The sequence below is a fragment of the Pan paniscus genome, chromosome 1, assembly GCF_029289425.2.
Source record: "Pan paniscus chromosome 1, NHGRI_mPanPan1-v2.0_pri, whole genome shotgun sequence".
Classification (NCBI taxonomy): Eukaryota; Metazoa; Chordata; class Mammalia; order Primates; family Hominidae; genus Pan; species Pan paniscus.
In genome coordinates this window covers 67043363-67115195 of record NC_073249.2, presented here as the reverse complement: position 1 = coordinate 67115195, position 71833 = coordinate 67043363, and the positions used below count along the sequence as shown (strand labels likewise).

Sequence of the window (71833 nt, the reverse complement as noted above, 5' to 3'; positions counted from 1 at the left end):
CTCAGTTTAAAACTCAGGAGATCCAGCCTCTGTGGTCATATGATTAACTGGCTGTGTGACCATGTCCAAACACTAACCTCTCTGTGCCTCTGTTTTCTCACTTGCAAACAGGGAGTAATAATGTGTCTTGGCCAATAAGTGGAGAAAAGTGTTTTGAGGCCGGGCGCGGTGGCTCAAGCCTGTAACCTTAGCACTTTGGGAGGCCGAGGCGAGCGGACTGCCTGAGCTCCAGAGTTCAACACCAGCCTGGGCAACACGGTGAAACCCCCTCTCTACTAAAATACAAAAAAAAAAAATGGCCGGGCGTGGTGTCGTGCGCCTGTAATCCCAGCTACTCGGGAGGCTGAGGCAGGAGAATCGCTTGAACCCGGGAGGCGGAGATTGCAGTGAGCCGAGATCGCGCCACCGCACTCCAGCCTGGGCGACGGAGCGGAGGCTCCATCTCCAAAAAAAAAAAAAAAAAAAAGGAAAGTGTTTGAAAAGTGCTTAAGTGCTCTGAAAAGTCTGAGATGCTGTGCAAATAGTGCGGCATTATCCTTATTTTTGTTATTAAAATGAGCGAGACTTGCCCTGACCAGCGACGAATTGACTCACTCAGTTTTGGGGGAGGGGGCGGAGGAGTGGGAGGAGCGGGAGGAGAGGGGCCACGCTTGTCTTCTCGGAGGGATGGGAATTTCCACCCAGCTGGAAGTAATAAGCGCCCGAGGCTCGGGCCTCACTGTCTCCACCCCCGCTTTCCCTTTCCTCTGACCAAGTGACAACTGCTCGGAAACAGACAGGACAGAGAATCTTAAAATAGAGCAGCAAATATCCGCGGCTCGCCGCCCCGGGCTCTGTGGCGCCATCAGCAGCTTGCGCAGGACACAGACGTCGGCTCACGCGCCGCAGGCCCTCGGCCCCGGAAGAGCCGCGGCCGCAGAGCAGCGAACGCGTGCCTGCCAGGGAAAAGCAGTCACCAGGAACGCGGCGTTTTGGTCGGCTGCCCATCGCCAGCCCTGTCCGCGCGAGATGCCCTGCTCCGAAGCTCTTGTGAGCTCCGCGGCCTGCGGCTCCGGAAGGCGAAGCTCTTCCAGGAAGCAGCGGCGGCCCCACTGGCCCTCTCAGGCTGCGGAGAAAGGGCGGGAGGCCGCGGGGCTCTCCAGGACTCAGTGGTTTCGGAGAAACTCGACTTCCCAGGCTCGGAGGGCCAGTTTGGGATTGTTATAGAACAAAACGTGGGCGGCATAAAGTGCTCCGAAGTGGAGATCACCTTGAAGACTGGGCCCTTGGCTCTGTGACCCAGCAGACCCGAAATTCCAATCTGGCAAACTTTCAGCCTGACCCTTGGGAAAGGATCGCTCCCAGAGTGTGGGGGTGGAGGTGATGGGACAAAGATCTTAAAATCCTGAAAAACAACCGTTATTCTCAACTGAATTTCTGCTAAGTGCATTCATTCATAAACAGTACGTGCCTGGCGCTCTTTACGTGTATTAACTGGTTTAATTCCCACAACCGTAAGTAGGGGCTGTGAATCTCACAATTGTAGAGCCACCATTCAAAGCCAGGCAGTCTGGCCCCAGCCTCTGTGGGCTTAACCACTACTCGCCGCCAAGCAGCTCCTAGGAGCCTGGCAGGGAAAGGCATGGTGAGGACAGCAGACGAGGTCCCTCAAGTCGCTTGCATTCTGGAAGCGAAGAAAGATCATGAACAAGTTTCAAATTGGTAAAATAATTGTCAGTGGAGATTCATCCCATAAAGGAATTGAGTAAAAGGAAGAACTACTTTCAGTAAGATGGTTTGGGTTGGAATTTCTGTTCATAAGGGCAGAAATGGACTCTCTCTGACTTAAAGAGAAAAAACTTTGTTAAGAGTTTGGGGTAACCCACAGAATTATCAGGATGTCTCAGAATACAGACAAGAACAAAGGGAGGCTCGGCAGCCAAAAGTCCCTCCTCTAAACCACTTTGATGAGGACCAAACAGGTGCTACTGCTGAAAGCTAGACACCACATCCTACTCCACAACCAACGCTGGAACTCCCCAGACACCCCGCTGGCTCTGCCGCCCCTAAACCGGATGCGGCAGCCACCGCTGACCCCACAGCGGATTCTCCACCACCCCATTTCTTTGCATTGCATCACCACCTCCAGAGTGTGCCTAATCGGCACCCCGCTGCTTCTGATGCAAAATTCCAAGCTGTACTGGGCAAACGCGCAGCCTCTGGCACCATTCCCAGTGCTGCTGAGCATACAGACCTGAGCACAGCGGAGGGAGAGGGCTTGGTGGGGAGGGGGACTTACAATTCATCCTCTCTGTTGAAATCCCATCAAACACACACGACCCAGTTTGGCTGGTGCAGCCTTTTCTCTCCCTTCCTGATAGCATTTCAGCCTCTCTTCCAATAAAAAATAGTAGCTACTAATTTTGAGTGCCTGTTTATATGCAAATCTACCACAGAAATAAGCCTTCATTTCTGAGGCTAGCCCTTGCAAGGTAGTTAATTACTCTCCCCATTTTCAAATGCATAATCTAAAGGCTTAGAGAGGTTAGGAATCTTGTCCAGGTTCTCCGGTGTAAGAAGGGGTGGAGCCCAAATTTGAACTCAGGTTTGTAATGCTCTGGGGAGCACACACTGCCTCCTAAGGGGAAAGGCAAAAAGTTATCAGCACAGAAGTGATCCCTGCTCCAAAATCCCAGCCATGACATGTGGGGAGAGGGGACACTCCATCTGAATTTATGACCACGGTCTCTACAGCCCCTGACCCTGCCCACCACCTACAGACCCTCCTGATACCCTGACCACTGCAGCCGTCCCAACCTCCCAGGTAGATGAGCTCTGTGAGGCCACTTGGTTCCTCCCGTGTCAGGGCAGACTCCTCCACCCCGCTGACCTATAGCCCTCATAGCTTCCATAAAGGTCCTCTGAGGTTCTACACCTATGGGTTTACACTGCTACAGGTAGGGCTCACTTTACACAAACACATATGTGAGCTGAATGTTTGTGAATTGATTCTATACTGATTGGATTACATCATCATTTCAAAAACCATTGTTAATCTCCACCTGCTCTTCAGCTCTCATTGACAATCAGGCACTTTAGCTTAAAGTTTTATTGCCCCCACTTCCTTACTTTTCTTGGCAAGCAGCAATCTATAAATCAATATTTAAATATACCAAGGAAGTTCACCATTAATGGATTCCCAGGTGAATCATCTTATAAAGTGAAAAAATTACTGCTTGATAAAAAAGATCATCCCCTAAGACATTTGTATTGTGAATATGATTTTTTTTCTTGGCTTTTATTAATCAGGTTGCATGCATATACTTAGTGGTGTAGTAATAAATCAGTCCTTTAAAAGGGGTAATCTGGTCAAAAAGAATGAGGAAAAAGAGGAGAGATAGAGGCAGTAAAAACAAATATGGATTTCTGGGCCTTTCTATTACTGGTTAAATGCGGGCTACCCCAGCCAACCTTTCAGGACTAGATTTCTCCCATTGCAATATGGAGCAGAGTATTTAGTATACATCATGAGGCTGCCATGAGATTTTAATGAGGCACTGTTTAAGCCCCTTTGAGATAAGCATAAAGTATTATTGAACTGCAATCTGTGTGCACCTATGAAGAGAGAAACATATCGCCTCTGGTTGTGGTGGAGAGGTTGCTGCCCCCTCTTGCTATGTGCCCTCCCCTGGGTCAGGTTTCTATTTTTCCCCAAAGTGCCAGTGCCTGAGTCATTTCTAGCAAGTAGTGGGGAGTGGCATTACATCATTCACACTTTTCCCCAAGACCTGAGAAAACACGACAGGCAAACTGGCAATAAGGTTTAGGATTGTCTCCGGCTGCTGCTGGAAATCTACACAGAAGTGTTTCTCCTGGCAGCAGACAGCTGCTGTGTTAGGTGTGAATCAAACATGCAAACCTCTGGAGATTTTTCTTTCCCTTCTCTGAGACACAACTTAGCAGAATTGCTGAAAATAATGGTGACACACTGTCTCAGCGCTGGGGCTTTCAGGGAGATGGAGGAGGGGAGCGAGGGCTGCTTCTCACCAGCGCTCAGGAGAGAGTCCAGTCCCTTTCAGCATCTTCCTGTGTGCCTCACTGCTCTGAATTCATCTCTCTTTTTCACCCTGCCTTTCTGGAACTGTCAGACTCCTGCCCTGGATTCCTGTTTAGGACTGTGGTTGCATCTCCAGAGGCAGTGGGGCCCTGCCTAGAGACCCCTGGGCAGGGATTGGGAAGAAAGTGAGCTTGATTCCCCCATCTTTCCCGTGATGGCTAGAGTTAAGAACCCAGTTCACGTGTGCATGCCTATGTATATCACATGTGTGATTCCCAAACTAAAAGATTGAAATTCTCTCCAGAGATGTCAACAGTTTCAGCTGCATTTATTTAGCTTTCCCATTGTAGAGTTGGTGATTCCCAGATGATGTATGACTACAGAGATGCAGGTAGAAGCATTCTTCAGCCTCCTCCAATGAGAGATACAACCTAGACCCAGAATGTAGAGGCTGAGGGCAGCCAGGGAGCCTAAGAAGCCTATTCAGAACTCCTGCATTTGAAGCCTAGGAATTTATTTAATGTCATTGTTATTTTATACACTTGGCATTTGTTTATATGCAAATAGTGCATACCAGTTATGAATCTCAGTCCACAAACTATTTTTTCTATTTCCTATAGCTTACCTTGATTTCTCAGAGTTTTCCTTGTGCAGACTGTTAGGCAACAAAACAAACAAATAAGAAATCAGACCTTCCCAAGGTACCTCTCCATGAGTGATACCAAGATTATGAGGCTTTATACAATGCCAAGGTACCAAATAGTGGGTGTGAGTGATCCTCTGGTGTTTGGTCTTGTGTCCACTCAGGTTTCTGCTGAGATAGCCAATCCCTGTCTACATGTTGCTTGAGTCTGATGACTCTCTGCTGCTCGGTTATTTCTCTTGGTCTGTATGAACCTCTTGCAGTGCTGTCTATGGACCCCTTGCCCTCTCAGCCAATCCTCTCTAGCTTCTCGCTGAGTCCCCAGGGATGCCCTGGAAAACAGACCCAGGCCACTTCTGCTTTAATAATCCAGAAGCTATTTATTCCTTCATGTCCCAGCCCCAGGAGAATCTCTTTCCAATGGAGAGATCAAACCACTCCAGAGAAGAGACCAGATGCTGACATTTGGGCTTCCCTATGGAAAAAAACAGTGAGTTGCTGTAAAAGTCCTGTTCATACACACAGAGCTCTCAGTCACACTCTTATTGCCTTGGTTTTAAATATGAGTGAACAATCAAGGATCACCAGACCTTAGAGCAAAGCCCTCAACTTGAAAGAAAGAGACTAAAGTAAACAATAAAAGGGAACCCAAGAGAAACAGAAACAATTCAGGAAACAGAATAGAAAGGAAACAAATTAAAACAAAACAAAACCCATCATTCATAGCTTCAGGGAAATAAGAGAAAATATTGCAACTATAAAACAAGAACAGAATTTTGTTTTCAAAGAAACAGAGAAAAATTATAACCTCTTGGGAATTAAAAATGTGATACCAAAAAAATCAACAGAAGTGTTCAAAAACAATGTTGAAGAAATCTTTCAGAAAGTCAGAAAAAAAGGGACATTGGAAATAATAAATTAGAAAATTAAAGGATAAAGCTGGGCGCGGTGGCTCACGCCTGTAATCCCAGCACTTTGGGAGGCCGAGGCGGGTGGATCACTTGAGGTCGGGAGTTCGAGACCAGCCTGACCAACATGGAGAAACCCCATTTCTACTAAAAAATATAAAATTAGCCAGGCACAGTGGCGCATGCCTCCAATCCCAGCTACTCGGGAGGCTGAGGCAGGAGTATCACTTGAACCTGGGAGGTGGAGGTTGCAGTGAGCCGAGATCATGCCATTGCACTCCAGCCTGGGTAATGAGTGAAACTCCGTCTCAAAAAAAAAAAAAAAGAAAAGAAAGAAAGAAAATTAAAGGATAAAGCCAAGACGTTTGATTTATAACTAATAGGAATGCCAGAAAAAACAGTGGGGAGGAAATTATCAAAGAAATCCTATAAGCAAACCATCCCCAAAGTGCCAGTCTCCACACTGACCGGGCTACCAAGCGCTCAGCTCATATTGAATACAAAAACCCAGACATCATTATAAATTCAGAACCCTAGGATACAAAGGTGGTCCTAAGAACCTAGAGACCGGGGGATTGAGGGGTATTGGGGAACAGACCACAAACAATACACAGGAATTGAAATAACATCAGTCTTCTCAATAATAACATTGAACACTTCCAAGGTTCTAAGTGAAAATAATAATAATTGTATTTTAAATAATATAATAAATTTTTTTGAGACGGAGTCTTGATCTGTCACCCAAGCTGGAGTGCAGTGGCACGATCTCAGCTCACTGCAACCCTTGCCTCTCAGGTTCAAGTGGTTCTCCTGCCTCAGCCTCCTGAGTAGCTGGGATTACAGGTGAATGCCACCACGCCTGGTGAAAATTATTTTCAACCTGGAATTCTATGTCACCCACCTCAAGAGTGAGCAGAGAATGAAGATTTTCAGTCAGAAAAGTCTCAAAAACATTATCTCCAATGTACCAACAGAAAGCTACACTAGAAAATATGTAAGTCCATAAAACAAGAAAGGATGGAGTGGAAGACAGAACTTGAGAGATAAGAGGAAAGTAGAAGGAGTTCTCAGGAAGTAGGCAAAGGAAGGAAGGGTAGGACAACAGTGGGCCATGAGAGCAGCCAACCCTGAATAAGACGTCAAAGAGCTCCAGGAAAGATGTCTCAGAGGCAAAAAAAAAAAAAAAAAATCTGATAGACTTGACAATGTGGAAATGTTATTGAGCCATGTTTCACAGAGCTGTGGGAGCACATGGGAGGGCTTAGTCAGGTGCTGATAGAAAACTAAACAAATAAAAATTAGAGGCAATTACTAACTCCAGGAAAAAAGAAAAACAATATGCAAGAATGTACAGGTAAATAAGATATATTACTTGGCTTAATAGCAAACAATATTTATACAATCACAATAACAAAAGCTTTGTTAACCAGAAATTGGGGGACTAGGGAGCTAGCAGAAAAGAGGAAAATGTACATGATTTTAATATCTTCATTACCATAATAGGAAGTCTATAACTAATGTCTGAAATTAATGACTCAAGAGACAGCCACATACTCTGTGAGTTAGAAATATAGGGGAAGTACCAGATGAATACCTTAACATTGAAAGTGGTTTTCACTGGAGAAAGGGAGGTGGAGCAGAGGGGAGATGAATAAGAGATAGTTAATTTTATTATTTTCTTCTACATATACAACTTAAAACCAGTTGCCCAGCAATACTTTTATTTAAAATAAGACTATATTAAATAAATTTTAAAAACAAACACTACTGGTCATGTATGTAAAACAGACACATAAACAAATCGGTGAAGGAAAAAGTTCCAGGTGCTACCTGTGCACAGGTAAGGTATGGGCATGAAAGAGAGAGTAGCCAGTTCCATCTTGGAAGAGCCAAGTACCTCCTGACTCCTACTTTCCCTTCTTATCCAGAAACACCGCTGCCTGTGTGCATCTACAGATTTGGCTCTCTTGAGAAAACCTGAGGATTAAGGTAGAAACTCACCAAACACAGATGGAGAGGTGGTGAAGTCTACTGGCCAGGAACTAAGAGCAGAGTGCCAGACCACCTGGGTTTGAATCCTGGCTATGACACTGACTAACTGTGATTTTGGACAAGTTACATACCCTCCTCGCCCTCCTCACATGTTCCTACCTCATAGGATTATTTCAAGGATTATGTGTTAATGTGTCAAGGGCCCAGAACAATTCTTGGTACATGTAAACATCATGTTCTCTCAGCAGACATGAGATGAACCTGCTGAGTGCAGGCACTGGATAAGCACTGAAGGGCACAAACAACCCTAAGCATGCCCCTGTCCTCCAGGAGATTAAGGAGGGGTGGGGAGTGGTGCAAAAGATACAACTGTAAATAGCATATTATCAGCAATATCGTCTAGGTGGCCAGATGTAGAATGAGGGGGACCAGTTTCCTAGAGAGGTGGCTGTTAAAATTTGCTCCATGAGAGGGTCTGGGAGACACCTTTTGGATTTTGGCCCCAGTACCCCTCTGTAGAAAGTTTCCCTTCCCTTCTTGTGTCCACGTGGTTGCAGCAGAAATGCTGTGCTCTGATAATGTGATCTTGCCTCCTTGACCAGATTGAGCACATTCAAATTAACCTGGGCCAATCCGTCTCTTACCTGGGAATTTTGGACCCCAGGCTGAAGGATAGATTGGTTTCCCTCTCAGTGTCTTTTTTTTTTTTTTTTTTTTTGAGACAGAGTCTGGCTCTTGTCCCCCAGGCTGGAGTGCAATGGTGCGATCTCGGCTCACTGCAACCTCCACCTCCTGAGTTCAAGCGATTCTCCTGCCTCAGCCTCCCAAGTAGCTGGGACTACAGGCGTCCGCCACCATGCCCAGCTAATTTTTTTGTATTTTTAATAGAGACGGGGTTTCATCATGTTGACCAGGCTGGTCTCGAACTCCTGACCTCGTGATCCGCCCGCCTCGGCCTCCCAAAGTGCTGGGATTACAGGCGTGAGCCACCACGCCTGGCCATATCTTTGTGTTAAGACTGATGATGTAAATGTGGGAACTATTGACCATTTTTTGCCATGTGAACTGGTAAACAGAGAACAGTCAGCAAGAAAAGAGAAAGGTAGTGCACAGAGAGAAACTGAAAAAAGGAGGAAAGTCAGGGCTTCTGCATTCCTTAGGGTTCTGCTCACTGTTTCTGCTCACAGATTCCATGGGGTGTTCCAGTATTCTCACCAAAACTCCCTTTCATTCATGCTGGTTTGAGTTGAATTTCTGTTGCAAACCAAAATTTCTCTAATAATAGAAGGGGACTCCCCCACTTCTCCCTCCTGTATAGGCAGCAGAAAAAGAAATCTGACTATATTCCCTGGTCTGGCAAGATGTTCGATAAGTCTAAACCTGGAAAAAAACCCCAAAGAGTCCCTAGGGTTGCATCAAAATATAACCTGGCTCTGGGCCCAGGACAGAGCAGCTCTGGCTTCCTAGCGAAGGGTTAGGACTGTGGGAAGGAATGAAAGGAAGGACCGGAAAGGCTGAGGTCCTGGACTGGAGGGGGAGGTGAGAGCATCTGCAGCTGAGGCGCATTCAAGCTTGAAGTGCAGGGGCTGTGGTGGGAGGTCAGGAGAGTGGTATGGGGAGAGGACCAATAGCCATGGCAACAGGAGGGTCTTCCTTTGCCATTGAGGCAAAGGTGAACTCGGGGGGAGGTAGCCAAGCAAGGTATAGGGAGAGGCCAAGTAAGTGGTGGTCTTTGCCATCCATTGATTGTGTCCTTTCCTGCCCATTGTATGCTGGGCAGCAACATTTTAGGCATGGGAATGAAAGACTCGATTTTTCAGGGACTCGGCTATAGAGGTGAGTCATGGAACTATGGGGTATTCCCATTGTGCTCCCTTAGGTACAGGTGGCTGAGGAGTCCTCGGTCAGCAGGTGAAAGCATCATTCAAAGCTACAATTGAGGCAAATACCAGTGATTACAGCTGATTGAGGAACCTAAGAAGACTTCATGGAGGAAGTGGACCTTGAAGGATGGATAGGATTTAAACATTTAAAGGCCAAGCTTTACAGGATACTGTAGCTAGATATTATTCCTTTTTGTAGCTCTACCTCTCACAGCTCTAACACAGCAGATGCTCAAAAATGTTTGCTTAACTGAATTGGATTCCAGGTATAGGAAACAGTATAAGTAAAGTCAAGGGATGAGAAAGGGAGTGGGGTGTTATGTGTTGAGGCCTCAAGGAGAAATCCTGTTTGTTGGTTATAGCAGGCACAAAAGGAATCAGTCAACAGAAGATATGCTGAAAAAGAAAGCTGAGGCCAGAGCTGAAACTTGGAGATGGCTGATGAGTCCTCCAGCTCCCTGAGGACAGGGAGAGGCCAGGACATTTATCCTGGCCTGCCTAGTGATGGGCTCAGGGCCTATTGCAGGATAGGTGCACAAAAACTATTTAAATGAATGAAAGAATATAAAAAGTTACCCATTAGCAAAAAGTTCACCACTGTGTTCCTTCAAATCCAATGTCCTGTAGTCCATTTAATTTAGGATTCGGTGCACATAAATTAGTTTGCACAAAATTTTTAGAATGAAAACCATGGATGTAGTAAATGCTTTGGAACATGAATCTGGGTCTGAATCCCACTTAACCTTTCAGGGCAACGCTTCTTTTTGATTCCTGTGTTTTCATGAGAAGGGGTTGCCCTAAATTTATAATTGTGACCTCTCCCCCCAACTTTCCCCCTAAATCTAGTAAGCCCTACCCATAGAAGTAGCAACTCATTGCTTGGTGAGTTTAGAAAAAGGAACCAGACATACCCACTTCTCTTCAGGAGTGGCCTGTCCCCAGGAGACCCGCAATTCCTACTCTATGGTAAGTTTAGTGGAGCCTGAGAGGAAGTCTGCAATTTGAGAATTAAGTTCAATTCAGGAGAATCTGTTAGCACACCCATTTGGCAGCATGTGGCTCTTAGCCAAGCCCTCAAAACCAGCTTTTTCTGTAATAAAGCTGACGTTTTCATCATCAGGTATCTGACTCCTGTGTCAAAGGGTTCTGAACTCAGGAAGTGAGTGAAAAGCAGAGGTGTTTGTTATTGGCTCCCTCAAACCCCAGCTATTACTGGCTTGAGAATTTCCTTACCAGGAAAGTGGATATGATGATAATATCCGTCATGTAGAGTTTAGTGAAGATCGAAAAAGATAATACGTTTGATGTTCGGTAAATGTTTGTTCTCTTTACTTCCCTGTTTGAAACCCTCTCTTTTAAGCATTTTCCCCATGAAGGCAGGGGGATATTGTACCCCTCTGCATATATCCCCTCTATATGTCTAGCATGTATTTGGATGTTCTGTAAATGTTAAAAAGGTGGAAATGATTATTGCAGGAAGGCCCAGCAAGTGAGTCATTTATGCCCATATTTTTTAAAATAGCTTTAGTGAGGGATAATCAACATACAGTTAACATGGTTGAAGTGGACAACTTGACAAGTTTTGACATAGGCAAACACCTAGTGAAATCATCACAATCAAAAGAGTGGGCATATCCACTATCCCGAAAGTCTCTCATGCCTCTGTGTAATCCCTGCTCCCCTTCTCCCCACCCTCCTAGCCCCAGGCAACCACTGATCTGCTTTCTGTCACTATGGATTAGTTTGCATTTTTTAGAGTTGTATATAAATGGAATCATACAGTATATTCTCTCTCTTTTTTTTTTTTGTCTGTCTGCCCATATTTTTGAAGAGCAATAAGCACTCATCATTGAATGCTGAAATACTGATCTTGGAGCCCAGAGTCCAGGACTGTTGTTCAGGTTAGACAGCAGCATGTTGTTTGACCTTAGACAAGTCATATAACCTTTGTGTGCCTCAATTCCCCTTATCTGCACTATGGTAGGGAATAATTGTGTCTGCTCTACCCCCCAGATTTATTTAAGGTGGAAATACTGCATAAGGTATAATACTAAAAAATGGATAATAAACAAGCCATAAAATATTTCTGTGTAAGTAGCTAGATGATATTTGGCAATATTAATGTATGTGTGTGTCTGTCTGTGTCTGTGTGTGTTTTCTACCTAAAATTTCCTATTTCCCTTTATTCAAGCAAATAGCTGACTCTGCACCTTATTTTGTCAGGCAAGTATTGTACAGTATAGAAAAACAAAAGTAGCCTGCAGATCTTCCTGGCTTTGGATTTCCCAGACCTAAAGCCTTTAGAAGGGTTCAGGTTTACAGAAAAGGAAAAGGAGAAGGAATCTGTGGGTTTATACAGATGGTATCTTAGGGAAGTGGAGGGAAGGGTAAAGTGAACCCTTCTCAGCAGGCTCTGAAACAGTCCTGCTTCCATCAGCATCCCTCTTGCCCACCTTCCTGCTGATTCCTCTAGTACCTGAGCCTTTCAGGGACTCTTGAGGCGAAGAACTTGCCCCTTGTCAGTTAACCCCCACCCCACCCTTCCCTGCTCACCCTCTGGGATCAGGTTTGGCTTCCATCCTCTCTGGTGAGTCATTTGTCATTCCTCCCTCTGCTGTCTGTCTTCATGTGGGTTACAGATGTTATTCTAGTTTCACAAGATAAAGTTTATTTTGCTGTTTCTTATTCTAATTGTTTGCCCATTGTTTTTAAGAAAGAAGGGTACAGAAAGGACTCAACTCTGCCTTCTTGAAATAGGAAACTAGTGATTTATTTGCCTAATATGTTTTAAAGTTAGGCTTTATTTTTTAGAGCAGTTTTAGGTTCACAGCAAAATTGAGGAGAAGGTACAGAGATTCCCATAGATTCCTAGCCTCTATACATGCACAGCCTCCCTCACTATCAGTATCCCCCCCAGAGGGGTACATTTGTTACAACAGAGGAAGCTGCATTGGCACATCCTTATCACCCAGAGTCCATAGTTTACGTTAGAGTTCACTCTTGGTGCCCTGTGTTCTACAAGTTTGGACAATGTATAATGACATGCATCCACATCACAGTATCACACAGAGTCATCTCTCTGCCCTAAAAATCCTCTGTGCTCTGTCTATTCCACCCTCCAAAGCCTCTGGCAATCAGTGATCTTTTTACCATCTACAGTTTTATTTTCCAGAATGTCATTGCCTAACATTTCATATTGAGATGTAATTTACAGAAAGCAAAATGTTGGGATCTTAACAGTTTTAATTCAGGAAGTTCTGACAAATGCATTCATTCATGTAACCTACCTCAATATTGATACATGGAACATTCCCATCATCCCAGATAGTTCCCTTGTACCCTCTTCCAATTTCCCACTGCCACCCTGTCCCCAACCAGGCATCTACTTTCCTGATGTTTTTAAAACATAGATTAGTTTGCCTGTTCTAGACTTTGATACAGAATGTAGTCTTTCTGCATCTGGCTTCTTGCACGCTGCATGTTTTTGAGATTCATCTGAGTTGGTGCATTTATCAGTAGTGCGTCTTTTTCCATTGCTGAGTAGAATTCCACAATTTCTTATTCATTGTCTTGCTTGTTTGGGTTGTTTCAAGTTTTTGCCTATTGTGAATAAAGCTGTGATGAACATTTGCAGATATGTCTTTTTGTGGACATATGTTTTTAGACCTGTGAGCGGAGTAGCTGGGCCATACGGAAGGTATATATTTAGATTTATAAGAAACTATCAAGTTGCCTTCTAAAGTGCTTTGTACCATTTTACATTTACACCAGCACTATATAAGAATTGCAGTCATGCTACAGCCTTACCAACCCCCTTTTGTTAGCTGGATTTTCATTTTACATATTCTAGTGGATACATAGTAGAACTTCACTGTGGGTTTTGGCATTATTTTTCCTAATGGTCCCTAGTCCCTGGAAGACCCTGTTGCAGCTCTGAGCAGGGGCCCCTTAGCACTCTTTTTGGTTGTCATTTATATTTCACATGTGCGGCTGTTTATGGGCAGGAGAGAACCATTATGGTAATACACTAATAGTAATGTGTGTTTCATATTTACAGAGGGCAGTAACTGCAGCTCACTGGGAGATTACTCCCTAGCAAAGAGAAATATTAATATGTCATTTGTGAACTTAGAAAAGAGGCCTCCAGGGCCGTAAGTGAAGAATTACGTAACCATTGACATCTATGGAAATCTAGCTGTCTCCTCATGGCTTTAGTACTGTAGATAAAAATAATTTGGAGGCAGAGAAGGGATATGAAAAACATTGTATAACTAAAATAGGAAAATGTACTTGGAGATCCATGGAACAGAGAAGGGCACAGGCTGTTTCCAATTCTGGCACCACTGTTTACAAAGCAAACTTTTGGCAAATTATCTGATTTGCATTCTCCTAACAAGTGATGGTGTTCACCAGGTTTTGATTTGGTTTATTGGCATTCATGTATATTATTTTGTGAAGTGTCTGTTTAAGTCTTTTGATTAATTTGAAAATTGTATTTTGTTTGTTTTCTATTGAGTTGTAGGAATTCTTTACATATTCTTGACACACGTCTATTGTCAGATACATATATTGCAAATATCTTCTCCCAATCTGGCTTCCCTATTTATTTTAACAGTATTACATGATAAGTGGAAATTTTCATTTTTGAGGTAGTATAATTTATCAGTTTTTGTTTGTTTGTTTGTTTTTGCTTTTGATGGAGTTCGCTCTGTCACCCAGGTTGGAGTACAGTGGCGTGATCTTGGCTCACTGCAACCTCCGCCTCCTGGGTTTAAGCAATTCTCCTGCCTCAGCCTCCCAAGTAGCTGGGATTACAAGAGCTCACCACCACACCCGGCTAGTTTTTGTATTTTTAATAGAGATGGGGTTTCACCATGTTGGCCAGGCTAGTCTTGAACTCCTGACCTCAGGTGATCTACCTGCCTCAGCCTCCCAAAGTGCTGGGATTACAGGTGTGAGCCACTGCACCCGACCAATTTATCAGTTTTTTTCCTTTTATGCTTAGAGCTTTTTATGTCCTAAGAAATTTTTGCCGCTCCTCAAGTCATTACAATATTCTTCTGTTTTCTTCTAGAAGCCTTATGGAAATTGTGGCTGCTTGAACTGGCCTCTGAGAAACCCTTGAAAGGCCTCTGGGGGCAATGGTGAGGTCCAGCCAACAGCACCCTGGCCTCCCTCCTCCTCTCCTACCTTCTCTGCCTCTCCTTTCTTCTATTTCCACCTTCATCAAAGCAGCTCCCTTTTCATTTTAGGTATTGGAGTTTTAACTAAAATTTTCTTTAACAAAAGGATTTCCACCTTTTTAAAAATCTCTCCACTGAACTGTAAATTCCTTGAAGATAGGAATCATGTATATATTATTCTCCTTTATATCTTTAGCTATATACAGTGCCTGTGTACATTGTGAACACTCAATAGAAACTTTTAATTGAAATAAATCAACCCAAACGTGGACTGGAAAGATGGGCTTTGTTCAATTTAGCCAAATCTTACATAAGATGTATTCCTGAGTGTCCAATCTGGGTCAGGCTCCAGTGAATGGAGAAAGGCTCCTATTGGGAGTGAGATCAGAGGCCTTCTCCTGCAGCTGGCTCCATAGGAAGCAGTAATAAAAGCATCGCCTTGCTCTTATGTAACCTTTTACTATTTATAAAACACTTTCATATACCTTATCTCAAAAAAGAGCTCCCAAATATCTTCCCTACTCACAAAGACACAAAGACAAGCAAATATCCCAGAGTTTCAAACATAAGGAGGGTAGGGGAGAGAAGACAGGCCGCATTTTCAACCAGGACAAAATTCAGCTCCTCTTGCATGGTGAGCAGGGCACCCAAAGGGCCTTGTGATTAAACTCTTCCTTCTCTCCCAAATTCTGACTGATGCTTAAAATCTCACCAACTGTTATCCCCAACTTGGTGTAACTGAGGCTTTTGTCTCAGCTAAATGCAAATGTGGCTGTTGTGATGGGCACACATTAGTCACCCTCCATTTACCACATAGTGTGGCAGGATTGGCTCTGTGGAAAGGTCAGTAATGAATGGCAGGGATATTTCTAACTGAGCTGGGGACCTCCACAGCCACCTTCCCCTCTGAAGTCTCATAACTGTGCCCTGGTCAAAATCCGCAGACACCACCCCCGCCTCTGAGTTAGGCAGGGGTGACCTAAGATACAGGATGCCCTCACTTCCTGTCTGTGGCAGCGGGCAACACCCACCACCATCAGTCACCTCCACCCCCACTCCTGGTTTCTGCACCCACATTTTCACTGTTTATCTCTGGGTAACCCCATCTGACCTAAGAAACTGTGGCAAGTCTGTTTCTTACCTAGAAAATGAATATTTGGAGACATTCAATGGTTAGATACTGTGAAGATTTTTTTTTTAAGTATATAAAAAGCTTAATTAGCACCCTGGCCAGCACATAATGGGTGTTCAGTATATCTCTGTTTTGAAAATAAATGGCAGAGTTCACTCCAGGCTTCCTGTCTGTCTCACAGACCGAATCATGCTGCTGGACTGGGCTAAGTCACATTTTTGATAAAAAGAGGTAACTTTCTCCAGCCAAGCCTAACAAGCTTTAAAAGACCTATGGTTTATAAAATCACCAGTGCCCCTCATCAGCCCTCTCCCCCAGTTTCCCTCACCATCAGGGCTCTCCAGAATTGCTGTTCAGTGATCTCTTTTCCCTCCTGGGACTGCTCTGATTGTCCCATTTCCTTGGTTCCATGTGGCACACGGTTGAGAAAAGAGGCACCTGTGCATGTGACTTGTCACATCTTTTCCCAGCGTTCTGCTCCCACGGATATGGGGCTCAGGAGGCATGGATGGGAATCAGGAAACTGCTTCCAACCCCATGACAAATGTCACCTATCTGTCCTACCAATTTGTCAGCATTGAAACTCAAAGTGACACTTTCCTGCCAAATCTAGATAAAGCCATTTCCACTCCAGTCGGAGTGAGTGCACCAGCCAATCTCCCAGAGGGAAACTAGGGTTCTGGAGAGGATATGGGGTTCAGATTCAGCAAATGTTTTTGGAATGTCCACTCTGTGCCCAGCATTGTGTTGGTTGTGAGTATGTGTGCTTAGTTTACATTCCAAGCATTCCAAGTTGCATTACACAGATGAGAAAAGCAGGGCTCAGTAAGGCTAATTAACTTGCCCACCTACAGCCAGTGAATGAGAATCTCAAGATTTTACAAGATTTTATAGCTCCAAGTTCCAATCCAAGATACTTTCCATTAAGCCCATGGATGTCATTTCAGGTGCAACCTCAGACCACCTTCTCCAGTATCCTCCTAGAATATTACAGATCACACAGTCTCTCTCCCCTCTGAACACCAAGAGCATGGCCATGTGTCCTTTCCACCTGTGAGTGAGCCTCACAAAGGACTGGAAGCTACCTAGGCTCAAGAGTTGTGCCTTCTTTCATTCACTGATGGAATGCAGGGCACACGGGAAAACAAGAGTGTACTGGGGGCACTGAATAGTCTCAAAGCCTTCTCATATATCCTGTTCCCACAACTCTGTAACATAGGACAGGGAAGATTTATTTGCTCTGGGGTGGAGCAGGAGGGTAGAGGAAGGGAGGGAAGAAATGGAAGGAAGTTAGTGGGCAATTTAGGATTCGGCCCTAAAGGATCAAAGCACTAAGAATCCTGAATTATGGGAAGCATGATAAGGTCCCTGCTTGGCTAGGAGAATAGAGAGATTAACTTTATTTTTGAACACCTACTGGATGACAGCTAGTGCATTAGTAGGTCATGATGTACATTATCTAATTTAATGCAATCTCACAATCCCTGCAATCATATTTGTTAATAGACTTCAGTGCACAAAATTGAATTAATCTTTATAATCCTTGATTCGTTTCATGCTGTACTTATTAGTGCATGCTTAGGTCTTAAATATTTATTTGTTCTCTCTTTCAATCATTTATTTTATTGATTTGGTGAATACCCTTGAACCTATAACCAACCCAGGAATTACACTGATGGTAACTTACATCTATTCATCTGCTTGTTCCCCTCCCTTCCCTTACCCAAGCCAACCCCATCCTCAATCATTTCTTTGCTCTCTTTTAGATTTATTCCATGTATATGGAAACCGTAAAATACATTGCTTATTTTGATTATCTTTAAATTGTAATAAAATAACTTGCCTTTTTCCAATATTATTTTGCTAAGATTCATCTATATGGTTACTATAGTGTCCCTAGAGTTCATTCATTTCACAGCTTTATGATATTCCACTGTGCACATGTACCACAGTTTATCCTTCTCATTCTTCTCATGAGAGCCCTTTGTATGGTCTCCAGTCTTTTGCTATTGCTAACAGTGCTGCTAAGAGCATTCTTATACATGTTTTCTGGTGTTCACATAAAAAATGTTTCTGAGATTTACATATTTAGGAGTGGAGTTGCTGGGTCCATTTTATAGATGAGGAAACTGAGGCTGAAAGAAGTTAATGAGACTGTTCAAAATCACACAGCTAGTAAATAACCAGAATCAGGATTTGAAACCAGGACAGCTCTAAAGAATAGAAGTTGAGGAAAAAATTGGAGATGGGGGATGTAGGGGGAAATTAGAGCGATGAGGAAACTATACAAGCTTGAGAAAAGAATTTCTATTTACTAGGGAGGAAATGAGAGAAGAGAGACAGACCTTCTCATATTGTTTTATATTGTTTTATACTCAGAAAAAAAAAAGAAAAGCGAAACTAAAAGCAGTTGGCCCGAAGCCTAGGAACCAGACCCAAAACCAGGCCTGGGCCTGCCTGACCTAAGCTTGGTAGTTAAAGATTGACCCCTGACCTAACCGGTTATGTTATCTATAGATTCCAGATATTGTATAGAAAAGACATTGTGAAACTTCCGGGTCTGTTCTGTTTCAGTCTGACCACCGGTGCATGCAGCCCCTGTCACGTACCCTCTGTTGCTCAATCGATCATGACCCTCTCACGTGGACCCCCTTAGAGTTGTGAGCCCTTAAAAGGGACAGGAATTGTTCACTCGGGGAGCTCGGCTCTTGAGACAGGAGTCTTGCCTGATGCTCCCGGCCAAATAAACCACTTCCTTCTTTAACTCGGTGTCTGAGAAGTTTTGTCTGCGGTTCATCCTGCTACACCTTCCCTTACCCAAGCCAACCCCATCCCCAATCATTTCTTTGCTCTCTTTTAGATTTATTCCATGTATATGGAAATCTTAAAATATATTGTTTATTTTGATTATATTTAAATTGTAATAAAATAACTTGCCTTTTTCCAATATTATTTTGCTAAGATTCATCTATATGGTTACTATAGTGTCCCTAGAGTTCATTTATTTCACAGCTTTATGATATTCCACTGTGCACATGTACCACAGTTTATCCTTCTCATTCTTCTCATGAGAGCCCTTTGTATGGTCTCCAGTCTTTTGCTATTGCTAACAGTGCTGCTAAGAGCATTCTTGTACATGTTTTCTGGTGTTCACATAAAAAATGTTTCTGAGATTAACATATTTAGGAGTGGAGTTGCTGGGTCCATTTTACAGATGAGGAAACTGAGGCTGAGAGAAGTTAATGAGACTGTTCAAAATCATACAGCTAGTAAATAACCAGAATCAGGATTTGAATCCAGGACTGCTCTAAAGAACAGAAGTTGAGGAAAAAATTGGAGATGGGGGATGTAGGGGGAAATCAGAGTAATGAGGAAACTATACAAGCTTGAGACAAGAGTTTCTATTTACTGAAGGTTCTGGGCACTTGTATACCTGTTTTCATGTGCCTCGGCCTATGCTGGGTAAGCCCCAGAGGTTAGGAAAACTCTGGCCCTGGTTCGGAACCAGAACCCTTTAATCTCCAGGACTGAGGGCTTTCTTATGGAAGGGGCAAATCTTTCCAGGCTTCAGGACAAGCCTGTTCCCAAGACACTTACTCCCTCCCATCAAATAAGGTATTCCCAGGCTCTGCCCCAGTCGGGCCCCACCCTCCCCCATGGTACACTGACACAAAGCCTGAGGCTCCCTTGTTGGAGACTTCTGGCCCTCTGGCCTGGGCTGCCCCCAACCCCAACCCATACATCCACTAACCAGGGTGAGGCCACCCACAGAGCCATTTAATTATCCCTGAGTGCAAGGCCATGCCGCAGGCGCATGAAACAGGAAGGAAAAACAAGACCTGCAGCTGCACTATGATGTCAGCGATGGGGCAGATGGGCATTCAAATAAAAATTAAAATTACCAGGCAAATATGCCCTTGGCACACCAGCTGTTCGCTGCCCTCAGGCTTACAGGGTTCACCGATCTGTGTCTATTTACGTCGTGGTAGGGCCTATAAAACCCCTCTTCGGAGTCCCTTCAGGCTCAGGGACAGGAGTCTCACTCTTTCCCAAGGCCACAGATCTTCCTTCAGCCTGGCCTTCTTCTGGTGGAATTTACTAAAGATTTTAAGGGAGATAAGGGGAGAGTGTGGATCATAGCTGGAAAAATGACCTAATATTGAAGCCCTACATATAGAGGGTCAGGATATCATCTTTGCACAGAAGGACAGCCCCGTGTTACCTTGATGCATCATCGCACAGCATGTAGGTATTAATCATGTATCCTATAAGTGTCCCAGCCAGGAGGTATCAGATTTGAGTCTTGCCCTCTGAGAGTTTATAGTCTGGGTAAAAAGGGAGAGAATGAACATTAGAGAGGCAGTGTGGCAACTGTTGGCTCTGATCGGGCCCACAGCGTAGACCGCATGTGTCCTTGTGGAGGACAAAGGAGAGTAGGCTGAAGCCCCAGAATTCCTCCAAAGTGGCCTGGCCTTACTAATCTCTGCCCGGCCTCCTGCTAGCTGGTCCAGCTCTGCAACAGATGCTGCTTCTGGTGCAAGGAAGTGGGAGCAGGTCTAGGTGTTACTGAGACAAAAAGGTCAGCAGACAAGGACAGCTGAGGGGTCCCTATGCATGGAACCTCAGCATGCTGAGAGTTCCCTGTGTATGGGACCTTAGGTGGGGTGGGCACCCGGGCCACCTTGGAAAACTAATGGCCCAGGCTAGCAAAAACACACCATGCTCGCTCACTACTGTACCTCCAGCCCTGTATTCTAGGGATCAGGCTCCTACACTCCTGCTCAGAAAAGGGCTTAGCCTGGACTGGTGAGCAGGTGGCCAGCAGCTGCTCCCTTGACAGAGCAAGTTTGTCTCCATGGCTGCAGAGCAGGCCCAGATGCTGCCCCTCTGCATGAGGATGTGTCCTCTTGGCTGAAACAAGTCTCTCCACAGAGTCACCTGCAAAGGGCCGTTAGCCAGCGGGATGAGCAAGGGTCCCATAGCTCCCCTTCTCTTCTGCAAGTCACTTTATCACAGCAACTGCAGCCCCTGAGTCCGGAATGCAAGCCTATTTTCCCTCTGGTCTTGGATCAGTCCTCACTGGGCCTGCCCCATTTCAACCATGCCATGGCCAAAATGAGGGCCAAGACTGCTTATGAGCACTTTCTCTATATTCATCCCCCAGAAACCAACTCTCCTTCTCCCCATGTTGCAGGGAGGCGGGAGAGGAAGATTGCCCTGACCTAGCATGCCACTGTCTCCTAGGCTGCTGTGATTTGCATGTGATTATGATACACACGGTCCCACAACCCCTTCCCAGCTCCTCACCCCCTCCTCACTATTTCCTGGGAGATGCTGCTGATCTAGGCTCTGAGGAGTTGCAGGTTTCAATCAATCTTGCTTATTGGTAAAAACTGACCTAATAAAGCACTTACTGGAAAATCCTGACAATTTCATTTTTAGAACATACAATTAAAACCATTTCCCTTAATATCCAGCAAACCGGCTGGGCACGTTGGCTCACTCCTGTAATCCCAGCACTTTGGAAGGCCGAGGCGGGTCGATCACAAGGTCAGGAGTTTGAGACGTGGTAGCGCATGCCTGTAATCCCAGCTACTCAGGAGGCTGAGGCAGGAGAATTGCTTGAACCTGGGAGGCGGAGGTTGCAGTGAGCCAAGATCGTGCCACTGCACTCCAGCCTGGGCGACAGAGCGAGACTCTGTCTCAAAAATAAATAAATAAATAAATACAAAAAACCCCCAGCAAACCTACATGCAGCTATTCTGTCATCAAGATGAGTTCCATTTTAATCTATTCCAGAGCCACTTACAAACTCTACGCCTTGGATGAGAACATCCACATCAGTTATGTTTCCAGTATTTCCCAAAAGTTAAGTCAAAAGTACAATTCTGGTCATCTCAGGATAAATGAGATAAGAGCATGTCGAAAGTACGTGATCAGTTGATTTGGCTCAGGGATTTTGTGGGTTTTTTTTTTAACTCTGCCACCTCAAATATCCAGTTAATCTGCTTGCATTTTGGAGGTTGCAGTGAAAAGCCTATGTGACCAGTGCATCATCCCTGTTATATTTAGCTCATAGGGCACCTAAGGAGGGCTGCTAATACCCTAGTTGGGGCAGAGCACAATTCTGAATGAAAGGCATTTTGTTTTGTTTCTAGCTGACAGAGGGCCTCCTTTTCTGCAAGTACACTTACATTCAACCCAACTCCATTGACTCTCTGCTGCTAACTGCTCCACAACATGCTCTGTCCCCCAGACAAGATTTAGAGACTAGCCAGGTGCGGTGGCTCATGCCTGTAATCCCAGCACTTTGGGAGGCAGAGGCAGGCGGATCATGAGGTCAAGAGATTGAGACAATCCTGGCCAAAATGGTGAAACCCTGTCTCTACTAAAAATACAAAAATCAGCTGGGTGTGGTGGTGCGCTCCTGTAGTCCCAGCTACTCAGGGGGGCAGAGGCAGGAGAATTGCTTCAACCTGGGAGGCAGAGGTTGCAGTGAGCCGAGATCATGCTACTGCACTCCAGCCTGGCGACAGAGTGAGACTCCATCTCATAAAAAAAAAATAAATGAAATAAAGATTTAGAGACCTAGTGCTGAGATGTCTATAAGCCAGGATATCTCCAATACTCACAGCTTCTAATTTTTGAGCACCTACTCAATACCAGGTCCTGCTCCAGATGCTTTGCACATCATCTCTCATCCTTGCAGCAACCTGCCTGGAAATGTGGGTTTTGTAATCCCCCTTTTTCTAGTAAGAAAACTGAGGCTATGAGTGGCCAAGTACCATCCCCGGCATCTCACACACACTGAGTAAGCAACAGCATCAGGATTTGAACTCAGGCCTGTCTGCATCCAAATCTCACCTCTATTCCCTCATCACATGGCTCTGGGGAGAGCCCCCTGCCACTCATGGTGCCTATGAGCTGGTATTAGTGTGAGAGGAGATGGGGGCTACTTCTCTGTCCTTGAGAAGGGCATGCCTGCAGCCTGCGCCCCACTGGTGGGTTCTCCTTTCGGCAGATTCAGGGGATGGAGCAACACTTGTCTTCGGAGTTGTGGGCAAGACCAGGACTCCGCCTCCCCAGGAAGGATGACATGCTCCGAGGATGTGGGACAAACTCGCATGGCTGCGCCTGTACCCGCTGCCTGGAAACGAACAGCTTGGGTGGATAATTGGCTAGTCCAATTTCCAGCGGGCTTTGCAGCATGTCTTTTAGCCACCATTTCCCACCAGGCCTCCAGCTTCTCCAGGAGCTCAGATTTCTGAGCGAGCAAAAGACAGAGAGAACTGACCCTCCCATTTCTCCTCCTACCTTCATCTGTAGCAGACCAGCATTGGTGTGGACTCATCCATGACATCCTATGAGCGATTTAGCTCCAGCACCCCTGACAACACCCCGCCACCCCCATTTCCTTGCCCCCTGGCACCTATGCACCTGCCCCACTCCCATCTCTTCCCCATATTTCCGTCTAGTCCACAGCACAGTAGAGGTTCAGAGCACCAGCTCTGGATTTCTAAATCCAGGGCTTTAAATCCCAATTCTGCCACGTACACACTGTACGGCCTTGGGTAGATCACTGAAGTACCTCTCTGTGCTTCGGTTTCCTCACCTGTACATGGGGATTAATAACAGTGTTTATCTGTGATGGGCTGAACTGAGTCCCCCAAATTCCTATGATGAAGCCTAACCCTAGTACCTCAAAATATGTCTGTATCTGGGGATAGGGCTTGTACGAGGCGATTAAGTTAAATGAGGCCATTAGGATGGGGCTTTAATATGACTGATGTTCTTATAAGAAGAGGAAGAGACACCAAGGGTTAGAGTACAGAAGAAAGATTGTGAGGACACAGCAAGAAGGCAGCCATCTGCAAGCCAAAAGGAGAGACCTCAGAAGAAACCAACCCTGCCAGCGCCTTAATCTTGCACTTCTAGCTTCCAGAACTGTGAGACAATAAAACTCTTGTTTAAGCCACTCTGTGTGTGATACTTTGTTTTCGTAGCCCGAGCAAACTCATACGTTGCCTCATATAATTGTTGCAGGGGCTGGGCTTGGTGGCTCCTCCCTGTAATTCCAGCTACTCAGGTGTCTGAGGTGGAAGGAATGCTTGAGCCCAGTTCAAGGCCAGCCTGGGCAACATAGTGAGACACTGTCTCTACAAAACAATTTTTTAAATTAGCTGGGTATAGTGGTGCACACCTGCAATCCCAGCTACTTAGGAGGCAGAGGTGGAAGGATTGTTGTGTCCAGGAGTTTGAGGCTGCAGCGAGCTATGATAGCACCACTGTACTCCAGCCTAGGTGATAGATGAGACCCATCTCTAAAATAATAATAACAGTAATAATAAACTGTTGCAGGGACCCAACTAGATGAACCATCTAAATTGCTGGTAAAGTACCTGGCCCCTAAGTGTTTCCTATTAGCATAGCAGCTTCTCATCATGCAGCCATTTACTTTCTATACCACTCATTTGGTAAGTGCCAAGGCTTATAAAGCATTAAGTCTTTCTAAGAATCAAGTAAGTTCCATGAGAGTCCAGGTTTTAGATTTCTTGCCTCCACCCCCAATCTACCCAAGTGACTAATCTATAAGAGGTGCTCAGCCGGGCGTGGTGGTTCATGCCTGTAATCCCAGCTCTTCGGGAGGCTAAGGCAGGTGGATCACAAGGTCAGGAGATTGAGACCATCCTGGCTAACACGGTGAAACCCCGTCTCTACTAAAAATACAAAAAATAGCCGGGCATGGTGGCGGGCACCTGTAGTCCCAGCTACTTGGGAGGCTGAGGCAGGAGAATGGCGTGAACCTGGGAGGCGGAGCTTGCAGTGAGCCGAGATCATGCCACTGCACTCCAGCCTGGGCGACAGAGCAAGACTCCATCTCAAAAAAAAAAAAAAAAAAAGAAAAGAAAAGAAAAGAAAGAGGTGCTCAAAAAACACTTGTAGATGTAATGTTCTTCCAATAAATATTTAGGAACTAGGGCAGTAAACAAAAGAGACCCAGGGAGTCTGGGTCTGGAATTACAATCTCTCTCTACCTTCAGGGATTTTAGAGTTTAGTAGGGAAGGGATGTGATGTCGATTCTGTAATATCATTTGCTTTGAGTGTTTTTCTTTTGCATTTATCTGAGAAGCAAGTGAGCTATGAATAAGGTGCTGGCTTGACTCCCTAGTGATTCCAATATGAGAGAATGATGCCACTTAGCACACACTGTGTGCCTACTAGGTGCCACGTTCTTCCTAGCTTAATGTTCATAATGACCCCAAGCAGTTGACTCTGTTATTATTTTAGTTTTACAGATGGGAAAACTGAGGCACAGGGAAGTAAATTCCCTAGGATCACACAACTTGTAAGAGTTAAAGCTGAGATTGAAACCTAATCTGGCATCACAGCCCAAACTACCAGGAACAGCGTGCTCACGTAACCCTAGTCAAAGGCTCTCAGGCTTGTGGCTTTTCTGTTTCCATGGCTGAGCATCCAGCCAGTGACCCAGAGTGTGGACTGGGATGTCCCTCTGTGCTGTGGTATGAGGCATGAACATGGGAGGCAGCACACATAGCATGTCCCCACCCTTTCCCTCCAGCTTTACTACCCTTTCTGGATAGGGGACCAGGACAGACTCTAAAATGGACTGAATATTTGTGCCCAGACCCCAACACTTATATACTGAAACCATGAGCCCAATGGGATGGTATTAAAAAGTGGAGCCTGTGGGAGGTGATTAGACCATGAGGGTGGAGCCCTTGTGAATGGGATTAGTGACTTTTATAAGAAACCAGAGAGCTGGGTAGCGTTCCTTCCACCATGTGGGGATATAACAAGAAGTTGACGGTCCACAACCTGGAAGAGAGCCCTCCCCAGAGCCCGACCGTGCTGGCACTCTGATCTCGGACTTCCAGGCTCCAGAACTGTGAAGAACAATATCTGTTGTTTATAAACCACCAGTCTGTGGCACTTTGTTACAGCAGTCCAAACAGATTAAGACAGGCCCCAACTAAGAAGCACATCCTCCAGAGGAAGTTATCTCAGTGATCTCTTCTGTCTCTCTCTCTCTCCATGGCTTTGTTTGTAGATCCTAGGACCAGAAGGGACTTGGCTTTTGTTTCTGTACATGTGCTGCGTGTTAGTGAGATGCCAGGCTTAGTGCTAAGTGTCTTACACGTGTAAGAGCCTCTGTCAAGGCCTAGGAGAGTGATCTCAGATACCAAAGCGGGTTCCAGACCAAGCCAACACTCCAGGGAGGGAGTGGAGAACAAGTGAATGGCACTGAGAATCCATCCCTCGGCAAAAGATCAGGGGCTGGAGAGAACTTGTGAAAGTTTTTGGAGAGAACTATTGGTGTGCTGTGAGCCCCAGCCCCCTGGAAGGACGGGCAGGGTGCCTACGTCTCACCTCACTCCAAGGGAGTGTGGGTTCTGTGGGTCCTTGGAGCCTGACATGTGCCCCCTGATGCTTGAGGACCCAGGAGATGGGTGTCTATTCCAGCCTGGAAAATAAAAAATGTTAGCAGCGGGCTGGCTGGTGGCTCTGGCTACAGAGCAAGAAGAGCAGCTGCTTTCTTCTAATTCTAGGGAAAAATAAGATCCAAATGGTCCCAATGGGCCCACTGTGGGCCTCTGGAGAGAAGACTAGCATGAGTTCAACCTAGGACCTGTCCAAGTGGGCAAGCGGACTGCAGCAGAGAGAAGCTGGGGCACTGTCAGGAAGGACCAGTCCACCCGCCAGAGGGAATCATTCACCCTCACTGGGAGACTGCAGGGAGCAGATTCCCAAGACACACGGTCTCCAATGAACCAGGAAGGACTCCCCTTTCCCCTCCACAGAGTCCTCCAAGGCTGGAGAGCCCACAGCCTATCTCAGATGGCATCTACATCAGGCCTGACCCCCCACCCACACCCCTCATCCCTGACCTCTCATCTTTCCCCTTCCACTCTCTCCTGGAGGGGTCAGGAGCCCCATGTGGGAATAGGGGTAGAAGGAGTAGAAGAGCAAAGCCAGAAAGACAGAAACCAGCCACACCCCCTCCCAAGTGGCGGACCCCTGTCTGCAGCAGCCCAACCTGCCACTACTCCTTGCCCAGTCTACAAAATTGGAATTGAGGGTGATCATTTGCTTTACAAAAGGACTTTTCTTTTAACCCAAAGGATTCATCTTTGAAGAAATGTCAGCTTTCCTTTAAAGACAGACCTTTTCCAGAGCATTTTCAATTATTTGGATGGTTAAGGTTTTGCATATCTCTGTCTTATCACCCTACTTTAAGAATGAGCTTTTGTGAGCAGATACAGTGCCTTATTCTCCTTCCATCCCCTCCACAGGACCTGATCACCAGAGGCACTTAAAGATCTGATGACTAATACACACTTTTTGGGGACACACTGATTGTATAAAGTGAGGTACAGCCCTAAGCAGTATGAACCCACTGCATTTCCAGATTGCTCCAGCTGAACAAATACACAAACCATCCCCATCCTTTTTTTCTCTCTGCATTTTCAAGCAGTAGATGGTAGTAATAAAAACACTACCTCAAACTGGGCCAGCACTTTACAGTTTCAAAGCCACTTTCATAACCCATAGTCACTCTCCACCCCACGCTCATCCCCAAGCCAGGCCAATCCATTTCCACCCACACCCCTGCTTCTCCTGATGGCCAGCCCTGTGCCAGCCACTGCCAGGTGGGCCCACGTGCCCTCCCTCCAGCAAGTCCATGTGTGATGTGGACAGTTTCCTCATAAAGAGTCAGCTGGGCAGAAATGTGGACAGAGAGCAGAGAGCAGCTTGTTCAGGTTCTGTTTATTATGTTCTCACAGCCTTGTTTATAGTAAAGGTGAATGACATGATTCCACTTTACACGATAATGAAAAAACTCAATGAGGACTCCATCAGCCAAGCGGTTTATATGGCAGATGAGCTGCTACAAATCTGTTGTGTGCTCGCCGCGTGACTCAGCTAATGCTACCGGGGTTGGAGCGCACACCGAGCCCAGTCACCTTTTCCATACCTGGCAGAGGGAAGGGAGTGGAAGGACGAAAAGGGAGTAAGAATCAGGAAAGGAACAGTTTATTGAAAGGACCCAGAGCCCAACCTAGGAAGGCCAGTGGCCCCATCCTGAAATCTCTCATCTTGGTCCACAGCATCTTGTGGAGTCCTGAGAGGCCACAGGGACAGGAAGGCATCTCTGTTCTTGGCTTCTTCTTCCACCATCTCATGCCGAGTGGCATGGTGGGACAGGCTCTCAGTGCCAGGGAGACTTTGCCACCTCTCTTGCTTCTAACCCAAAGGGATGCAGATTTAAAGAGGCCTGACACTTGGAAGAGTGAAGGGTGGCCTGGGATGGAAAACTGTGATGCCTCTGCCTTGCATGGAAGTGGGTGCAGACAGGGTCAGGAGAACTCTGGACATCCTTGTTGCTGGGAGACCACCCTGCCTCTGCATTTGCTACTCATCCCTTCTCCTCTGATCCACGGAGAAGTAGACACCATGTTAGCGGCTGGTCTCTCCCACCTGCTCCTTCTTCTTCAGTCTTCCCCATTCTGCCCTCACCCAGCTCTCAGCACAGTTAAGTTCACGGCTTTCCCTCACAGCAGAGCCAGCTGAGCTGCTCAGCTCAAGTGCCCAGGGCCTGCACCCAGAGGCTGGGCCCGCAGCCTGCGCAGAACATTCTTTCACAGCTTTGGTTTATTCAGAGCAGCAGTTCTGGGGAAAGCACCGGAGATTAAAATCAACTAGGACCTTCCCAGCTGCCCACTCAACCTGGGACCAAAGAGGGAATGGTGAGGGCTTGGAAAGGCCTCACAGATCTTGATACCCCCAGGACGTGACACTCTCCACTGAGAAATTTGGAAGTTGTGTTACTACTATTATTATTACCACGACGCTCTTCACTCACCACTTGAGTGGGGGTTCCAACTACCTTGTCACGTGGCCTTGGGTACAGAGACACAGCCTAATGCAAAAATGGCCAAACACAAGGGCGCAGGAAAACAGACAGGGGAAACAGCCTAGGAGACAAGCTTGGAGGAGACAGGACTCAGAAAGCATGGCAGAGCGTCTTTCGATCAAGGGTCCCTTCAGCTACCACCTTCAGCATGGCCGCTGCCCAGCAATGCACTCAGCTTGGGCCAAAACACCTTTATCTCAAAGGAGCAAGTCAGACGCAGAGGGCATAGAGGCAGCCATCCCGAGTCAGGCTGCAGGGCTGGCCAGGTTCCTTGGTATCTACATGCTTGCATGTGGAGATACACCAGCCCCCTTGGCCCATACAGCTGTGTCTCCCCCCTCCCCCAGCCCCCCCCCCCCCCACTGTGTTCCTCCTCACTCCTTAGACTCAATGCTTCCTAAGTTCAGCTGCACATTGGAATCACCTGTGGAGCTTTAAAAATGACTGATGCCTGGGTCTCTAACAAAAGCTTCTGATTTGGCTGTTCTGGGGTGGGACCTGGACATCTGGGTTTTAAAAACTCCCTAGGTGATTCTAAGGAGCAGCCAAGGTCGTGAGACTCTGTCTAAGACCATCTTTTTTCCAAGTCCACAGGCCACTAGCCACCTAGGAACTTATTAAAAATGTGGATTTCTGGGCCCCATCTCAGGTCTATCAGATCAGCATCTCTGGGTGTGCACCTGGGAATTAGCACTTGTCACAGGCTTTCCAGGTGATTCCTGTGCATGCTCAAGTTTAATGAGAAGGACTGCCTCAGAGGATTCTTCCTCACCCCAGAGGTGCCCAAGGCCATGAATGGTTGATACTGACAGTATTCTATTTAGTTTGCCAAGGGCAATGACGAATCTCACACCAGCCCCCAAACAAGTTAGCCCTCCAGTGGGGCAAGATCACTCAGGGATGGAGAGCAATTCTAGAAGTCACAGCTCTGCCTAGACTTGCCTGGACTTGCCCTGCCCTGGCTTGCCTGGAGCCTGCATAGGCCCAGGACTGAGCAAGCCTCAAGTCCAGAAGGCAAGTCCACAGCACAGGCTCGGCTTGAGGAGCCAAGGAAGACAGGAAATAAATGGAAGTGATACCCAAGGACATGGGCTTGCGGAAGAGGCAATGGGAGAGAGGGCAGGACTGGGAAACATGGAAGCTCAGGGATGAGGTATGCTTGGATATTGCTCTAGATGTTGTAAACATTTCTCTTTGTTTCATCGCAGACCAAAATCTGGGTTGGCACGACCAGAGTGCCTGAAAGTAGGCATCAGAGTGGAGAGCTCTGTGCCTCTTGTGGGAAGCAGGGCATACAAGGTATGAGGAAAGCTCCACCCCACGGGAAGATCATGTCTGCCGTGTACTAGTCTAATGCTCACAGTTGTCACACACACACAAACACACAGAGACGCTCCACAGGAGTACCATAAATTTAGCTATCACGTTCCTCTACACATGGACAAATGCCCACATACCCTTGCTTAGCTGCAAAATTCAGGATCCCCAAGCTTGGTCTTTCACACCTCCCCATTGTGGGAGGAAGTCACCAGGGCGCCATGACACCACCATCTGCAGCCTTCGTTTCCTCAATAGTTGGCAAGAACTCTAGGCCTCTCTATGAGGCCATCGCACGACACTCTTGTTCAGGCTTTTCTCCTTGGAATAGTGGAAGTGGAGAAAAAGCCCCTTTCAGAATGTTTCACATTTCTATAACTCTGTGCAGTTCCAATTGATATGCACCTCATATTCGACAGTAGAGTTGGCAGCAGACGCACATTTCATATGTAAACAATGTTTAAAATACCCTGTTAGAGAATTTAATCATTAAATTAATTCTGGCAGCTTTATCTAAGAAAGAATGATTTGTTTTTTTAACCACGGTTAGGAGGATACTACCTGATCTAACTAGGAACACCCATTTGAGGCTTTGGAGTTCTCAAACACAAAATTCCACAGGTCTTTTCGGTGTCTGTGAGGGCTAGGAGACATGTGTTCTTCTCTCCCCTTGAGGTTCACACGGTCACACCCACCCTCACTCACAGATAACAATGTGCTGTAGCAGTGCAGTGGCCCTAGCACTAGTGGGACTCAAGGGCTTTCTTGGCCTGGTCTAGCTATAGCTAAAAAAGGAAGAGATTCTCAAAGTTACTGGAGAGGAACACAAGCACTAGAACGCCACCAGCATAACGTTAAAAGGCCCCTCACCCCTTAAAAGGAGAATGGTTCAGCCCAGTTCTCAATTGTCTGCACTCCAGAGCTTATGCCTAATCATGTGCTGTTCCACTTAGTCAAGCTGAACGTTTTGTAGATCTGCAATGAATCCAAATCCACTGGTCGTGAATTATTCCAATTAGTAACTCCACTCTGTTATCCTCTCCACCTGGAAACCAGCCTCTTACATGCCCCTCTTTCACTTTCCGGTCTCTCTGCTAAAGGTTCATCTCCTGGGCACTAGTCTTGTGCCAAAGTCAGCTTTTTCCTGGGTGGCTAGAGTAGGTTCCAGGCTGCTCACTCATCCTCCAAGGAAGAATTGCCTGACACATTTCCAAGAGCAGCTGCAGGGTACCATGAAAGCATTTTAGGAAGGTTCTCCACGTCCAGATGTTCACAATGATCTTCTTAGCCACACCTCCTATTTCATGCTCAATTCCAAAAGGTCAAAGATCAAGAAAGAAGCTGCTTCATAGTATCCAAGAGAGAGATCTTTCTAAGAAAGCATTTTCCCAGGAAGTATGCTGGAAAGAGTTTCAGCCTAAATTCCCATTCTCCCCCATCATAATTACATGACCGGCATGGAAGGGGGGAGGTGGAGATACAGGGAAAGTATTAGGCACCATGGGAGCACTCCATGCTATAGGAATTCACCTCCCTTTGCCAAGCTGTCATCCTAAGACATCAGTGATGTATGATGCTGCAGAGAGGTGAGGGCAGAGAAGACACTGAGCAACAGACAGGTTACATGGTACCCCTTTGAATAGAAGTCTACTGGTGCTACTTGCCCTCGTCTCTTGACTTCTGGAAAAGTTCTTCGTAGAATTGAGGAAGATTTGCAAGCTGTATCTTTCTTAATGGCAGTTCCACTTCAGAAGTCATGAAGAACATCACCCAAGACTCTTTCTGGAAATGTAAGGTTAGGGTAGTCTTGTGAATTTCCTAGGCCAAGATGGGAAGTAATCACAGTTTTTCACACTGGTCCAATGGAAATGGAAGAAACAAACAACTCCATGGATTTCACTCCTTCTCTGAGAGGTCACCTGTCAATGACAGAACTAGAAACCTGGAATTCCACAGAAACCTCTCTCCTAAGCTGTGAGATCCCAGTGAGCAGAGCTGGCCACTACAAATCACAGAGTTGAGCCCAAGTCTTTCAGCTATTCCTCCCAGGGATTTACAACAAGTGGACAGTCAGGAATCCTAACCGAGGAGGGTGTGGAGGTGGTGGGAATTGCATTTGCATTATTTACAGATTAGCCTAGCACAGCAAATCTGCCCTCTCAGCAGAGGTGACCCAAGGCATTATATGAAGGGCAAGTTGCTGACCCAGAAAAGGGTGACAGCGGCAAGGCGCTACCACTAACCAAAACATAAACGTGGGTAAATGGAATAGAGTCCAAGCTCTGGCAGCTGGGTCATACTTTGGAATGGCCCTTCATTCCTTCCTCACCCCCAGCCTCCCACCCCCAATGCCACCGCTTTTGAACACCTATGACATTTCACATTAGAATATGATCTTGGCAGCAAGTGGAGGGGAAAGCTGGTGATTTCCAGGAGTTCCCTTCTGAGGTCTAACTGAGCCTCCTCTGGCTTTGGGACAGCAGATCTAAGTACATTTTGGACCTCAGGAACCTGGGGTAAGAGTCTTTCTCCATGAGGCTGTGTACTTTTCCTTGGGCTTGGTCAAAGCAAGTCAGGGATGGCTCCTGCAGGTTCTTCCTCGTGGCTTCTCGGGTCTGGAAGTCAATGTTTACCTAGAGATACAAACAGAGAGCAAGGTCACAGGCCCTCAAGGGCCAAGGTTTCTGGCAGCTGGCCCTAACTATGCAATAATTATTAATGACAGCATCTACATGTTTAAGGTGATTTCTGCTTTTCAAATTGCTTCCATGGAGGTCATCCCTTTTGATCACAGCAAGAATCCTGTGGGGTCTGAAGACCAGATATTCTCAGTCCCAATTTATAGACAACAATACTGGAAAGAAGAGACTAAAAAGCTTGTTTAAAGTAGTATGGAAAGTTAGTAACAGAGCCAAGGCAAAATCACAAATTACTTGAATCCCTAATCCAGGGACCTTCACCATGGCAGGCAAAGGGATAGATCCAAGCCAGTTGTTAACGCAAGTCCCCTGAAGTAAGCTTTCTCTCCTCTCCTTTCTTGTCTACTAAGGAAACAAATGTCCTGTGGAGGGAGGCCCTGGTTAGAATGTACATCTGTGTTCCAAACAGCATTATAAAGGGCCTGTAGCATCCTAGCCAACTGGTAAAGACTTCTCGCATCCCAAGTCAAAGCATAATTGAAGGAATCTAAAAATGCAATGCACTTAAACTTGTAGCAAACATTTTTCTTCATTTAAACCCTCCCCTCCCAAGTGAAATTCTGTATTATAACTCACAACAGCAGTATAATAGAAATTCATCCTATTATTACAAATAAGTATAATTAAATAATGTAAATAATTGTAATTACTCATTAATGAGCAGTGGCAAATACTGAACAGGTGCTTTATCTCTCATGTTCTGAAAGGTAGGTACGCTTTTACATTGGGGAAATTGAGACCCAGAGAGGTTTAGTAACTTGACCAAGATCTCATAGCTAGTAAGTGGTGGAGCTAAAATTGAAACAAGATTTCAAAGCAGATCCACATTTCATTAAGCTATGCTGCCTTCCATCAGGAAAATGAACATAGACTCGGTAGCACTTATTCTTGCAAAATCTCTGTAGCAACACAGTTCCTGCTAGCACATGTTTAACTGACAGATAACTAAAACACTCCTAATGGAGCTCCTTTGATGGAAACCCTGGGTTTCAGTTTCTTAAAAATGATCCTTTTTTCATCAAGGGCCACCAGAGTGATGAGGCTCAGTTTAGTATAAGAAAGTCCTCATCAAGCCTGGCTCAGATCCTCTCTAAGGAGAGAAATGCAAGCTAGGAGCCATGGATAGACAGGATGGTCGCCGCTGCCAACACACCTCCCGTGGAGCCTGCACATCCACAAACTCCTCAAAGATCCTATGGGCCTTAGAGACCAGTTTTGCAGTTGACCTGGTCTTCTTGAACTCCTCACAGGCCAACCAGAATTCCAGGTTCTCCTCACTGAACTCCGTCTTCAAGAAGGCACGGAATGCAGCCACCCCATCTGCGGATGTGGGAGGAAGAAAAGAAGAGAGATAGGAAGCAGCTTAAGTTTAAGAACTGTAGAAGAAAGAAAGGAAGTAATAGTGTGAGGGTGCCCCTAATTGTCCAAGCTCACTGCTCCTCCACACCCTCTTGAAGACCCCATTCTCATCTGGGTGCAGTGGCTCACGCCTGTAATCTCAGCACTTTGGGAGGCTGAGGTGGGTGGATCACCTGAGGTCATGAGTTCGAGACCAGCCTGGCCAAAATTGTAAAATCCCATCTCTACTAAAAAGACAAAAAAAATTAGCTGGGCATGGTGGCACATGTCTATAATCCCAGCTACTTGGCAGGGAGGCAGGAGAATCGCTTGAACCCAGGAGGCAGAGGTTGCAGTGAGCTGAGATCATGACATTGCACTCCAACCTGGGCGACAGAGCGAGACTCCGTCTCAAAAAAAGAAAAAAAAAGACCCCATTCTCTTAGACACAAAAGTGTCCTCAGAGGCAAGCCGTGCTTCATATTCAAGAGTCATAGGGCTGGACTCAGTGTCTCATGCCTGTAATCCCAGCACTTTGGGAGTCAGAGGCAGGTGGATCATCTGAGGTCAGGAGTTCGAGACCAGCCTGGCCAACATGGCGAAACGTCATCTCTACTAAATACAAAAAATTAGCTGGGTGTGGTGGTGCATGCTTGTAATTCCAGCTACTTGGGAGGCTGAGGTGGGAGAATTGCTTGAACCTGGGGGTCAGAGGTTGCAGTGAGCCGAGATCACGCCACTACACTCCAGCCTGGGTGACAAGACCAAAAATACATCTCATAAAAAAAAAAAATAGAGTCATAGTGATATTATGAAGCCACATTTAGGAAGTTGTAGTAATATATTTGGGGCACAGGTGTCTCTATCCCCTGGGTCTACTGGTGAGCTATGTTGCTATTTAATAATTTGGTCAAATTATTTGTTCTCTAACCTAATCCAAGTCAACCACCCTGAGGAAACACACAACTTGTTACAAGATGAACTAGAGGGAAGTGTGAATGTCCCATCCTTTGCTACTACCAAAAAAAATCTGAAAGTAAACTACCCACTGAAATGCAGTCGGCAGTTTCATTCTGTTACCTGGACGGGGTTGCAAGCCTCTTTTAAAAAAAACCTTTGAGGTGCTGTATTTTGACCTTTTATTCCATGTGTCCTTTATTTTAAAAGATATTGCCTATCAAATTATGTTTTAATTAAGATTGATCATAATTTTTCTGCCAAGTGATTTAACAAATTAATATAGCTTTTCATTTTTATTAATCAATGTCATACATATTGTCAAGCAGTGCTTCCAACCAACACAAGATGAGCAGGGTTACCATGTCAAGTTAGAAAGGGAAATCACATTTATTGATAGCTTATGCATCCAGTTAATGTTTTTATTTAAAAATATTTTTTATTAGTTATTTCAACCTCAACACACTCCCTTTAATCAAATAACAGCTATAGTTTTCTATAAACTGTCCTCAGGGGAAGGGCACATACAACCTAGAATAAAGAAGTGTTCTACTGGTTATAAAAGACCCTGGCAATAATCTTTTATTTCTTTTCTAAAATTCCCCAGAAGAACAAAATGTTAACAACTCTTTTTTTTTTTTGGGGGGGGGGGTGGGGGCCATGGAGTCTTGCTCTGTCGCCACGCTGGAGTGCAGTGGCACAGTTCCGACTCACTGCAACCTGTGCCTCCCGGGTTCAAGCAATTCTCCTGCCTCAGCCTCCCGAATAGCTGGGATTACAGGTGTGCGCCACTACGCCTCGCTAATTTTTGTACTTTTAATAGAGACAGGGTTTCACCATGTTGGCCAGGATGGTCTTGATCTCTTGACCTTGTGATCCGCCCGCCTCGGCCTCCCAAAGTGCTGGGATTACAGGCGTGAGCCACCACGCCCGGCCAACAACTCTTAATTCTAGGTGACAGGATGACCTGGGCATCTGACATCCACCACTATCCACCAGGACCGTGCACTGGCCAGGGTCATTTGATGGATTGCTGGTGCCATGCTGTTGATATATTCAATGCTTACTTTTACTTTCTTGAAATGTTTTCATTTCTCTGAATAAAAAAGTCATTGTATATCTTTGTCTTTCAAAATACATATTTTAATGTCTATACTAGAACAGTATCAAAAAAGCCACATCTTTACTTGCAAGAGCCAGGAACTTAAGAGAAAGGTTTCCGGGTGACTCCCAACACTAAGCTTGAAGTCACAAGGAGATTTAAGTTTGGAAGCCTGAGCTTAAAGTCATTTTAAAAAGTAGGAATGGCCGGGTGCAGTTGTTCATACCTGTAGTCTCAACATTTGGGAGGCTGAGGTGAACAGACTGCTTGAGCCCAGGAGTTCGAGACCAGCCTGGGCAACATGGCAAAACCCTATCTCTACAAAAAATACAAAAATTAGCCAGCTGTGGTGGCATGTGTCCAGCGATTCGGGAAGTTGAGGTGGGAGGATCACCTGAACCCTAGAGGTTGAGACTTATCCAAGTCAGGTCATTTTGAGAGTGAAGGCTGCATTACCGTTAATTACATGCGACAATAATTATAAACCATGACCACCAGAGGCAAAACCCAGGACACATGATTAACTTAACTCTAAACCACAAAGCATAGAGAAAGTAGAATATAATGTAAGGTTACTTCCTGTCAGGCAGGTGGAAAATAAAATTTTCCTGTATCAAAAAAGAAGAGGAGAGTAACGTACTTTAGACTCAAATGAGAGGTCTGCTCAGGGCACCTCCTGCTCCCATTCCTACATTGGATTCAAAACTCTGGAGGAAGGGAATAGAAACCCGAGATAAACTGAAAATCAAAATGAAACAGTGACACGGCAATGTTTAGGCAGAGATGGACTGAGAATCATTCGTTCAATTCAGCAATGTCTTTTAAAACAACTACTAATGTAACAAAGTACAGATGCTTCTGAACTTATGATGGAGGTATGTCCTGAAAAACCCATCATAGATTGAAAATACCAAGAGTCAAAAATGCACTTAATAAACCTAACCTACTGAACATCACAGCTCAGCCGAGCCTACCGTAAATGTGCTCAGAACACTTTTGGTACAGTATTTAGTAAATTACATGAGCTATTCAGCACTTTATTATAAAACAGACATTGTGTTAGATTATTTGGCCCAGCATTGCAAGAGAGTATCATATCACATATTGCTAGCCTGGGAAAAGATCCAAATGCAAAATTTGAAGTACTGTTTCCACTGAATATATATATCACTTTCACACCACCCTAAAGTCGAAAAATCATAAGTTGAACCATAGTAAGTCAGAGAACAAAATCATAAAATCCTTGCCCATGAAATCTCTCAAGGAAACTCTGTCACCCCTCCCTCACTCTGTCCTCTCCATGGAGAAGATCCAGAAGTCTCCACAGGCTCTAGAGGGAACTCGGATTAGACAGCCAGCCTGCCTGCCAGGAGATCCCCACTGCTTGTAGGAGGGACCCCTGAGGCAGAGGCTACAGGCAGAGGTTGGAGGGAAAAACAGCTGGAGCTGTGGAAGCCTCAGTGCTCTTGGAGAAGGTTTTCTCCTTGAAGGAGACCCAGTGCCCTTGAGAACTAAGTGAAGGGCTGGTTTAGCAAGGGGGGCACTCTGAGCAGTGACCAGTCCACGATTTCACTATCAATGAACACAGGGAGGACCTGAGGGTCCGTAGGCCAGAGGTTCCCTCTCTGCCTCCATCTTACCACATTTTCCACTGTATTCAGTGAATGAGGAGGAGAATGAGGGGGCCCTAAAAGACTGTGAATTTGTCTAAAAGAATAACTGGAAAGTGACTTGGAAAAGCAACTCAGAAGAGCCTGTTGTTGGTTTTAAACCAGAAGAGACTACATTCTTCTAATGGGAGAGTTTAAGGTTGTTTGTGTCAGATTTTAATTTTTAACCAAACAGAAACAGGTGCTTATGAGCAAGGTGAATGCAGTTATGAACAAGGAAAGAATATTATCTTTCTGCCTTCCTTCATGGTACTTGTAAAGATAGCCTTGCTAAGGAAACTGGCCCTGTGCTAGATGAGGTACAGGCATCACCTCCTTAAATCCAGGTTTCAGCTCTGTTGGGTCTTTGTGCGGATGAGTAGAGATAACTTCTGCAAAGTGCTCCCAGGAGCCTTGCTTTACTTCTCATCTTACAGATGAGGAAACCAATGCTAAGAAAAGTGACTTGCCCGATTTCACATAGCTAACAATATGTAGCATTGAAAACTTCATATAAGGTATACTCACCTTCAATCCAACATAGCAATAATGTCATCTTCATTCATTCATTCACTTGTTATGTGACTCAGGCTATGCTATGTGCTAAAAGCAGATATAATCGTGACTTCACAGAACATGCCATCAAGGGGAAGTTTGAGCCAAGAAAACATAATGATGATGATTATGATGTAGTGTGATAAGTTACATGATAGAGAAAGCAGAGGGGTCATGAAGGACCCAGGAGGGGTGCCTTTGCCGGCCCTGAGGAGGGAAGGGAAGAGCTGTGGGAGGAAGAGGCTTCTTAGCTGACATGGGAGGTAGAGGAGAGGGCAGCTAAGCAAGGGAAGGAAGGAGAGGAAGGAGAAGAGAATTTCAGCAAGAGGGAACCACAGGAATGAAGGCCTAGAATTAAGAAAGTTTACTTGAGTAATTGGAAGTAGTTCATTAAGACTAGCATTTAATAGTAATACAGCTGAAAATGACTAGGCCTGCTTATAGGATAGCATACACCAAGAGGCCTGTGAAACAGCCAGAGAGACAGAAGAATTTTGCAGCACTACAAAAGACCAGGAAGAGATTATTTCAAGAAGGAAGTAGTCACTGTGTCTAGTGCTGCCCAGAAGTCAAGCTAGATACAGTCTGAGAAGCAGTCAGTAGATTCAGCAAGCGTTGGCAGGAAGAGTTTTCATGGTGTGATGGGGTTCTAGGTGTCCCATGGTATGTACGGTGGTGAATGAGACTGAATGAAGTGGAAACAGTCATTCAGATGATGCCTGCAACAAATTTGGTAGAGAAAAAAGTAGAGAAATAAGACAGCATAGCTGGAAGGAAACATGAAGTGAGGAAAGAGATTTTTTTTTTTTTAAGATAGACTTGGGTAGGGCCAGGCGCAGTTGCTCACACCTGTAATCCCAGCACTTTGGGAGGCTGAGGAGAGCAGATTATGAGGTCAGGAGTTCGAGACCAGCCTGACCAACATGGTGAAACCCCATCTCTACTAAAAATACAAAAATTAGCCAGGTGCAGTGGCATGTGCCTGTAATCCCAGCTACTCAGGAGGCTGAGGCAGGAGAATTGCTTGAACCTGGGAGGTGGGGGTCGCAGTAAGCCAAGATCGCACCACTGCATTCCAGCCCGGGCAACAGAGCCAGACTCTGTCTCAAAAATAAGAAAATAAAAATAAAAGAGATAGACTTGGGTATGTGTAAATGTTGATCTGATCAGAAAAGACCAGTTGAGCAGCAGGAGCTGAAGTTCAAGAAAATAATCTAACTGACAAAATGTTGCACCCAGGAAGGTAGAAGAAATAGGATAAGGAGCAAAAAGAGGAGCTATGTATGAATGCAGGAAAGTTTCTCATTTCAGGCAGGAACTTGAAAGTCTGTCTCATGTTAGCTGGAGAAGATGGTAGCGCCTAGGAAAGGTAGGGTGTTGTTTTTACTTATTTATTTAGGATGTGGGGCAAGGAATTTTACTTATTTACTATACACCGTGCTTTTTGCTCAGGACTTTACAAAACATTAGCTCAATTTATTTTCACAAAGCTGATCCATAGATAATATCACTCCACTTTCCACAGGAAGAAACTAAAGCTTAGAGAAGTGGAATACATGGCCCAATTACACAACCAGCAAGAGCAGGGCCAAGATTCCTAGCCAGGTCCATATGACTCCAAAGCAAGGTCTCTCCAGATGTGTGTGCAGACAGAAGGGAAAGGGTATTGAAAATGGGAGATTAAAAGAAGCAAAAGAATAGTATTTGGTGAAGGCAAATTTTAGAGCAGAGGGACCTAGAAAAAGTGAAAGAACTTCTTTTCCTTAAGGACAAAGGCAAAGAAAAAAAGAGAGAGGTAGAGGAAGATAGAGAAAAACAGCAAGAAAAGGGACATATTTGTGATATGTCAAGTCAAACAGCCTTAATCTTTGTTATTAATTTGGGATAAGGTCACTGTGAATGTGGGCTGCACCCACGTGCTAGGTTTTGGGGCTACGGCACAAACACATGAGACAAAGTCACCACCTCATAGAATTTAGAGGCTAGTCTAGTGTAACCGACATTAAGTGATAATTTAAAATAATCAATTGAGTAATTACAAATGCAGAGTGGGCTATAGTGGGGAACTCTAAGAGTGGGAAGGGTTTGGAACAGCGATCTTGGAAAAGTAAATAAGAATGTGATAAAAAAAAAAAGTCAAACAATTGTAAAGGCTTAAACTTAGATTCCTGGAGGAGTTACAATGCACCAAGAAGGGAGCAAGAACTTTTAATTTGATGGTGCATCTATTATTCAAAGAGAGAACCCATCAGTTCCAGGCTGGCAGATGATCCTTGAACCTGGAGAATAGCAAGGATTTAGCAAGTGGCAATTGGGACATAGAGGAAGAGGAGAAAGATAAGCAGGAAGTTAAAAAAAAAAAAAAGTTGAAGCCAGAGAAAGAATTTTAAAGTAACATCAGCAAGCATTGATAGCACACTTACTTTGGGCCCAGCACCGCACCTAGTGGTTTATGAATCTTATGGTACTGGCTTCTCATGGCACATCTATAGCTTAGGTCCTGATATTTTCACCACTTTTTAGGAGAAAAAAACAAAGCTTAGAGAAGCCAAATAACTTCCCCAAGGTCACAGTCTGTAAGTGGCAAGGATGCTAAACTGCAAAGCCAGCATTCTCACGCATGTAGAAGGACTAGTCTCTAGCTCTGTGTGACAGTAACCTGAGGGATGCCTGTGCCAGTGACCACTGAAGTGGAGGGAGAGGACCCCCACTGTAGGGCAAGACAAGGAGGCCACAAGTGACACCACAGATGGTGACATTTCCAGGTGGGGTGGAGAGAAAATAAGAAAAGTCACTGAGGAAGGCAGAGGGGTATCTGAGCATATGTCAACATAGAAACAGGGTGCGCATAGGCAGGAGAATTCAACCAAGTTACACCATAAGCAGTTAAGGCCGACTCGGCAGGGATGGAGATTTGGAGTTGGAGATGTGTGGTGAACTCATAGCCAGCTCTCATTACCTGGCAGCCTGCTGAGGCAGAAGCTCCACGAGTCTCAGCTGGGAGCACCAGTTCTGACCAAAATCAGCCCCGTCATTAACTGTGTGACTTTGGACAACACACTCAACTTCACTAGGCCCCAGCATCCTCATCTGTAAACTAAGGGGGTTGGATATGATGAGCTTTCCCAGGTAGAGTTAGCACTCTGTTCGGTGTCCTCATGGCAACTTAAATTAGCCTGTATCAGACACAGCTCTTAGCTGATTGATTTTCACAGCTCCACAATTCCATCCTTCTACTCATCAATGTCAATGTCAGTGTCATCACCGAGTTCTGTGCTGCCCAGTTTATATACATTAACTCAATCCTTACATCAACGCTCCTAAGCAGACAGAGGCTCTGGCGTCACACAGCCTGGCGTGACCTTGGAAAAGTGCCTTAACATCTCCAAGCCCAAGCGTTCTCATCTCTAAAATGGGAATAATGAATAATGTCAGGATTTACTGAATTGGGCTGTTATAAGGATTAAATGAGGCAAGCCACGGAAAAGTGCCTAATAGTTCATTATAAGCAGTCAATAAGTGTTAGCTCTTAGCAAAGTGTGTTTTATAAATAAGGAAAGTGAGACATGGAGAGTTACTTTGTAGTCACTTGGCCAGTAAAAGGTAAGAAGTGACTTTGCACACACATCTGCGTGACTTCGGAGTCACCCTCCTCTCTCCTCTGGTGACAGCTGGCAGGCCTCCAAAGGAGAGATGGACTGTAAGCCCAAATCAGGCAAACACACCACACACATACCACAGCCCAGCAAGTGTACCATTTAGCTCACAGACCTGGAGATTCTCCACCAAAAGGACACCTGCTGTCGCCTTCTCTGTGGTAAGAACTGAGGCCATTAGGTGCCACCAATAACTTGGAACCTGCCTAAAGTCTCTTCTCTCCCACAAAACTGATGGCCTGGTGGGTGGCTTTTTCTTGTCAAAAGAGCTGAAGTGTGAGCAGAAAGGCATCTTTCCCAACCATGGCCAGGGGACACTGTAACGAAGAACAGCTGAGTGGCCTTGTAAAGATGCCATGTTCTCTCAGGCAGCCTCAGCCCAAAATGTGGTGGCCTGCATTTCCAGGGCAGGCTCAGAAAGAGTGAGAGGAAAACCAAAAGAAACTTGAAAGTTGCCTGGAATTTCAAGGGAAGTGCTTGAGAGATGGGAAAGGAGGGGAGAATGGCCCTCCCTCATGGGCCCTTCCTGGGAGGGTCTGGACCTGAGATGCAACAGAGAACAGATTGTGGCAAAGACACCCCAACAGACACAGATCACAAAGGCTTGTGCAGACTGCACCTGCCCTCACCCCTCCTCCTCTGCTCACCCACTTTGTATGCCTATCCCTCTCAGCCCCAATCTCCCCCAACTCTTTTTATATTCCCAGAGCCTGCACTGAACAAAGAGATACTTTAGTCTGAATAATGGAAGGGAGAAGGTGGTAGAGGGCACTGCTGCAGGAGCCCCTCCTCTTGCCTGGAGCAGATGGCAGCAGCGGGCTTCTGTGGACAGACCACTTGTTCCCCCACCCACCCCCCTGGCCCACCTTTCCTGCTTATGTGACCAAGCAAACAAATCCAAACACAACTGCGTAAAATCCTAGCCTACTGCGTGGAATAGAACCAGCTCCACACTGTTTCTCCCCTTCCATCCACCTCCCACCTCCTCCCAGCAAGCTTTTCATCTGCTCCTTTCCCTGACTCCTCAGCATCTTTCCCTGCCCCTCTCCCTGTTCTCCTGTTCTCTTTCCTTTTTGTCCTCTTCCTCTATCTTTCCCCTTTCCCTCCACCAGGACCCTCCTGCTTGTCCGTGAACTGTAGTTGGTTCCAAATACAGGATGCTGGTTTATTTCTGAAAGGCTCATTCGTGTCTCCCAGCATCTCTCAGGGTGACATGCTTTGCATTAGCTGTGTTTCCTCTGCCGGGGCCCCATGCACCCCAGACCCTGCTCCCTCCCCAAGCCCAGGCAACTGAAGTCCCCCCGCCCCAGTTTCCCCCAACAGATCTCAGGCAGTTGGAAAGAGCGCCTACTCTCTGACCCCTGAAGCTGTTCCACCTGGGATTCTGTCATGGCTCTAACCCACACCAGCTAAGTGTGAGCTTGGGCAAGAGACTTAACCTCTCTGTGCCTCAGTTCCCTCACTTGTAAGATGCAGGTCCTAACAGCATCTGCTCCATAGGGTTCTGGGATGTGGTAAGTTCATACATGTAAACAACATGCGGGCCTGACACATAGACAGTGATTGTTCAATCCAGGTTAGTGACTATTATTCCTTGTACTTCAGTGGCTTAAGGAGTCATCATACAGAACATAACATACCCAATACAAAACAATCCTGAGTAACTGAAAGGCAAGGAGGTGGTGAACAGTTTGGGAAAATGGGAAGAGAAATGACAGAAGGACCTGCTGTTTTGTCATTTCATTTTTATTTCACTTTGGTTTTCTTTGTACGACCCTTCAAGAAGTCAAGGGTGCTAAGAAAATTATAATTTTTTGAGATTGATACACATCTAGTGACAGAAAGGGAAAGGCTTGTGTCCAGAATTCTTGGAACAGTGAGCAGAATATTGGCATCTACCTGAGCATCCACAGAATCTCCAAGAACACACCTCAGCTGTGCATGCTGCCTGCGGCTGGCTTTCTCCCTCTAGTTATTTGATGGAGGATGCTTACATAAGAAAGGAAACTGGGTCACTATGAATGAGCAGTGCAGCTGGTACAGCAGGGAGTGGAGCTTAGGTAACAGTTCAAGGCCCAGGAGCCCTGATGTAGCTGGCATCAGGGTGGGCTTGAGCCTAGCTCAGTTCCCAGGCTTGGAAAAATACAAGAGCACAACAACAAAAACAATTTATTTTAAGTTCTCTATTTATGAAAATGCTGTCCTAAAAACCAGAGTCCTCTTGTATCCCCGAACAACTGGAGAAAATAAGCTGGTGAATGGGTTCCAAGACCAGATAGAGGAAAAGAATGGAAATTACATTTCTAAAATCCAGGATACATATACTAATAGTGATGCCAAAACTTCTTTGATCCAGAAACAAATCACTGCTTTGAAATTCATGATGAGAATAGCATCAGGATCACAGCTCTTCTTTTGTGAAATCTGTGAAATAAATTGTTTTTAAACAAATAACTGGAGGTGGCCACAGTGGTTTGCACCTGTAATTCCAAATATTCAGGAGGCCAAGGCAGGAGGATCTTTTGAGCCCAGGAGTTCAGGGCTGCAGTGAGCTATGATCATGCTACTGCACTCCAGCCCCGGCAACAGAGCAAGACCCTGTCTCTAAAAAATTTTTAAAATAACTGGGACTAAGTAATATTTATGTAGAGAGATTACGTAGAGAACAAACTATTTCCAGTTGTGACATTTTATTGGCAACCATTTGATATGCTAATTATACTTCAGTAGTGTGATTAACGTAATTTTCTTCAATGATCTCTACTTCATTAGTATATATGTAGCAAGATGATTTATTATAGTTGTATTAGGACTTGAAGATTGTTAAAGTCTTTGCACCAGAAAGGACATGAGAGAGCCTATGATCAAACCCTACACTGGACACAAAAATGGTGAGCTCTGAGGTTGCATGGCTTCTTATTCTTAGGATGTGATAGCAGAAGAGTAAGGACAGCCTGGGTTTACAACTCCTATTCCAATGTTCTTTCCTATTTTATCAAGGAGAAGCTGAGTTAGATAACCAGAAAATCAAGGTGGAGCCTGTATCTGCAACTATTATAAGAAATCAGCAAGAAATTTCCATTAAGGGGTAGACAAAAGAAGTGTCCCCCTAGCAGGGTGAAGGTTTAGCATTCACGAAGGAGTCCTTTAATAAAGGAGAAGTATTATAAAACCTCATGTAGCCGGGCGCGGTGGCTCACGCCTATAATCTCAGCACTTTGGGAGACTGAAGCAGGCAGATCGCGAGGTCAGGAGTTTGAGACTGGCCTGACCAACATGGTGAAACCCTGTCTCTACTAAAAATGCAAAAATTAGCTCGGCATGGTGGCAGGCGCTTGTAATCCCAGCTACTTAGGAGGCTGAGGCAGGAGAATCACTTGAACCCGGGAGGCAAATGTTGCAGTGAGCCAAGATTGTGCCACTGCACTCCAGCTTGGGCAACAGAGTGAGACTCCGTACCCCGCCCCCTGGAAAGAAAACCCTCATGAACACCAGTCCATAGCCTAAAAGATTTTGAAAATCAAGTATCCAGAAATATTGGTCTAGTTAGTTTGATGTAGAAATACTGCAGGGACTCACAAAAAAAAAAAAAAAGGGAATATATCAAATTTACCTTCTGGGCTTTTAAAAACTACATCCTCAATGGAATTCCCTCACATGCATGGGGAGGTTTGAAGAGGGCCTGCCAAAAGCTCATGAGGCAAAGGGGACAAGTATTATGGGATTCAAAGAAACCCTATTGGCAATTCTAACACTACCTCCAATCCACAAACTCAAGCTGCCTGTGGGATCAAGAAGCTGACACCATCTCTGGCAAATAACAGGCATGAAATGCATGTTTTCTCAAAGAATTTAATATTATGTTAGAGCAAAAATAATTAGAATAGTTATTTTTTATTGAGTTCCTCTATGGAGAAGTCATCATGATTAGCATTTCAGAACCATGATCACACTGAACTCTCACAACTAACTGTACAAGGTAAGCCTCATCATTCCCCTTCTACAGATGAGGAAAGTGAGGTTCACAGAGGTTAAGTAATCTGAATACAGTCACATCGCTGGTAAGTGACAGAATGGGTTAGAAGCCTGTCCAGTTGTTTTCATTCATACCTTTCTCAACAGGCTTTTAATAGTTGCCTAATATATTCCAGGCATTCCTTCAATAAAGACCAAATGCACCCACATTTCTGGGTCCAAGTACAAACTACAACAATGTGAAGATGACGGCAAGGAAGCAAAGACATTTATTTTCCACCCATCTCTACTTTGCACATCTTTTTCTAGCTCTTATCCTCAATATATCCAGAAAGTACACCTGCCATATTTGTTTATTTACTGTGGAACCCTCCTCCCTACATATGTGGAAACTGGGATTCACAATGTACTGCTAGGGATGCGCTGTCTGAGCACTTTGGAAAGCTTCCATACGAGATACAGTCTTTAGTATGTTTCTTGGAAAGCACAGGCCACCTGCCCCACCAGCATGCTCCAGATTCCTGGTTTTACTCATGTGCCTTTGAGAACAGGGTTTCTCAAGCTGAGATGTGCATAAACCTTCCTGGAGGGTTTGTGAGAAAAAGATCCCCAGGCCCCAGCCCCAGGGATCCTGATTCAGTAGGTCTGAGAGGACCCGCAGATTTTTATTTCTCACAAGCTCCCAGTAGATATTGGTGCTGCCTCCCTTGGACACCACTTGGAGTAATGCTGTTCTAGAACCTTTTGGCTTGGAGAGGGATGTGGGGAGGGCTGTGCAGTGAATGGAAGCCTGACTGTTCAACTGTATGTTCTAGAGCTACAGGCCATTTAGATGAATAGTTTAAGAAATTTCATGAATTGATAATTTTAATGTTTGTTTATTTGATTGTTTGGGGTCTTCTGCTTGGTTGCTGTGTGACCAGCTCCAGTCATTATATTTTTATATCTCAACCATTATCTCAAAAGGGGCTAATTTTTTAAAACTAAAAGTTTCTCTGTGGGTATCCTGTTCTCAGAGATAGATAACAGCTCTGCAAATGCAGAAGAGCTTTTAACTGTACTATCCATTAACCCAGCATTCCCTGGGCCTGGTGGGATAGGTCAGGGAGACCCTCCATGCCCTGTGCAAACAGCAAAACAAGGGAAAACACCAAATAAATGCCTGGGGTGAGGTGCTCATTCACCCAGGTGTGTGGTCACACATAAGAAGTGAGAGGAAAGGTGAGGGAACCCTGCCTTCACCTTCACCTTAAGACTGGAATAAATCTAACTTTTTATGTTCAAAAAGTATTAAAGGACAGAGGGAGGCAAGAAGGAAGGGAGAAATAAGGGAAGGAAGGGAGGGAGGAAGGGAGGAAGGAAAGAAAGAGAGAGAATGAAGGAGACGAAGGGAGCACCAACTCAGAGTTCAGGACTTAATGTTCCACTAAAAGCTAAACAAATAAAAAAAGTTTGCATGAATCTTGTGAGGAATAAAGAAGAATACACATGATTCTGTGCCTGTTTCCCAGAGACCTGTCAGAAAAGATCTTCCACAAATGAGGAAACTTTGCTCTCTTGGGTATGAGCTGCAGAGCAGAAAGTCTCCTGAGTGTACACACATTCACACACACACACACACACACACACTCTTGGGGCCAGACTACATGCACAACTCACAGACATGGAGCCTAATTGTTACTGGTGAACAGGAAAAAGATGACAAATTAATGCACATTAGAAATCCTTCCCTATTTAATGAAGCCATCAGCAATTTCAATTTCATTGTTCGTTTGTTAGTGTTTGTTTTTTTGTTTTTAAGAGTGCTTAGCTAGTGGTTACTTCCTGGACCCCCATGGGTGCTTCTTCCACTTTGTATGACATTTGTAAACAAATATAATTGGAAATAAAATGGCTCCAAACATTTGCCCTCCAGATTTTTTAAATTCTAAGGTTTAAAAAATAGCAGAGTTGCTTTCTTTTGCCTGAGATTTCAGCCTATGAGGTGCTCAGCCAAGGAGAGGAGAAGCTTTTTAACACAGACACCATAGCCCCTCTTCTGGTGCTGGAGCCATTTCAGCTCTGAAGCAGTATTTTACATAACCCTGCAGGCAGCGCTGAGTCAAACTACCTGCCAAAGGTGATTGGTTATTGCCCAGCCTCTCTGTTTGCTACAGAGAGCATCCTGGATCCAGCTTCTGACACCTCCTCCTACTCCAGATCCTTCATTGTATAGATGAAGAAACAATTTCTAAGAGATTGGGAGATCCTATCCCGATCATCCAGATATCCAGTAATAGAGCTGGGTCAAAATCGAGAACACAGATCTGACTACCAGACAATGCTCTTCGCTTAATTGTCCAAAAGCACGTTCCCCAATTAAGTGGAAACCATGCTGTAAACCAAAAGCAGCCTCTGCCCCCAGATCAGTTAGGTCTTCTAATATTGACAAGACGGAATTGAAGAGGAGCACTGATGTCAGGATTCTATTTGGAATCTTGAGGCCACCCAGCGTGTAGTCAGCATACTGCATTGTTTCCTGTGTTATTGGTATGCATGCCTGTTCGCTCAGAGGCTGCATTCTCCACCAGAGATGGACTGTGCCTTGTTCATCTTTGTGCTTCCCCTCCTCCAGCTGCTTACCATAGATTTTGCACATCATGAGCACTTGGTACATCTTTTTAAACATAAATGAGTGCCCAAAACACCCAACGAAACAGGGATGGCAAAGATGTCCTGTAGATTGAGAATGCGGGGGGGGGGGAATAATCATCTGTGTTTTCTGAAATAGAAATCTTAAGGGGGACAGCTGCCTACATGTAGAGAATTACCAGGGAGTGGGTTCTAGACTCATGTACATTTTTTTTGGAGCCCAGTCATTCAGGGATTCTTCACTCTTCACTTCTTAGGACATGTTATTGTCTTAATTGCAAGCTCCACAAACCTCTGATCAACACTGCCCCTCCTAAGAGACGAGCACACGTGCAATCCCTTTGGAAAAGCTTAATCAGCCCTAATTGAGTCACAATACCAACTCAAATTAATTAGACTTTCAGAAAGTTGTCAACATCCTTCAAGATAACCTGGGCTGACTGCTCCATAGCCTTCACAGGGGAGTACATGTTCAAATTCTAAAAGCTTGAAATTCTACCAGTGACTCCTGAATAAAGACCCCTTCTTTTCGAAGACATTCACTCCACTGGCTTTTTACTTCTATACTACACAGAAATATAAACAGAACATCAGACTCCAAGAAGGATCACAAAACTTCAAAGTTCAAAAAGCCTATTTCTGCAGTAGTTTTACAAAGAAGCAATCTGGTGTCAGCTTGTTGTTTTGTTTTTTAAGAAACAGGGTTTCACTCCGTCACCCAGGCTGGAGTATAGTGGTGTGATCACAGATCACTGCAGCCTCAACCTCCTGGGCTTCAGCAAAATCCTCCTGCCTCAGCCTCCCGAGTAGCTAGGACTGCAGACATTCACCATCGCACTCCACTAATTTTTTATTTTAGTACAGACAGGGTCTCACTATGTTTCCCAAGCTGGCCCTGAACTCCTAAGCTCAAGTGATCCTGCCACTTCAGCCTCCTAGGTAGCTGGGACTACAGGCACATGCCACCACATCCAGATAATTTGTTAGAATTATTATTTTTTTAGAGATGGGGTCTTGCCATGTTGCCCAGGCTGGCCTTGAACCCCTGGCCTCAAGTGATCCTCCTGCCTCAGCCTCTAAAATGCTGGAATTATACGTCTGAGCCACTGCACCTGTCAGCTTGTAACTCCTTATCAGAGTCTCCATCTCAGAAAAGTGTCATTGCATTCCCAAAAACTAAAAGCATCCCTGACAGAAGCAGAAACAAGTGTCTTCAGATTTAAAATTCATCAAATCAGACAAATAAAATTAAACCTCTTACATTTCTAGGTCTTGCTACTGCAGCAATCTAAATATATCCTAAGCTTCCTATCACTAATTTCACCACCATAAACTCCGACCATAATGGCTTAATATTAATAATTGGCAGCAAAATTTGTAATATTATTCTCAAGGCACATCTATTTTGCATTTGATAAATAAAAGTATCATTTTTAAAAAAACCCACCATATCCTTACAAAATGCCTCTAAGTAGAGAACCTTTAAGTAGAGAAGCCGAAATCAACGAAAGGTGTCCTCTTATTAAATTTCTCATATTCAGTGACAGGTAGCAAGCATCTCCCTCACTATTTTAGAATGAGGAAACAGCCTCAGGGACTTGAACTAAGTGAGTCAGTTGTGAGGCTACAATAGAAACCAAACTTCAAGATGACCTTGAATGAAATCCAGCCAGAAAAGAAGGCGTACATTGGTAGTGACACTTGTTTAGCCTAATATGACTCCAGAAAAAAAGTCAGAATAGCCTCATTAAAAAAAAAGCATTACTGCAAATCCTAAATATTATTATACATTTGTCATTACCTTGGCAAATTCATCACATACGTTTGCTGTTTGGGGTGTAGCCATATGTTACATATGCTATATCTATGCTGTCTTATTTTCCTTCCTAAGTGCAATCCACAGAATACTAGAGTGACTGTTTGTCTCACAAAACTGCTTGCTACAATATGTACTTATTCTTAGATTTTGCATTTCATTACAATATCTATTCAAACGTATTTATTAATTAGTTTATCCAGATCAGCAGCATAGCTGGAGGGAATTGCTCATCAAATTGAAAGCAAAATCACTTCTAAAGACATCTGAAGACTGAGAGTTTCTGTCAAGACCACCCAACTACTTAGTAACAACGCTGAGTCAAAATCAAGAACGCAGGTCTGACTCCCACCCAGTGCCTTTCATTTAATTGTACCAAACCATCTTCTCCAATTAAGTGGAAACCCTACTCCAAACTAAAAGCAGCACTCTGTTCCCAGATCAGTTAGGGCTTCTAATATCACTGCAACATATTTAAGAGGAGCAGGAAATGTCTATTTGAAGCCTTCTTTCTCTTCACAAAACCCCTCCCTCTTCCTCAACCCTGCTCTGCCATGCCCAGGTATTAAATGCCACTAGTTTCAAAGCCCATTAATTTGAACTTGCACATAATGAGAAAAAGCAAGAGATGAAAAGTTAGGCTGACATCAAATTGCCCTCTCCACACCACAATATGCACAACTATTTCTGCCTTTGTGGGAAACAAAAGGCATTACAGATGAGGAAGAGAAAAATGGAAAAGGAAGGATAGCAGAAGTTGTATTCCAGTAAAATGTATACTCAATAAGAAATTGAGGGGTAAAATGCAGCTGGGATAGCAAACCCTCAAAACAAAAAGCAACAATAAAACTCAAAAACTGTCAACTCAAGTGAATAATAAAATGCACAAAATATTCATTTGACTGATGCATAGCCCAAGACTCTCCCATAATTTGCGGGGAGGCCATTCAATTCTACAAACAAGATCTGGCTGGAACCTAGCTTCTCTCATTCCCAAGTGAGCCCATCATTCCAAACCCCTAAGCTAAACTCTCTCTTGCTAAAACTGCTGAGAATACGAAGGCTTCTTGGGATCATACTTTGAACCCAGAAAGCAGAAAAGAAGGCCCTCATATCACTGCATTTAAATCATTCATTTTCTTTTCTATATGCTCCTCTAGGCAGGAAGCTCTGAGAGAGCAGGGCCCACAGAGGTCTGGAACACCTAGTACATACCTGCCTGGATCATCACAGGCCTTTGGTACATCTCTCACTAAATAGATGATTTGCCATGTCATGATACGACCTGAATTCTACTTACACTTATGAGAGAGAAGCACATCAAAGGAATCTGCCCACCTCGTAGCTTCTTCTGTGGATAATCTCCTAGAAAAAAAGAAACATCTGTCTTGAATGTTTCTGAAATAACCTCCTTGCCCTCAACAACCGCTAAGATTTGCTCAAGAAAACAAATTGGAAAAATGTGGGAGGGGTGCAGGTAGCAAATGAAGACTATACCTGGATTCCTGCAATTCTGTCACTGTAAATTTGTACATTCTTAAGTAACTGATGAAAAAAAACCTCAAGACTGGAATTCAGTGAATTTTGTCTGTTGGCTTTTAGTCTAAAGAACAAAGCTAAGTAAGTACATGATTTAAAGGTATCGAGGTAACAATGGAAAGAAACTGGTCTTAGAGCCAGAAAAGTTAGACTCAGCTCCTGACTCCATTCTTACTGTCACCTAAATGTCTGCACTTCTGAAATGGGGATAATGATGCCCATTACATAGTTGTGTGAGGGTCACACAAGGTAACATCTATGATATTTAATACAGCACCAGCACAGAAGAGGTGCTGAATTCAGGTTACTTGAATCTAAGCATATTTTTAGAGTAAATTTGAACAGTTATTTCCAAATTGAGAGCTCAGATTGACAACTAAGTAGAACCAAGAAGTATCCTTTGCCACCCACAGTTTTATGAGAGATGGATGATATGGCTTACTTACGAAAAAAAAAAAAAAAAGAGGATTCCCATTCTGAGATCACTAAGCTATACGTTTTGAAAAGGAAAATAAACATTCCTTTCACTCATGTCCAGGGATATAAAAGGAGCTGCCAAGAGACAGGATTTTTCCAGTGGCTCATCTGGTCAGCAACTCACTAAAGAAGTGAGCTATATGACTTGCTGTATTACCCAGGGAATGGCACGTGGCCGTACTACTCACTTGAGAGCGCGGTTGGGTTTGTCTGGAAGAATAGCTGTGAAATCACTACACGAGTCTGACTTGTGAGACAGGCATCCCAGTCGAGTCCTCATCCCTTTGTTCCTGCAACAAGCACAGGGGCAGAAGGACGGGGAAACTCTCATGATCACAGCTGTCAGCTCTATACAGGGCCCCTGGAGCTGCTGCTACGGGAGCCAGCACTGCCCCCACCCTTCCCCAGGTGGTCTCTGAAGACTTCATGAACAGGAAGAGACCACCTAGAGAATCAATAACTACCTGAATAGGTACCCTAACCAACCCCCTAGAGGCTTAATGCTTTTCAAAGCTGACACAGCAAGTTGACGGTAAGTCAATGAAGGTCATTAGCTTGGAAGAATTTCTAAATTAGGATTCTCTGTAGGGAAAGAAAATACAGTGACAACAAAATAACAATCCACATTTTGCTTTTCCACAAGGAGGGCAAAGTAACAGCAGCAGCAGCAGCTCCTGATTGCAAAGACCCAGAAGGGGTACCAACACCAGGAGCAGAGGGATGTTTGCAGGGTGCAGGGTGCATATCAGAGTCTTAAGCACAAAGCAGAGGGCCTCAAGGCAGGCCAGTTCCAACTCAAGTTCTCCCCACTCATCCCACAAATCTAGCTATAGCCAACCCATAGGATTGATGCCTGTAGGGGGAGAAGAGTAATTGGTACAATCAGCAATTAAGAACCAATGTCCCCTTTGTCAGTTCTTACGCTTGCCTAACTAAGTTCATGTATTCCTATTTACATTTTGGCTTATCTCAATAAGCATAATTAAATTTTTAACATGTATGTTTACATTTCTCATATGTTTTATTTTCCAAAGGACCTATATAATGACATCAGGCACTTAAATAGTTATCTCTTATAACAGATCCAGTGAGAAGTTACTCTAATGTCTCTTTCTGACTCCCAACATTAGTCTCCGTTTACCACTTTACCTTTCTTTAATATGTTTAATTTTTTTTTTTTTAGAGAAACGGTCTTGCTATATTACCCAGGCTGGTCTCAAGCTGCTGGCCTCAAGTGATCTTCCTGCCTCAGCCTCCTGAGTAGCCGAGATTACAGGCCCAAGCCACCACGCCCAGCTAGTCTCTGCTAACCTTTAATCAGAGGTTGACAAACTATAGCCCTGAAAAGGTGCCTGTCTGTGTAAATAAGACTTTATTGGAACACAACCACACCATTTGTTTACGAATTGTCTAAAGCTGCTTTCAACTACAAGGGCAGAGTTGGGTAGTTGCAGCACAGACCATATGGCCCACAAACCCAAAAATATATACTCTCTAGCCCTTGACAGAATAAGTTTGCTGACCCCTCACCTTTAACTATGACAACTCCTTGTGTTGAGGGCAAAGGTAAGTGGGACGGGTTTAGTATAATCAAATCAGGACTTAAGAGTGACTTAGAAAAAGGAAGTGCCGCTTGCACATTTGCAACAATTTGCCACAGAAATAGTCCTAGAAGATGCCATTCTGCATGTTGAAAGGAGTCCTTCTGGCTAGCTTTCTTTCCTCTTTTTCCTAGGGGTGGGAAGAGACCTTAGAGGTCGTCCAATTCAATCTCTTTTACTTCAAATGGATTTTCATCCCTGGTAATTGTCTTTGTTCAAAGAAATCTTATCCAAGAAATTTCTGCTGGGATGGTATTATATTTGGCAGGGATGGACAGCCTTTGTATTCCACAGCACATCTCTGAAGAGCCTCCTAGGGCTGGAACATCCAAGTTCCCAGAAATATCCTCTCTCCTGCAAAAAATTGGGCCTGCACGTCCCCTGCTCCCACCTTGAATCTCAGCCAGGCCGCATTGTGAAGCCATCTATTTCATGGCATTTCCAAACATTGGCTACTGCTATTCTCTCTCCTGCGACAGCGGACATCTTATGTGTCTACTCGCGCTTGCAAATCGCAGGGTGTCTGACAGCACGCCTTGCGAGCAGCTGATTGAGGGCCCTCGAGTCATCACATTCCATGAATTCAAGTTAAGGTCCTGCTCAGGCTGCCCCACAGACCAAAGCCCAACTTTCAGTGAGTTGGTTCATTCCTCGTGCCTCAGGATCATCAATCATAAAACATTCAGGTCACTGCCCTCAAAGAGCAATCAAGAGGACTTTCAAAAAATCGCAAATCCACGCAAGCCATTTAACAAGGTTTAGCAGGGACCAGTGTAAAGGATGCTACTTGTTACCAAGACAACTGTGATTCTCCCAAATAGTTTGCAAAAATCTTCAACAAAATATTCTTTGGGACAAAATGGTTTTTATTTTTCATCTTTCTAGCTAAGACCTCAATTATAATCTTCTTAGCTAGGTCTGAAATAATGAGGGTAGAAGTAGGAGTCAAAGGTTAAGGATACTTTTTTAAAAATAACGAGGCTTTCCCTCATCTTTCTCCTTTCTACAGCCCCATCCCAGTAACTCACAGAGATCCCTAAATTGTTCCATACAAGCTCATGCACAGTCCCTCATCCCACCCCACAAGTCACTGCCAAGCTGTCTCACCAGTCAATGGGAGGGCTTCAGCTAAGGCAGGTCCTGCTTGCAAGGCCACAACTTTGCAAGAGGCATACAGACAAGAACCGTGCAGTTCACACAGGAGGCCTATGGGGACAGATGAAAGTAGACCACGCATGGGCTCAGAAGGCTTGGGCCAGACTCAAATAACAGAGGGTGTGACAAGGTGGAGAAAAGAGGAAAGGGTCAGGGGCAAGAAAACAGGCCATTGATTCATTACCTGCGTGGCATCAGTAAGGCCGCCATACAGGCATCCGCTTACGGTTAACGCTTGGGCTGGTATGCAGGGACGTCAGGGCAGGAAATAAGACTGCGGGGCTCAGGAATTTACCCTTGCACGTCCTCTCACCTAAAATCAAAGAATCTGCTGTAAGAGGGGCCACCCTCTCTCATCTGACTGCACTACATTTTCCTCTCAGATGGGTTTCCGCCAGCGGAACACCTCCCCACACACATCCCCCCAGCCCCACAAATGTCCACTTGTCCTTAGCAGGGGCGACAAACCAAGGATGGACAAGAACAAATTGTTGGTGGCTTCATGTTGTTGATTATTGGTTAGGAGTTCCTGATTCCCCAACCACTGGCCATCAAATATAAAGTGGGACGTGTGCCTCAGGGGAGGCGTGGGCCTAGCAAACCAAAAATTACTGCTCTCTTTCTCTTACTAAAGTGGGGCCCAAGTGACCAGCAAGCGGGGTTGGAGGAGGGGGTCGGCACTTGCTCCAAAATAATCTGATTGGATGCTGCTCTGATTCTCGCCTCCCTCCAAGCGAACCTGTCCCAGGTGGGAGTGCGTGGAGACTCGGGAAAGTGGGAGTGGGAGGGAGGTTGGAGGAACTCCAAGAGAGGCTTGTCAGGCACCATCACCACACAGGCTTGCTCCTCTGCAGGGATCACAGGTGCAGGCTGAAGAAATGAATATGCAAGTTACCCTTTCTTGCCCATATGGAGCCTACATGACCTTCCTCAGCCTGGGGCCTGGCCTATTCTTGACTCGAAGCAGGAAGGACATGAGTGTGGGAAGACAGGGGTCATTGAGGTTGAAAGCTGATTGACTTACAGTCTTCCTCTCCTGAGGGTCCCATTCTCAGTGCTTCAAACCCTTTGTTCCCACAGAAGACCTCTGATAGGAAGAAACACGTGAGGAGAGCAGCCTATCCATAAAGGGCTCCCCTGGGGGACTCTGACATCAAACATAGAACCCATTTTAAAAGGAACCTAATTTAGATAGATAAGACTCCTATGTGAGCTACACCATTTAAATTATTTTTATATTACTGCGACTATTTCACAAGTACTTTTTAAAAATAGCTTCTTTAATAATACTATAATTAATAAAATTAAAAGATTGTTTTGTTAAAACTAGAAAAAAAAATTAGTTAGACTGTGTATGAAGGTCCATTGTCACGGATTGTGTTCCCTGGCTGCAGGGACATTTCCTTAATCTTTCTCCTAACCGGGCTTACACTTGCTTCCTCAGAAGTCATGAAATCAAAGCTTTTGCAGCTGTGCCGGTCCCTAGAAGTCATGTTTGGGGCACCTAGGCCTCTTGCTGTGGGATATGGCCCCAGGGGAAGGGGAAACTCATGCAGGGACCTTTATTATCCTAGAGCCAAGTGGAACCAGAGACGACTACCCACCTACATTGCAGGCAAGGTCATTTGGGGCAGGGGATCACCCACCCTTCTGTCCCCGCCTTGTCTCTCTTCCCATTCCACTGCCAGCCCACACTGACTTGCCCATGCTGTTCAGTTGCCTGTCTCTCTCCTTCAAATCCAGCACTGCCCAAATTGCTGCTCAGACCCTCCACTACCCATTTGATGCTCTCAACCACAGATGCCAATAAATAAGAATCAGCAGGACCCTCTGACCCAGCTGCCTTACCCATCCCAGCACCTCAGGGCTTTTATCCCATTTGGCCCTGGACTTCTGAGAGTTAGGAATTACCCAAAGCCCAGGAAGTTCAAAGATCTGATTGCCCCCACAGTGCATGTGCCCTCATAGGTGGGCATCAAGTCACAGGTGTGTCTGGGGCAGACAGGATGAGACATAATGGGAAGACAGGATACTCAAAGAAAAAATGAAAGTTAAAAGCAAAGAGCAAAGATTTACAAAGAGGGGGAGAGAAACTAGAGCCTCCGAGGGAAGAAAGCAATCAATATGCATGAAGAGGCAAGTTAATTAAATATGGATAATGCAATCGGTGCACACAGACACCCCGGAGAAGAAAGAGAAAAGCAAAGGCAATACTCACTGTCTTTGGCCAGTCCTCATGGCCTGAGGGTCTTTGCCAACTGGATGGTCAGAGAGGCTGCGGGTTAAGGTGCTCTGGGGAAAAAGTAGATCTTTCTTTTAGCAGTCAAATCCTCGGCGAGTGAAGGGCATGTGTGCATGAACACATAGGGGTACGTACACACATATACACACACAGGCATGCACAACACACCTCCCACCACTTGAGCCAGGCAGCAAGCGGCCCCGCTGAAAGCTCTTCTCTCTGCTTGTCACATCCAGTAAATACTGAAGCAGCCTACACCCAGCGGGCGGCGGCTCAGCTCCCGGGCACAGTCTGCACGCCCATCCTCATTGGCAGGATGCAGAAGGTGCCCCTGAGCTGAGCTCAGCCTCACTAACCTGAAGCTCCTCTGGCTGCAGCTCAGGGAGAAGTCCCCACAGCCCACAGCTGCCTCCCTCTGCACCCAGAGGCTGTGCGGGGGGCAGCAAAGAATAGGTATTAACTCTTTCCAGTCACCAGTGAGCTAAAAGTCAAGTGTCCAGGGGGCCCTCTTCTAATGAGCCCCGCTGCTGGCTGAAGGTTGGCTGCTGCACCGGGAGTGGGGAGCGTAAAGATCTTGCCCCAGACAGCTGCTGACAGCAGGATCCAAATCAAATCTCCTAATGAGCCAGGAGGAGGGGGGCTGTCTTGCTGGGTGTGATGTGATGTGATAAATGCAGAGAGCAAGAAAGCTACAGGGCAGGTCACACATCTAAATTCCACCCCCTTTCTCCCAATTTCTATTGTGCTGCACTACCAAGCCAAACCACACAGCCCTGAAATTAGCCCTCTCTGCCACATCTCAGCTGTGCCCCTTACTCTACAGAGGCATTTCTCCCCCAGCTCATCTCCACTCCCACCCTAACCAGTGCCAACCACACCACTCCCCACTTCTTAATGAGAAATTTCCACCTCCTCTGCCTTCCCAAACATGCATATTTCCAACTCTGTGCTCCTGCCTCTCACCTGGTTTTTCCTACAGTAGAAACTCACCTCTCTCCCTCATCCATCACCTAGCAACTTCCCCCTACTTGCATTTGTTATGGAGTGAGACTTTTCCTTTTGTTCTGCCCGATCTGCACATGATCCCTATTTTTCTGTCTCTTCCATTTCTTTCTTCTTTCAAACCTCCTTACCCACATGGGTCTTCACACTGCCTGCTTCAGTTCCAGAAGGAGGACTCTTTTCCTGCTTGCCCTAGTGTAGTGGTTCTCCAAGCGTGGTCCCTGAACCAGCAGTGTCAGCATCACCTGAGAAGTATCAGAAATGCAAATGTTCAGGCCCCACCCCTAGACCTACAGAATCAGAAACTCTGGGGACAGTAATCAGCCTTCCAGGTGACTGTGATGCATGCTAAAGTTTGCAAACCGCTGCCCTGGGAGAAAGCTTGTCTTCTCGTTATGCTCTAGGTCCCTAAGGTTGAGTCTACACTCCCACTCAGGAACTAGCTCCAAAGACACATAGCCTTTGCTGCAAACCATTTCTGAAACCCAGAAGGCAGGAGAAATCTTGACAGAAAGTGATGGCTTTATAATAATGGAAATGAATTCGATTTTTTAAACCTTTTTAAATGTATAAAGCATTTTCATGTATTGTCACTCAACAATCCTATGCCACAGTCAGAGAGGGTATTATTATTCCCATGTTACAGATGAAAAAACTGAGGCCAGAAAAGGTGATGTACCTTTATCAAAGCAACCCAACATGCCAGAGGAGGCACAAGGACCAGAATTTGAGTCTTAGGACTCTAACAGCAGAGCTGTTTCTACTATATCATACCAGGACCCAGTCTTTCTGGGCAGATCTATTGGTGCATAACCTGAATTCTCTCAGTGAAATGATTCTGCCACAACTACTCATTGTCTGATGATAAGATGAAATAAAAATTCTGATGCTGCCTCCACAGTGACTCATTGTCTCTTTCTGATATCGTCCACAGTGCCCCTCTATTAAAGAAAGGGAACTTTGTGTTATAAAATAAGATGCAAAAGAAAAGTTTCTCATTTCTTATTACCCCTTTCTTGAACCCTGTTGCTAATTGGGGTTTAGAACTTAAGCAGAAAGAGAACCCTTCATTTCTGGACATTTTCTTGGTACACGGCACCATAAGAAACTTGTACACAGATAAACTGGTGAATAAAAGCCCATTGATAAGCACTCCCCTAATTCAAGATATGTTTATAGAATAAGGTGAATCCACATAGCTAATGTTTAATGAGCAGTTAGTATGTGCCAGACACTATGCCAAACATCGCATTTGAGTTATCTATTTAATTTTCAGAACAAATTTACAAAGCCAACACCTTTATCATCTCCTTTTACAGATGGAGAAACAGAGACGCGTCATTTAAAAGTGGCAGAGCTGGTATCTAGCACCAAACCTGATGCTTCCAGCCTCTGCTCTACTCCTTGCTTTAACACAAAGGTAGTGCCATCATAGGACACTTCCTACCAGCACTAAAACAGCGGAACAAAGGCCTCCTCCAAATCTCACGCTGCCCCGGCCAGTATCCACGGGGTAAAGGCCCCAAGGAAAGACAGCAGGGCTGCAAATGGGCCTGAGTCGCAAGTGGAAGCTAATCAATATTAACCAGGCATCAGAATCTTCAATTAGCCTTTGGGAAAATAATATAGTCACAAGAAGTCAATAAGTCCAGTGTTTAAAAAGAGCTATAGTAAACAAGAAAAATGTAAAAGAAAGAACAGGAATATAAAGAGCAGAGGGACAAAAGTGTGTGGACATGAATAACACAAGGAAACGGAACATTAAAACTAGTCCAAGCTTTTTTTTTCTAATCAAAACACTCCTAAATGCCAAAAAGTAATCACAGAGGACCATAGTTTGAGAAGTACAGACCTAGTGCAGGCCCCGCTTACAAGAGGACACCAGCATAATCTTCCAAAGAGGCCAGGGCATAATTTCAGGGAGGAGAATTAAGCTGAACCTAAAGTAAAGCATTCTAGCATTGTCTTCTTTCCTGAAACAAATAAACAGAAAAGGCAAGCAGAGTTAAGTGCTCGTGAGAAAGGAATTCATCACCTTGGACTCTACATTCTCCAGGCTTAGAGCTCAGGCCCAGGAATGTAGAGCTCTGGGTTCTTTTCCAGCTACTGCTCCTGACTTGCTAGCTGCAGTTGGCACAGGACATCTCAACTGGCCACAACTCACGTTTCTTACAGGAACACAGTGATTGCAAGCCCTGCTCCTGCCTCTGGGCTGTCCTGCCCCTCTCTGAACTTCCCAGTCTATACTCACTCCTCTTGGGAAGCCCTGCCCTCTCCAGGCACCCACCACTCCTCTCCAGAATCAGTGCTTCAATCTTGCCTCTTCAGCTCTAGGCCGCTTTTCCAGAGGTTTGCTGGACAGTTCCTCACATCTCAGACCCTGCACGCTATACTCTCTCTAAACAGACCCTGCATGCTATACTGTCTCTAAACAATCACTCTCCCCCATCCTCCATTCCTGCTGGGCTCCCTGTGCTTACTTGTGACATTACTCTGCCCAAGTCCCACAAGGGACCCTAAGCCTAACCCTAACCCCAACAAGTACAGACATTTCTGGCTTCTTTTTCTCCATTCCCTTCCTAAATTGGTTTTTAAATCTTGTCATATTTTTGAAGTATTTCTCAACTTCATTTCCTCCCATCCATTGATGCTGCCATATGAGAGGTTATTCAACCCCCAGCACCTGCACAACCTCCTGCCCTCTCTTAAATAACTGATCTCCCTGCCCTCATTTCTTTCTCTGCCCACCCACAAACCTTCTTGCACACTACACTACCACCAGAGTACCACTGAACAGATACCATAAAGTGGATCATCTGTGCAATCATCTTTGATGGGCTCCATTGCAGCTCCTTGTCCTGCCTGACAATGAGTTTGTCCCGTTTGCCTATCCAGGTTTTCTATCCCACACACATGCATGATTCCTCTGCTGTCCCTTCTGCCCAGAATGTCCCCACCCTTGATCTGCCTATTAACTCTCAGCTTCTTCCCTAAACCCATTACCTCAAGCTAAAAATTCTCCTTTCCAAACCTTTTTCAGAATTCTCCCAATCAGAAGGAACCCCCTCCATCCCAATAGCACCACCTTGCTGTAAGGCCCTCTGACAGCCCACATCACAGGCATAGTTTATTCTTGAGATTTATATTTTCTGAGCCTCTCAAGTGACTGTGTGCTCCAAAAAGACAGACTCTTTTTCTTACTCTCCTTACTATTAATTCTCATTAACTCACAGAGAGCAGGTGTTGAGTAAATGTCGGCTAAATTTGATTTTGAGTTCGTGAAAAAAAAATCTGAAAAATCGCCGAGGATTCTTTATGGTAGAAACATGTTAGACTTCTGCAGCCTTCTGGTCAAGACTGAAGTCAACAGAATGCTAATGACACTCAGGGTCAGCTGCACAGGTACATAAGGCATTTGCAAACTAACCCAATAGCCTGGTCAGGGCAGTGTGGAATTCATCAAGAGCAAAAGGAGCACCTGGCATTGTCACACAGGCCATGAGAATGTAATTAAATTGAAGATAAAGGGAGTTTAAATTTGCAATATAATATTTTTAAAAGCCACGAGAGTGGAGGAGGTTTATTGCCAAATGCCCCTGTGTGTTTATGTAATCAACATACCACCTAGGATAATACCACATTTAAAGCTTTTAATAAAACAGTCATTTGGGTATTAGATTTGAATTCTGGTCAGCATGCTAAAGCTCTTCCATAAATCTTTTAAAAGCAATTTCCACTTCGTAGCTTCCTAGTAACAGTAGAAACATGAATCAACATATGCTGCATTGATTTAGGGTTTCCATGGAAACCGGAAGGACACATGGAAGGGCAGGACAGAAGGAGGTCACTTGGCCCAAAATTCTACTTTAAAAAATGCACCTCTATCTCATTCCTCTGAGCATTAGCAGCCTCATTTCCTGTTCATCAGTTCAAGCATCCACATATTTAATTTGTAATAACGCTGCTCAACTCCTCATAAGGAACATCAGAGGGGACGTGGAGAAAAGTCAGCAGCTGAAGCTGTGTGCCCATGAGGTTTTCAAAGAAAACCAAGAAGCACAGGATTTGGAATCAGAAGAAAGGGCCTTTGGTACTAACTCTGCAATTAACTAGCTCCATGACACTAACTACTTCTACTAGCTCTGTGACCACCAACGAACATCACCAAGACATTTCAACTTCAATTTCCTCATCTGTAAAACACAAATTAACACACCTGCCCGGTCTATTTCTCAGGGTGATTATATGCAAAGAAATGAGAAAGTCTATGAGGGAAATGCCCTGTAAATTCCAGTACATCACACCCTATTATTATATTTGAAGATGATCTTGGCTTCCCTTTAAATGGAATTTTGCCAGTGAGCAAGGAGATGAAAAAAACAAAAAAAAAGTTTCCTAATTTAGTGGAGATTAGACTGACTGGAAAAGAAAGTGTGGTGGATTTGACAGCCCTGAGCTTCAACCCCAACTCCGTAATTTTCCAGATTAAGGGCAGATCCAGAACTGTGGGCAAGCTACTCGCCCTGTCTGAGTATCATTTTCATCGTGGATAAAATGAAGATAATAACAATAGCAATGTCATAGTCTCGTTATAAGGATTGAATTAGATAATGTAATGCAGTCTTCATCACAATTCTTGACAAACGGCAAATAGCTGTTCTGTGTGAGCCACTTTTATCATTATTCATAGTCTTTTCAACTATATTTTATCATCTGTAAAATGGGAATTAAATTTCCTACTACTTCCTCATTTTACATAGAGGATTACTTAGATGTCTGTTCAGCTATTTAATAAGCTGTTTGGGGAAAGGTGCTATATAAATAGAATGCCATTATTTAAAGATTCATTTTTTTACCACCTGCTCAGCGAGGTGAGACAAAAATGTATAAGATAGCACATCTGTAATGATTCTCAAGCTGCTCAGTGGCTGGGGGTTACGTAAGTCTCTGTTACCTTTCTCATTTCCTTTTGTTCCTCTTGAGCATTCATTTGTCTCCTCACCGCTCACTGCAGGGTTTTCCTCTTGCCAGCCTCTTTTCTTTATTCACTATCTTTATACTCCCCCTTCTAAGTGTGTCTAGAAAGAAATTTCAAAGTTAAATTTTGGAGGCTTTGGTGTCTAAGCCTGCGATTCTTCCTTAGGTCTCCTCAAATGAAATGGTATAGCAACAGCAAGGGAAATGAAACAAAATCAGGAGATGTTAGAGGATTACACAGTGCTGCCTCGCAGACAATGGCCATCAGGGTTAAAAATAAAGCTGAAGAAACACCTCAGCCAAATGTAATACATGGACTTTGTGTTGAATCCTGATTCAAATGTAAAATTTTAAAAATAATACAGTGCAATTGAGAAAATCTAAACACTGATTAGATATTTAATAGTATTAAGACATTATTGTTATTTTTTAGTGCAATTTTGATATTGAGGCTTTTTTAAGAGACCTTATCTTTTAGAGGTATACTCTGAAATATTTATAGTTGAAATGATACGCTATCATGAACGGCTTCAACATCATCTTGGGTGGGAAGCTGGGTGGTAGGTACATAGGGACTCATTGTTCTGTTCTCTTGACTTGTGTATATTTGAAATTGTGCCTACAATGTGTGGCTTCAGTAAAATAAGCCAACAAAGTACAAGAAAACTGAAATACAGAAGGAGGAGACTATTTGAATGGAACTTGATTTTCTGTACATTTTCCATTGTAAGTTTTTCTCCCCTTGAATAAATCCATTTTAAGAAAAGTCTATTATTTTATGCCTAGGGAGCAGGTGCTAAAATTCACAGAGGTTTAGAGTGGGTATAACTCCTAGACATCACCTACAGAAACTAAACTTTGAAGACTTTGTCCAATGTCACATTTCTCAGAGGCATAGCCAGGACTCCAACTCAGAGTTCCTGGATGGAATCCAGCCACATCCTTTGTTCCCACTGCTGAGCTGCCCATCTATACAGGCAGAATTCAGGGCCATATGTTAACACTGGACAAGGAGAGAAATGATGGCCTGTTTGCTCACCTCCACAGCCCTTCTCTGTTCCTACTATGATCACAGCCTTAAACACTGAACTCAGGTTTTACAAATGACCTTTCCAGTGGCCAACTAGTTTCTGTGAGGGCAGCTGAAGGGCAGGAAGGTAGAGTGGAGAGAGAGAGCTCATGCAACATACACAACTCTTCACACCCTCACAACCTGATCTCCTGTCCCATCAAGATCATCAAGGCCTCAGGTATGAAATACCTGGACCTCTTTTCACTTACTAACAACTCCTACTAATCTATCCATATTACACACACCCTGACCTCCTTCCGGCTGCCCTCAGATGTGTCTATTTAAGGTGAATTCTTCCTCCTGTGGCCTTCCACCTATTCTTTCCCATGGACCCTCCTTTATGAACTCTATCTTTATTTTCTCTTTCTCACATGTTATTCTGCACTTAACAAAAACAATGTTCATCTCTTTTATTTAAAAAAATTCCCCTTGGGAAACACCCTTGGGTGTTTCTCCTTTTATCAGCAAAACTGCTTGAAAGAGTCTCCTCTGCTTCCTCACTTCCTATCCCCTCCTAACTCCTTTGCCATTTGGCTTCCATTCCCACCATTCCCCCGAAACACAGCCTCCATACTGTGAGGTTCATGTGGAAATGTTCCAGTACTTGTCTTTATGAACCTCTTTGCTGCCTTTGCCATGGTGACCATTCATTTCTTGGATCTCTCTCTTTTGACTTCCCAACATTACACTCCCCTGGCTGCCCTTCCCCTTGGTCTCCTTTGCTGGCTCCTCCTCCTCTGACCACCCCATAAACACTGGTATTTTCCTTCCTCTCTAATCTTAGCTTCCTGCCTCTCTCATCTTGCATGCTACTTGGGCAATCTCATCCTTACCCATAGTCCTAACTACATTGGGTATATTGACCATTTCTAAATATTTTTGTCCAACTCTAGCCCCTCTCCCATCATGTAGACACCAATAGCTCCCAATCATGTAGACTCCGATAGTCCTTGGGTTGCTGAACATACCCCTCAGATATCCTACAGGCCCAACAACTGCAAATATATCTAAATAATGGACACATCATATTCCCATCTTTTCTTGGCCCATTTTATCCGCCGCCCTCACCACGCCCACCTCCCACCCCACCCGCACCCCCTACACACACATATAAACCTTGGCTTCCTCTGGAATTGCTGATCTCAGTTTCTGGCACCACCATCTACTGAGTAACTCAAGCCAGAAATAGGAAAGTAATTACAGGCAACTCCCTTTCTCTCATCTCCTGTCGACAACCAATTACCAAATCATACTGATTAAATCTTTCATAGTTTTCAAATCTGTCTCCTCCCCTCCATCCTCGTTACCACTGCTCTGGCTCATGTCCTTATGGTCCTGGTTCACGTCCTCACAGTCTCTGGTCCCCATGAGACAGCCTATTTTCTTAAATTCAGCTCCAATCTGCAGCCATAATCACCTGGTTAGTCACAAACATGACTGCATTTCCTTCTCCTCAAAACCTTTAAGCCCTCCTACTCTAGGGATAAAGTTCCAGCTTAAGAAGGATCCTGATACACAAACACCCCAAGGTCTGGCTACCTTGAGAGTCACCTACCACTTCCCTGGCTTGTCCTTCAGGCCCCAATAACTCTACACTTTCCATAATCATGAGCACATATCACAGGGTTCCATGGCTTTGGGCCTCCTTTATTTCATTTCCTCTGCCCAGAATGTCCTTGATCTGAGTGAGTCCTGCTCATCCTCAAGCTGCACTTCAGGACGACTTCTCCAAAAGCCTCACCTGAACACCCAAGTTCAGGAAGTGCCCTCTGTGCTCCTATGGCTTCCGGGCACACTTCTCTATGTCGGCACCTGGCATAGCTAGGTACCTGCAACTCTCTTCTCCTAACCAGACCCTAAGTTCATCAAGGGCAGGAAGCATGGGTTCATTCATTCATTCATTCATTCATCTGACTAACATTTAAGTGTCTCCTATGTGCCAAGCAAGGTCCCAGGCATGGGTACATTACATTCCCTATGTACATTGCCTAGGTAAAAAATGTATTTTTCATCTCTACACCTCCAAAATGTAGCACGGTCCCCGGCAACAGGAAGAGGCTCAGTTAATGTATGTTGAGCTGACACGAGCCCCCCAGCAGGTAGGTGAGGAAACTGTGTTTGGTGTAGGATGCTGGCCAACAGAGACAGTGTGGAGTCACAGAGTGGCACAGGCTCCAGGGTCAGCAGCAAGGGTTCAAGCTCCAACTCTGCCCCTTTATGGCAGGCTCTCCTTGGCTTAGGACCTTGCCTTCTCATCTCTGAAATCAGAATTACTAAGGCAATGCCCACTTCCTGTGTTACTGCAAGAATTCAGTGAAATATATAAGTAAACATGGGCTGTAAATCACTTAGGCTTATGAAAACATTAAGTCACAGGGAGAACATCAGAGTCCGAGAAGGCAGAAGCCCCACACCCAGTGGGGAGAGGTGTGGAGGCTGCATGGATGGGACAGGAGGGCCAAAGGTGGAGAAGCAGAGGGATGTAGTTTTCAAAGCCATGGAGCTGAGAGGCAAGCATGAAACCCTGTCACAACTGAAATGTGGCTTTCCCTCCTATCGCTCAGTGCCAGGGTGCTGGTTATCAATCTCTTCCCCTTCTCAGATAGTAACAAAAGCTTTACCATTTGCCATCAGAGTCTACAGCTGTGGGCAGAGAGCAGCTTCAGCACTCTCCCCCTTCTCTGAATATAAAATAAGCTCTTTCTAATCCTCCATTTTTAATGACTTCAGGCAATGGCTTTCATGTCCTCACTCCTAGCTCCATTCTAGCCAGACACCTAGAATCACGCAGCAAGGAGAATCCACAGCCATCAGACCCAGGAGTGGGGTTCAGCCACAGCAACAGCAGCAGGGAATAGTGGAGTGGAGCCTGGGACTCTGGGGACAGTTCTCCCACTGGTATTTGCTCCAAAATTCACACAGAACTGGGAACTGAGAGCACTCAGTGAGATGCCTTGCTTGCGGGCATGTGCTGGTGCACGTTAATGTCTGAGCTGGAGGCGGGAGGAGGGACGAGGGCTGTGTGGGTGCACTCTGATGCACGGAGATGCTGAGCAAATTCCCCCTGACACTTTTCCTTGAGAGACAAGGCCCTGGGAGGAATCAACCTTAAGCCACTCAGCTTTTCTGAGACCCTCTTCCTTCTAGAACCTTTTACTGCTGAATTCAAAAGCCTTTGGGAAATTCCATACAGAGAACACTGACAAATTCCATGCAGAGAACACTGGCAAAGGTTCTGATGATGATGCTGATATTTCTTGGACAGTGAAAAATACCCCCAGGCACAGAGGGGAAGCAAGAAAGCATTTCTGACATCTCTAGAAATGTAGGTGTTTGGACAAAGAAGAAACCAGAAAGCATAAAACAGAAAGCCTGGAAGAGAATAGACAGGAAAATTGTTCTAAGTCATAAAGTCATTATATGTAACAAAACTTACATTTGTATAGTGCAGTCACAAGTTGGGTTGTGCTATACAAATGTGAGTTTTGTTACTTATAATCACAAGTCACAAGTTGGAGCTGGGATTGAGAAACGAAGATGGAGAACAAAAAGGACATTTGAGGCTTAGCACCTGCTAAGTTGGAAGAACAGGCATATTTCTGCACCCTTGCTCCTGGCAAGAGTGGTGGGCTTAAAGGTTCTGAAGAGTCTGTTAGAGAGTAAATGGGGATGATGATACAAGGACAGGTGCTTTCACTTCTCTGGCTGAACTTCATCGAGTTTTTTTTACCCCCCTTGAGCCTCAATTTGTCTTAGGAAGTTGGGAGAATTAAACAGCATCATGTGGGCAAGTACCTGGCAAAGTTGTTCAGCACATCTTGACCACTGGGAGCTATCATTCCTTTCAGCTGATCCTCACAAGCTCCTTTGAAAGTGAGCCAGACACTTGTTATCACTCATTTTACAGATGAAGCTGCTCGCTGGCCCTGAGTGGAGGGCCCAGGGTAATTCAATTAATGGCCCTAAGAAGACTTGAACCCAGGACCTCCAGTACTTTTTCCACCCCAACTCTGCCTATTCAGCTCATGGTGCTGCTGACCCATGGCTGAGATCCACACTTGGAGGGGTTTTCTTAACAGAAAGATGAGGGTTTGGCTCAGCTGTCCATCCACACTCTTGCTCTGTCCTCTAAGAGCCCCTTGCTGTAGTGGCATGGCTGTTATGACTAAGGAACCATGTTCTCCAGGTCAGAGTTCACTGACCCACGGGAGAAAGACCTTCACCTAACTGGCATGTTTCATTCACCTGGACAAGAATAAGAGCAAGTTTTCAGATCCATTTTTGTGTTAGACACTATGTGGAAAAAATCTTTAAACAAAGAAGAAGCTAGAAGGATGTGATACCCAAGGGAGGCTTACCTTGACCTGGCCATGGTGAGATGTGGGCCACACTACACACTCTACTTCCCACTCACTTATCAACTTTCCAGTCTAACACACACTTCTTTCAGGAAACCTGCTCTAAGAATGGGTGGAGAACAAACAGTTAATAAAGACTAGTTTACTGGAGTGATTGCTCACCGGACTCTCATTCTCAAAATAATAACAGCCATCATCAGCGTAATACCATGTTGCATGTTCAGAGCTTTTAACTGTAACCAAGAACTACTATGATCTCATGAATACAGTTATCTCACTCCCACTTGCCAGCACCTCCTCCATTTTCCAGGAAAACTCTAAAGTTCTTCAAATCTGTAGGAACAAACAATCCAGAATTAACCCAGACTTCAGGATGGGGTAAGCTTTCCTTCATTATTTCATTAGACTCTAAGTACCCCAAGGTCAGGACCTACAAACACTTGCAAGCCAGGTTCTCAGTATGTAGTTCAACAATAGGTTGATATTGAGTCACCATTCTATCACAGAAAGAGAAGAGCAACCCTCTTCCCAGTGCTCAAAAAAAAAAAAAAAAAAAAAGTCACTGACTAGACAGTGCTGAGAAGTACCCATTTAGCTGATGCCACAGACTCTTCAGTCCCTGTAGGAGGCAACTGTGCCCTCAACTCACTGCTTAGAAATTGGTGACCTCCAATTTTAATCTCCCTCCAACTCATTGTGATTGTGAGTTCTTCTGCATCGGAATGTGTCACCAACGTTAGTCACCAGCAACACCAAAGACCTGCACATGTACTGGAAACAAAACAGATTCTGTGTGCTGCCAGACTGCTGTGCAAGCAACCCATTTAAAACAACAGCAGAAAAAGACATGAATGAAACTAAAAATAAAGAGACAGTGTTATCGTCCAGATTCAACCTACAATATTTTCAGAGCCCCCTAAGGGAGCTGAGGGAAGAAACAGGATCACCTTTGAGGAGAAAGCAGGTTTTAGGGGACCTGAGGAGTTAGGGTTGAGGAAGGAGGATGGAGAACAAAAAGGACATTTGAGGCTTAGCACCTGCTAACTGGGAAGAACAGGCATATTTCTACACCCTTACTCCTGGCGGAGGTGGCGGGCTTAATACCTCTGAGGAGTCAGAGAGTAAATGGGGACAATGACAGGAGGCCAGAACCTTTTCTGCCCTGCAGTGCCCTGCACCTCTCAGCAAGACTTATAGCCTGGGCTGACCTGCCCAGGGACCCACTCAGGCCCTGATGGAAGCAGCTGCTCTTTCTTACCTGCCTGGCGGTGGGCAGCGCAGCTGGGAAGGTGTGGCTGGTGCGGGCCCCAGCTGGGCATGGTTCGGTGAGGCCCTGAGTGATAGAGTCAGCCACCTCCTCCTGGCACCTGGGAGAGGGTGGCAGAGGGCAGCCCACTTCACCCAGCGCCCCTAGAATAGCGGCTGCAACATGCTGCTCCTGCCGGCTCCGCTCCTCTCCAGGCTCTGCATCTCATGAAAAGGGAAAGAGCGAGTGAGCGGCAGGGGAGGGGGTGGGGAAGCAGAGGGAGGGGAGAGGGGCACTCTGACAGATGATGCGCACTGCCACGCAGAGTCGGGGGAGGACCGCAGGCTCCAGCAGGATGGCACTGCCTGTGTGGCTCTCCCGCTCCCAGCTCGCTCACAGACAGCTGCCTCCGAGGGGCTGGTGGCTCTCCAGAATTCAGGGAGAGGCAGAGTTCAGAGGCGATGGCAGAGGGGAAGGTGAGGGAGGGAGGAGATCACCTGGGACACAAGGAGGCGAAACAGGGTAACTGGCTTGTGGGAGAAAGGATAACCTGCTTTCGCTCAAAACATTCCAGGGTGAAAGTGGTTGCTTTATGAGAGATGGCGAAGGGGGAAAGATAAAGCCCCATATTCCTGGCCTGGCTTCAAGGTTGTCGCTCTCCTTTCCTAACCAACAAGGCCACTTTTGCTTAGGATTTCAGCAATGGCTAAGGCAATTTATATCACGCACAGCTCCAACTTTCTCAAAGAGGCAAAAAAAAAAATTAGACATGAAAGAGTGTAATGCATGAAATGTTCTGTGTCATTTGTCACCCTCTGCTGCAAACAAGCCTGACTGTCCCCTCGACCACCTGCCCATCCTGTGGCCAGAGGGTGGTGGTGGCAAGAACAGGAGCAAGAGGAAGCATCATGGAGAAATGGGGAGAATGTGACGCTTCTGTCTGTAAAGGTCCATTTGGAGAGTCAGGACAAAACCTCTTGGACAGCTTGGGCCAGAGCCCAGAGCAGCTTTGGAGTGGAGAGGTGACCCTTCACATGGATCCCACAGTCTCCTGGACCTGCCATGCACATGAGGCAGGTTCACTGCGCAGGGCGGAGCTTACAGTCACCAGCTCTATTTACAACCACAGCCAGAGAAAGAGACTGACAGGGAAGTAAATCAACAAACCATGGAAGACAGAGAAGACCAAAGGAAGCTGCAGCTGGGCAAATCTCCACAAACACAGCTAATGATGGGAAGAGCAATCTCAAGCAAGGGCCTTCTCTGGAGGGAGGGAACAGGAGGCAGAGGGAGGGCAGAACACGACTCTTGCAGGTCTCCAGTGAACTGTCCTTCCCTGCTGCACTCTGGGCGTTCTCAGTCAAGCCTGACTCCTGAGGTCCTGACAAGCACTGACCCACAAGATGACCCCTCAGGGGACAGGTCACCATTTCACTGCTGCACCATTTCGACAAAATCAGGCCGATTCAGCAGACAACTCTTGGGAACCTAGTATGTGCTGTGGGGGATGCAGTGACGACTAAGACCTCCTTGTCATGTATTAGGTGACCCAGTGGAGGAGAGAGAGATTTAAATAGCTGACTCCAATGCATGGAGAAGTGAGTTAAGCACTCACAGAGCTCTGCGGAAATGCTGGGGGAGCACGGAGGAAGAGGGATTAAGTCCAACTGGGAAGTCAGGGAAATCCCCTCAGAGGAGGCGTCCTCTGGACACAACCTGCACCCTGAAAGTTACATGTGGATGTCGACAAGCAGAGT

General features: G+C 45.1%; 1 protein-coding gene across 12 annotated transcripts; it reads right to left on the bottom strand.

The window, feature by feature from the left end:
- Nucleotides 1-27546: 27546 nt before the first annotated feature.
- Nucleotides 27547-70326, bottom strand: RGS8 (regulator of G protein signaling 8). 12 transcript variants are annotated; one of them, XM_034942061.3, is made up of 11 exons: nt 70089-70323; nt 63378-63501; nt 60276-60396; nt 58555-58668; nt 57398-57471; nt 55919-56049; nt 55364-55492; nt 52612-52713; nt 51708-51772; nt 33882-34048; nt 27547-32662 (listed from the first exon to the last, which is right to left on the bottom strand). In XM_034942061.3, exons 7-11 carry the CDS (start codon nt 55387-55389, stop codon nt 32480-32482), a joined length of 543 nt encoding a protein of 180 aa, XP_034797952.1. In that variant the 5' UTR covers nt 55390-55492; nt 55919-56049; nt 57398-57471; nt 58555-58668; nt 60276-60396; nt 63378-63501; nt 70089-70323; the 3' UTR covers nt 27547-32479. The 12 variants fall into 12 exon arrangements, with proteins under 12 accessions (XP_034797952.1, XP_034797915.1, XP_063454418.1 ...); XM_034942024.3 differs by lacking the exons at nt 55364-55492; nt 55919-56049 and having other exon boundaries at nt 70089-70326; XM_063598348.1 differs by lacking the exons at nt 52612-52713; nt 55364-55492; nt 55919-56049 and having other exon boundaries at nt 70089-70326.
- Between the last annotated feature and the right edge of the window lie 1507 nt (nt 70327-71833).

Excerpts from the sequence above, each read along its gene's own strand:
- RGS8 (XM_034942024.3), bottom strand. Across the intron at positions 51,773-52,611 it reads AAACCCAACCGCGCTCTCAA|GAGATTATCCACAGAAGAAG; the intron begins GTGAGTAGTACG and ends CTTTTTTTCTAG. Across the intron at positions 32,663-33,881 it reads ATGTGCAGGCTCCACGGGAG|GTAAACATTGACTTCCAGAC; the intron begins GTGTGTTGGCAG and ends TTGTATCTCTAG.